Here is a 72,089-nt window from a genome sequence, read left to right as displayed (position 1 = left end):
CCATTCTTCCTTACAAAAGCCTTACAGTTCTTTTGAGATTTCTGGGCTGTCTGTCACACACTGCTCTTTTAAGGTCTATCCATAGATTTTCAATTATGTTGAGGTCAGGAGATTATGAAGGACATGGCAAAACCTTCAGTTTACGCCTCTTGATGTAATCCTTCGTGGATTTTGAGGTGTGTTTAGGATCATTATCCATTTGTAGAAGCATCCTCTCTTGAACTTCAGCTTTTTCACAGATGGCATCAAGTTACCATCCAAAATTTGCTGAAATTTTATTGAATCCATTTCTCCTTCTACTCGTGAGATTTCCCTGTGCCACTGGCTGCAATACAACCCCAAAGCATGATTGATCCACCCCCATGCTTAACAGTTGGACAGAGGTTCTTTTCATTAAATTCTGTGCCCCTTCTTCTCCAAACGTACCTTTGCTCATTCCAGCCAAAAAGTGCAATTTTAACTTCATCGGTCCACAAAACTTGTTTCCAAAATGCATCAGGCTTGTCTATATGTTCATTTGCAAAGTTCAAACGCTGATTTTTATGGTGAGGACGTAGAAGAGGTTTTCTTCTGATGACTCTTCCATGAAGACAATATTTGTACAAGTATCTCTTTATAGTGGAATAGTGTACCACAACTCCAGTGTCTGCCAGACCTTTCTGGAGGGATCGTGCAGTCAAACGTGGGTTTTGAATTGTTTTTCTCACAATCCTGCGAGCTGTTCGGTCTGATATTTTTCTTGGTCTTCCCGATCTTGCTTTAACTTCCACTTTTACTGATGACTGCCATTTCTTAATTACATATCGAACAGAGGATATTGACATCTGAAAATGCTTTGCTATCTTCTTATAGCCTTCTCCAGCTTTGTGAGCGTCAACTATTTTCAGTTTCAATCAAATATTTTGTATGTGCGCTCCTAGGTCGCAGGATGTCTAGGCGCACAGAAAGGGGGGGGGGAGTAAAGTTAAGGGTGCCACATCCTAAATATTAGTAGAGAAAATGGAAAGGAAGGAATTGGACTTTATAGGCACCAGTAAAAAAATTTTGTATATTTTATTAGAAAATTCACAAAAACATAAATGACAAAAAACACAGAAAAAGGAGGTAAAAAAGGCCAACATACAATGTACATATAATGCAGTAAGGCGACAAAGCCTCAAAACAGTATACAAATCGCATAGCCTGTCAAATACTAATATTTGTAACAACAGTCACATATATCAATCACATATGTTACAGAATAACCTATGTTTATGAGGCGGCCAAAGAGAGGGATAGTGACTGTCTCTAAAGGTCGTCTGTACAAAGTAGGTACACAGATATTAAATGAATCCCAGCTGCCCTACATGTTTCGCTTAATCTAGTAAGCTTCTTCTGGAGCATGTGATGAGAACAGACATCTGAGAAAAAGTTTTTTCAGGTGATCAGACCTTGTAATGAACCAAGCCTGGTAGGTTGGAATAATAATGAGGGGGGTCGGTACGCTGTAGTTGGAGCAAACTGCCTAACACAATTACCGGAGTAAACATAAGACAAAGTACTTCATATGACATGGGTACAGGACATAATCAAGGGCTCAATGTCATGGAAATCCGATCCCATCAAGAGGGGTTAGGTAAGAAGGCCGGAGGAATAGAGAGCCCAGACCTGTAGAACCAAACAAGGGGCAGGCGAGGTAGGTATACCTCATATGCCTAGGACCCGAGAAAAAGTTTTTTCAGGTGATCAGACCTTGTAATGAACCAAGCCTGGTAGGTTGGAATAATATTTTCAGTTTCAGTTTTCTAGACAACTGCTTAGAAGATCCCATGGTGCGGATTGTTGGGGCAAGGTCAGATGAGTCTGGGCATTTAAAACCTTTGAGATTGACATCACCTGGTCTTCCCAGACGATGATTGAGAACAATCCATGACACTGGCAGGTCTCAGCCTTGCAAAGGGGGCAGTGCATGCTATAAATTCTGCAGGGTGCCCAAACTTTTGCAGACACCATGTTTTTGTTATTTTGAAAGTGTCAATGATAGAAATAAAATCTAACTTTTGTTGACATATTATAAGAATGTCTAATCTGTAATTTGATGCCTTTTGGAGATTTTTCCATCTCTCCTTGGCTTCTTTATGCACATTAATACAAATTTTTACCTGGTGTGCCCAAACTTTCGATCCCACTGTATATGTAGGGTATAATGAATCGGATACGATATTGCTGCTTACATATTCAAAGAATGGGTGAAAAAAAAAATTGATGAAACCAGATGTAGGTAAAACAATTGAAGTGAACCTGACTACGGGAAGACTAAGTCGCCAACTACCCCTCGAGTGCCCGAACTCCATCCTGAGTATGCAGCGCACATTCCGTAGGACACAAGATGGCAACACAATGGCCCTGTGCAAGTGAACACTAGATCCCACCTTTGGAGGGAAGGACGGATCCGGACGAAGTACCACCTGGCCCCATGAACCAACATATAGGGAGAACGACAGGACAAATATTGCCAGTGCCAACACCCTGCGTGCAGAGTGACAGCAACCAAGAAGGCCACCTTCTGTAACAAGGTAGGCAGGGGATACCCTCAATACTCGCAAAAGGAGGGTCTCGAAGAACTGACTACACCAAACCAAGGTCCCCAGTTGGCGATGGAGGTCACACTGGAAGAACCAAGTGTCGCACCCCCTGGCAGAAGTTATGCACCTGGGAACGGGCGGCCAACGGCCTGTGGAAGAAAAATTACCAAAGCCGAAACCTGACCCATGACAATACTCAAGACCAACTCCCCCTCAAAGGAAGCCAAGATTCGGCCACTGAGTAAGAGCGAGGGGGAGCCCAAGGAGACTCACACCATGGAATACGCGACTATCTCATATGATGAAAAAAAAAAAATCATCCTAGAAGACGCTTACCGTGCTTTACGCAGGGTGGGAATCACTGAAGCAGACAGACAATCCTCTGTCCTTCAACACTTGGCTTTAAACAGCTAAGTCGGCAAGCCAAGCCGGACGGGAGATCGGCCCCAGAGATAAGAAACCCTCCCTGAGACGAAGCCTCCAAGAAGCGTCAGTGGCAAGCCTGACCAGGTCGGCGTACGAAGCTCAGCGAGGCCAGTCCAGAGCCACGAGAATGACCGAAATCCCTTCCGCCTCGATCCTGCAAAGGATTCTTGGCAGCAACTGGAGAGGAGGAAAGGCAGACAGCAGCTGATACGGACCTTGGCCCATCCGTGAGCACTCTCGCATGACCATGGCGTCGACAGCCTTGCGCAGGTGACCACACCAAACTTCTCAGCATCGTTCATGTTAAACCTAGTGAATATTTTTGCCTATGACAGAGCCCATGGTGCCACCATTGCACTAGCCAGAGGGTCCTGGGAGTGGGCCACGACCTCTACCGGGAATCATGGCAATCGTAACCCACATGGGGACCCCCCAAATGCCCATCCACAGCAGAAAACCCCAAGGCCCTCCGCCCCTGTACCATCGGTCGAGCGCCGCGGACAGCATACTCCCCCGGCCCCCCATGCGGCCTGCAAACTAGGCCCCAGCCTCAGGTAGGCCCAAACAGTCCCCCACGTGGGAAGGGTGGTGATGGAGAGGAGGGGGGGGGTCACAAAAGGACAGAGGGAAACCCAGGAGTGTGAGAGTCCGACCGTCCCAGGGAGAGGGCCCACGTCTACCCCAAAATCCACCAGGGAAGGTGGAACGTTTACTCACCATACCGGAAACACAGGCGGGCACTATCTCTTGACAGGACCCCATGCCACCGGAGTAGGGGGGCTGTCGGCCAAATAGGAACACTGCGACATAAGCCTAGACCCTTTTGTGTGCGTCCTGGCGAGACGTTTAACTCACGGGGCCATTCCCCGCCCAGTGGGACTGTTGCGGCTGACCCAGCGTGGAGCTACGGTCTGCATGCGCTCGCTGGCCAGACAGGGGTGACCACTGGATATGGGGGTCCAGTCTGTCGCCCAGCCTGGCATAATTGCTTGAAGATCTCACAGGAAAAAGTTCTGGAGAAAAAAAGGCTAGCTAAAAAAAAATCTACTTAATACAGGAAGAGAGAGGGTGCAGGAAGAGAGAGGGTGTACTCTCCGGGACTGCCCATAGGCGTAGCCAGAACTTTTTTTTTCTGTCCTACTCCGGTAGGGGGCAGTATTACCCTACTGATATGAATCAGAGAGAACTGTGTCAGTCAATGAACGATAGAGAAAAAAAACGTTTTTAAAATTCTTTACAAATAGATATCTGAAAAGTGTGGTGTGCATTTGTATTCAGCCCCCGAGTCAATACGTTTGTAGAACCACCTTTCACTTCAGTTACAGCTGCAAGTCTTTTTTTCAGTATGTCTTTCAGCTTTGCACATCTAGAGTGAAATTTGTGCAAAATAGCTCAAGCTCTATCAGATTGGATGGAGAGCGTCTGAACAGCAATTTTGAAGCCTTGCCACAGATTCTCAATTGGATTTACAGTTGTGTTCAAAATTATTCAACCCAATGCTGTAAAGGTTTTAGGGAATTTAGTGTACATTTGTAATTGTATTCAGAATGAAATCCTACAAGTACTTCTTAAAGAACCATATGCAACTAAAATGACATCAATTGGTTTTGTAATACAGTAGTAAATGTTTCTTTTGTGAATTCTTCATTGACACAATTATTCAACCCCTTAAAAGACTACCACTCTGAAGAACAGAGGTTCATTGAAGTGTTTTCAATCAGGTATTGAAAACACCTGTGGATGTCAGGGAGCAGCAATAAAGCCTAATAAGCACCAATTAGGCAGCTTTAAAATGACTGTGATACTCAGCTCCTTCTAGACATTTACTGGTGTGGTTACAAACATGGTGAAGTCAAGAGAACGATCCAGGAAGACAAGAGAAGAGGTGATTACTCTTCACAGGAAGGGCAATGGCTATAAGAAGATTGCACAGATGTTAAACATACCAAGAGACACCATAGGAAGCATCATTCGCAAATTCAAGGCAAAAGGCACTGTTGAAACGCTACCTGGTCGTGGCAGAAAGAAGATGCTGACTTCGACTGCTGTGCGCTACCTGAAGCGTAGAGTGGAGAAAAAGTCCCCGTGTGACTGCTGAGGAACTGAGAAAAGATTTGTCAGATGTGGGTACTGAAGTTTCTGCTCAGACAATACGGCGCACACTGCGTAATGAAGGCCTTCATGCCAGAACTCCCAGGCGCACCCCCTTGCTGTCTCCAAAGAATAAGAAGAGTCGACTGCAGTATGCCAAAAGTCATGTGGACAAACCACAGAAGTTTTGGGATAGTGTTCTGTGGACTGATGAAACAAAATTAGAACTGTTTGGGCCCATGGATCAACGCTATGTTTGGAGGAGGCCTATGAAGAAAAGAACACCTTGCCTACTGTGAAGCATGGCGGGGGGTCAATCATGCTTTGGGGCTGTTTTGCTTCTGCAGGTACAGGTAAGCTTCAGCGTGTGCAAGGTACCATGAATTCTCTTCAGTACCAGGAGATATTGGATGACAATGTGATGCAGTCCGTCACAAACCTGAGGCTTGGGAGACGTTGGACCTTTCAACAGGCAATGATCCCAAGCATACCTCCAAGTCCACTAGAGCATGGTTGCAGATTAAAGGCTGGAACATTTTGGAGTGGCCATCACAGTCACCAGACTTAAATCCGATTGAGAACCTCTGGTGGGACTTAAAGAAAGCATATAAAAAGACAAAGAGAGAGGGATGAGAAGATCCCACAGCTAGCTGGGGTCTCTACAGTCTCTCACATAGAAATGGGACTTTTAGGGCTAGGAGTGGAGATCCTGATGAAAATGAATACACCAAAGATATATAAAAAGTATCGCATTTATTAGTATAGACTTAAAAATCTTATATAAATATCAAAAAGGTGTAAATTCATAAAGCAAATAATGCATGTACATAAGACAATACAGGTAAACCACTGGATCCCAACCAGCCTCTGAGATCAAAAGCAATTGTTAAAGGTAACTAATGAGTCATGATAGATTCATGATACTAGTACAAAATGATATGGGATATAGCAGTGGAAATTCTGGAATCGCGACGCGTTTCGCTCATGTCGCTTCCTCAGACGATTCCTTTTACCCTTGTCCATTAAACAGACATGCTTGAGTAAGCGAAATCTTTATGCCAGAAAAAAATATATCTGGTCCAGGTGGAGACGTATCACATGTGATTCCTACAGGTTTGGCCCTTGTTGGCTGCACAGCATAAATTAATGCTCAATGTCTCGAGTGATCCATAGGGAATCAAGACGGTACCTTCCCCACTTAAAGAAGGAATGCTTATTAGAAGCCAAAGTTCTGTTGCCAGAGAAATGAGCCCGGTCACTGACGGTATAACCAACCGCCTCTCCACGTGGTAGGCACGCCAGCTCCTACCACGTGGAGAGGCGGTTGGTTATACCGTCAGTGACCGGGCTCATTTCTCTGGCAACAGAACTTTGGCTTCTAATAAGCATTCCTTCTTTAAGTGGGGAAGGTACCGTCTTGATTCCCTATGGATCACTCGAGACATTGAGCATTAATTTATGCTGTGCAGCCAACAAGGGCCAAACCTGTAGGAATCACATGTGATACGTCTCCACCTGGACCAGATATATTTTTTTCTGGCATAAAGATTTCGCTTACTCAAGCATGTCTGTTTAATGGACAAGGGTAAAAGGAATCGTCTGAGGAAGCGACATGAGCGAAACGCGTCGCGATTCCAGAATTTCCACTGCTATATCCCATATCATTTTGTACTAGTATCATGAATCTATCATGACTCATTAGTTACCTTTAACAATTGCCTTTGATCTCAGAGGCTGGTTGGGATCCAGTGGTTTACCTGTATTGTCTTATGTACATGCATTATTTGCTTTATGAATTTACACCTTTTTGATATTTATATAAGATTTTTAAGTCTATACTAATAAATGCGATACTTTTTATATATCTTTGGTGTATTCATTTTCATCAGGATCTCCACTCCTAGCCCTAAAAGTCCCATTTCTATGTGAGAGACTGTAGAGACCCCAGCTAGCTGTGGGATCTTCTCATCCCTCTCTCTTTGTCTTTTTATATACGTTCCAGGGATGTGGCAGGAGTGGTACCCTCAGTATATCTCACTTATTCTCTACTTAAAGAAAGCAGTTGCAGTGCACAAGCCTAAGAATGTGACTGAACTGGAGGCTTTTGCCCATGACGAATGGGCGAAGATACCCGTAGATCGCTGCAAGACACTTGTGTCAAGCTATGCTTCACGTTTAAAAGCTGTTGTTATAACTGTAAAAGGATGTTTTACTAAGTACTAAGATTGAATGTCACTTGGGGGTTGAATAAAACTGATAATGATGTGAGCACAGAAAAGAGATTTGTGGTTATTTTATTATAAATGTTATGTTATATTTGTCTGATTTACATGTGCCTCTGATTTAATTGTAAGCAGGATGACTGAATGATCAAAATCAATGTCAAACTGGCCAAAACAATCAATTTCAGTGGGGGTTGAATAATTTTGAACACAACTGTAGGTCTGGACGTTGACTGAGCCATTCTAACACATGAATATGCTTTGATCTAAACCATTCCATTGTAGCTCTGGCTCCATGTTTAGGGTTGTTGTCCTGCTGGAAGGTCTTTTGCAGACTTTAAAGGCTCGTTTACACTTGCTTCGGACTTGTTTTGGTAAAGCTCTCTGAATGCCAGGAAAGGCCGTCACTAAATATTTTGCTTGTTGATGTTCAAGTCCTGTTCATACCTTATGTTTGCTTTGCTTCAAAAATTATACCCCATGTCACTTTAGTGGCGCTTCAAAGGCTCCATAGAAGTCTATGACAAAGCTTGCTTAATTCAGCTTTAATTTAGTTTCGGAGAAATTGTAGGTATGAGCTATCATACAAACCGGGCATCTGCCAAGCTTCTTTAAAGCTACAAAAGAAGCACCACCGAAGCATCAAAAACCACATCAAAAAAGCATGTTGAAGTGGTAGGCTTTAATGTGTTTTAAAGTCGAAGCAATTATAAATGAGCCCTAACAGATTTTCCTCTAAGATTGCACCGTATTTGGCTCCATCCATCTTCCCATCAACTCTGACCAGCTTGCCTGTCCCTGCTGAAGCTAAGCAACCCCACAAAATGATGCTTCCACCACCATGTTTCACCATGGGGATGGTGTTTAGGGTAATGTGCAGTGTTCGTTTTCTGCCACACATAGCATTTTGCTTTAGGCCAAAAAGTTAAATTTTGATCAAAACTGACCAGAGCACCTTCTTCCATGTCTGCTGTGTCCCCACATGGCTTCTTGTTCAAATGCTTAGAGAGACAGGGCTTATACCTTATGCCCCATACACACGTGCAGATTATCTGCAGACTTACCAAAACCATATAATATGAGGTCAAACCTAAACACTTTCAATTTGTATGCAATCCGGCAGGCCCTTGCACTACATAGAAAAGGTAAGTCTGCAGACAAAAGTCTGCAGATAATCTGCACGTGTGTACGGGGCATTAGAGGTTATATGATGTGTAAACCCAATCATACTTGTAATCCAGCTCAGAAATGTACAGGAAAGGGTAACAAGCATAGTCACCCCAGGAAAAGCTGAGTTAGACTTACCGGTAACTCCTTTACTAATAGTCTTCCAGGACAGCCCATGAGACCTAGGGCTCCTCCTACCAGGACAGGAAACACATTAAACCCAATCAAATAAAAAGGCGTTGCCCTAGTCCTCACCTTCAGTATTCTCGAGAACCGTAGGACATCCTGTAAAATACACACATACATACACACACACACACACACACACACACACACACACAATACAAGACAACACCAGGTGGGAATCCGGCTGTCTTGGAAGACTTAGAAAAGGAGTTACCGGTAAGTCTAACTCAGCTTTTCTCAAGTCGTCTTCCAGGACAGCCCATGAGACGATAGGACAGAAACTTACCAGCTTAGGGAGGGACTACTGCCTGGAGCACCCTTCAACCAAATGCCTGCTCCTGAGAAGAGAGGAGATCCAGGCAATAATGTCTAAAAAATGTTGAAAAAAGTTAGACCAGGTAGCTGCCTTACAGATCTGTTCTGGTGAGGCACCAGCCCTTTCGGCCCCAGACGTGGACAAGGCCCTTGTTGAATGTGCGTTGATAAATGGTGGAACCACATTCTTTGCTTAGGCTTCTGTAATAGCCTGCTTTATCCACCTAGCTATGGGGGCTTTTAGAAGCTCTATTACCCTTTTGCGTGCCAGAAAACAGCACAAATAGGGTATTGCACTTCCTAAAGGTTTTAGTCACATCTAGGTAAGCCAAAAGAGCTCTTCTGACATCCAAAAAACAAATTATTTTTCATTTTTTTTTTTTTTTTTTGGGGAACTATAAAAAGGTAAGTAGTACAATATCCTGTGCTCTATGCAAGGAAGTAGCTACCTTAGGTAAAAAAAACCCCTGGAATGGTTTTTAACACTATCCTCAAAAATCATAAGAAAATGCTCTCGGATTGAGAGGGCCTGTAATTCACGAACTCTTCTAGCTGAAGTCACTGCATTAGGAATGCAGTTTTCAGAGTGAGTAGTTTTTCTGTTAAGTCCTTCAAGGGTTCAAAAGGGGTTGGTACCAAAGCTTGAAGGACCAGGGATAGGTTCCAAGTTGCATATGCTTTGACCACTATAGGCTTAGCCCGGGCAATTGCCTTGAAGAACCTAGCTACCGTGGGATTTGCCCGAAGGGAATACTGAAGAGAGTCGCTAATTGCAGCAGCCTGCACTTTCAAAGTACTAAGGGAGAGGCCCTTATCTATGCCCTCTTGAAAAAAATTCAAGAATAGACAGTACATCTGGGAGATGGCCTATGATTTTCAGCCATCCAAGAATTAAAATTTTTCCACACCTTGGAATATATAGCTCTTGTGACAGGTTTTCAACAGTTAATCAAGGTCTTTATTACCTTGTCTGAGAACCCTTGGGAACTTAGTATCTGCTCTTCAGATACCAAGCTGTTAGGTTCAAGGACCTGATGTGCGGATGGGTCACCGGACCCTGAGTCAACAGGTCCTGTTCTCCAGGGCAAAATTATTGGAGGCCTGGAGGCTAGGGCCTGTAGGCGTGAAAACCATGGCCTTTTGGGCCAAACGGGAGCTATTAGAATCAGATCTGTGTCCTCTTGGAATGTTTCCGGAGGACCTCCGAGATTAGCCTGACTGGAGGGAAGGCATAGCAGAGATTGAAAAACCAGGGGTTCGCAAAGGCGTCAATCCCCCGGGACTGATCCCATTGGTTCAGGGAAAAAAAACATTGTTTTGCTGTTTGTTTGAGCTGTAAAAAGGTCCACTTCTGGAAGGGCCCACTTGACCGCAGTTTCTGCAAAGTCCCTTGGGTTGAGGGACCGATTGTCCCGACACACCTGGTGGCAGCTGAGGTGGTCTGCTAAGACATCCTGAGTCTCCTTCAGATGAATAGCTGAAATGGAGACAAGATGCAGCTTGGCCCAAGAGAATATTTTCTGGGCTATGTACTGTAACCCCCGATTGTGTACCTCACTGTTTGTTGAGGTATGCCACCGTAGCTATGTTGTCGGCTAATGGACTTCAGTCTCAGCAGGGCTAAAACTTCCCCCAGGACTTTGGTTAAGATACGAGGGGCTGAGGATAACCTGAAGGGCTGCGCCCGAAATTGATAGTGTCTGACCTCTGGTCCTAGCTTCACTGCTAGTCGTAGGAACTTCTGGTGAGCCAGGTGAATGGGGATGTGAAAAATAAGCATCCTTTAAGTCCAGTGTAGTCATGAAACATTTCAGATACAGCAGGCTTCCTATGGAATGCACCCATTCCATGCAAAAATGCTTGTACCTTATCGAGAGATTTTAAAAGTGCATAGATTTAAAAGTCAATCGATAATTTCGCTGAGGGTTTTCTAATCACAAAACGGTGGGAGTAAAAAACCCTTTTCCCTGTTCCTCCTTTGGAACAGGTATCAATACCCTTTGATCTACTAAGTTTCCGTGGAGACTTAGAGCAGCTGCTTTGGCATGATCCTTGGGGAGACTGGTAATTTCTCTGGGAATTTAAATCCAGTCTGTACCCTGTGGACACTAGGTCCAAATTTAAAAAGGGATTGATTTCTACTGTGGGAGGAAGGCCCTTAATCTTGTGCCCACTCTGCAAAAGGAGTCCTTGCAGTTTGGCGGGGTGCTGGGGAGGGTTAACAGGATGCTCCCCCTATCCCTATGTCCAGTCCAGTGTTTCTTGGACAAGGCCTGAACCTCATGTGGCTCTTGCTGTTTTGCCCCTGCCCTGAAAGAACTTTCGGGTATATGGGGATTTTTTCTTTTCTGGAATTGACTTTTTTGTCAGCAGTACGTTCCAGAGCTTCTGTCAGCCCGGGGCCTGAAGAGATGGTCACCTGTAAAGGGGAGACCACAGAGGCGTAGTTTGGAAGTAGTCACCAGACCATGACTTGAGCCAGAAACTTCTCCTGCCAAAGCGGAGGTTCTGGCTGTTATTCTAACCGCCTCAGCAGGTGAATCAGCCAAAAAACTCACTGCTAAGAGATTGATTGCCAGCGATTGGTAACAGGATCACACATGAGTTGTCTGTTCAGGGTGGCGGGGGAGATTGGTGTAATCCGCACTCATCCTCCTCCATTCATTAAATAGTGACACACAACTGAACACACAGGGTGTTAGCATGAATGGTGAACTCATGATCTAGCAATCTTTGTCTATGAGCATAGGCCACTACACCAAAGTGCAGAATACTCATTTCTGTTTTTCCATTAGGAGGAACAGGTAAGGATAAACCTCACTGACAATCTATTTTGGAATTTTATTCCATAATTCTTTGCTGTCAAAGGAAAACCTTTTATTTTATTTAGAGAAAAATGGTTTCCTTTCAGGATTTTCCCATTCCAGCTTGATTGTATTTTAGCAAAGAGCTGTGTACAGGGAAAACTCTAGCCTTTTTCTTATGTGTTGCATACATAAGATCATGCCAAAAAAAGCTACTGCTAAGTGATTGATTGCCAGTGATTGGTAATCACACACACACCCTGAGTCGTCTGTTCAGGGTGGTGGGGGAGATTTGGTGTAATCAGCACTCATCCTCCATCTTTCAGGTTTTTCCCATGGCAGCTTGATTGTATTTTAGGAAGGAGCTAATTGATTGCCAGTGATTGGCAATCACACACACACGCTGAGTTGTCTCTAGCAAGGAGTTGTGTACAGGGAAAAACTCTAGCATTTTTCCTATACATAAGATTATGCTTGCGCCTTCTCCTCGTCAATTTCTAGTATAACATACACTGCTTTAAGCAAATAACCCACATTTTCAAGGGAAATTTTAAAATCTGGAACCTCACAGGTCTCTTTTTCCCTGCGTTCCTCCCCTGTTCAGATTCTTAACTGAGAAATGAGGGGATTCTGATTCCTCCCTTTTGTCGTCACCATACACTCTGTTGGTTTAGAAACAGATGTAGGGACCTAACTAAAAGGTCAACATTCTTTTGTGGATACAATAGAGTCATCTTTAACAAGATTATCAATACATGTGCGGCACACTTTTGCTCCATGTGGAACTTTAGCCTAGTCCTGCAAACTGCACATTTCTTTTTAGGGGGCTGTGTCTGGACTTTGTCCTGAGCCTTGGTCTCTAACAATAAAAACATAATTAGTTATGACTCCCAAATGTTCCCTCCCACACAGTGTGTACAGGGTAAAGAAATAGTGCCCCCTTCTACCTACCCGATCTTAACTAAAAGGGAGGGAAAGGAAAAAAGACCACTAACGGGTACATGCAGAAAGGGAAACCCCCTATCGCTTACCTGGGAGGTACCGGTGCCAGAGCCTGCTTCTACCGACTAAGCGGATTCTGCTGTGGAATCCATCGTGCTCTGTTTGGTGGTCCACAACGTGTGCTAGGTCTTCACCTCACACCGGTCGCCCAGACGTCTCCCGTTCACGCCTTGGAAACTGGAACTACTGTTTCTGGCGACCGCAGATGTGCATCACTGGCCAGAAATCACGTGTGCCACCTCCTGGGGTCAGGGTGGAACGCAGGAGTTCCACCCCCTACGTTCTTAGCGCCAAATTCAAACTTGCAGGCTGCTCTCCCTGCTTGAATTTGGCGGCATCACTGGTACACAGCGTGTGCTGCTCCCAGGACGCCGCCAGGAACAGAAGAGGACTCACCTCCACGGTCCTGCCCGTGTGGACCACGAGAACAAGAGACAGCGGTCAGCCCCTATTGCGACACTTAAGTGGTACCGCACTTGGGAAGAAGAAGATGCCTTCAATCCAAGTCTTCAAGGACAGTCCAGGAGACCAGGAGCTTCAGTTTCAGGAACATGTTACCCCCTGTCCGGAGGAAACACTAATACTGAAGGTGAGGACTAGGGCAACGCCTTTTATTTGATTGGGTTTAATGTGTTTCCTGTCCTGGTAGGAGGAGCCCTAGGTCTCATGGGCTGTCCTGGAAGACTACTTGAGAAAAAATGTCTGTCCATACACTGGTTGATCAAACTGAGGGCAGGATATATATACAAGGAAAAAAAAGGAATATCATTTTTTTACATTACAGGCACTTGTGCAAGAAAGAACATATTTGGTTAGTTTTTTTTTAAGCTCTTCTCTGTTAAATGAATAACACAAAAACACAAGCCTGATAACATGGATTATTTATTTTGCTTTTGAATTGTTACATGTTTTTGATTATCCTGTGTAGGGTGAAACTAGAACTGTTGAAAATACATACACAAATTTGAGTACATCAATAACCACTTTTTTTTTTCATTTTTGAGCTAGACTAAATTTTCACAACCACGTGTGCGCTAGGTAATCAAACCAACACAGAAGCAAACTTTTAGGCAGAATACTGGTCAGTAAAAACAAAAGCAAAAAAAGAAAAAAAATATATATATATAAAGAGCTACCAGATATACAGACAGGCTCAGTTCCACATTCACTACTGCATTTATAAAGCGCAAGTATTAACGTTTTGTTCGGAGATTTCAAGATCAGTGCATGGATTTTTGCTTTCAAGCGGACAGACGAACAGACATCAAGAAAAATGATACACTCGAGTGGAATGTAAAAAAAAAAATTTGGAAAAATGCCGTGAGAGCCTGAACAGTGACTAACTGAATACAGTACTATGTGCATTAATACAGTTTACCAGTTAAATATATTGTTTTACAAAAAAATTTATCTTGAATGTGTGCTCATAACTTATGTTGTAAAGTTAAGGAGAGGAAAACAGCCGACGGTGCACCAACAAAGGAAAGGTCTGCAAATGGACTCAATGGGTAAATAATGTATAACATAAGCCTGACCTTGCCTAAAAACAGTCTCAGAAAATATACTTCTGAAGTGCAGCATCTTGTGGTGCTAGTAAGTACAATGTGTTAGTCTTTAAACCAAACATTTTTAACCAGGGTTCCTCCAGAGGTTGCTAAGAGTCCCTTGAGCTGTGGCTGGTCGACCTTCCAGTTGATGGTGCCTGTGTAGTTTCAGGACCAACAACCCTTGGCAAAGACGGCAGAATGACACCAATTAGTTATCTGTAAGTGTTACAATATTACTACTGACCACCAATGTAAGAGGTCATTGACTCAGTAAATTGGTTTTAGTAAGCGTTCCTTCGAGGCCTGGAAAATAATTTAGGGGTTCCGCTTGACTAAAAAGGTGGAGAACGGCTGCTTTAAAACTAACCTCCAAGTGAAGTGTTAAAAAAAAAAAAAAAACAACAAGTCATGGAGATAGCTATAGGAACTGCCCCTGCCAACTTCTAAAATAACAGTTCCTGGCTGGAGCAACCAGAACTAAAATTAATATATTTGCCCTATTTGTATCTTGGGCATGTTTTAGGCCAAGTCACGTTCAATTCAAATTGACTTATGCCCCATATATATGGCTGAGACACGGCTAATGATCTCCACTCTAAGCAATCGGGCTCATATCCACAAAAATACAAAAAACACCTTTCTAAAGGTGTTAAAACTGATCACATGGACAGCCTAGGCATTGAAGAATGGTCACACTACAGGAAAATTACCAATTTTGTCATAGACAAGCATTACTAAGTACGTACACCCTTATTGGCTCTAGGAAATCTTTCCACTTAAGCTATCGCAAAACAAGAAGTTTCCTAACCTTATACTGCCATTTTGCATGCCAGCTGCATCAAATATGTCCAGATGGATCCCTGGTGCCTTTGGGATATTAGGCTTCATCACACTTGTACAACTCCAAAGACGTGAGACTTTGGAGTGCAACTTTGAATAGGTGTGACTTCTGGTCTCTTTGAAAAGGTTGGACCCACTGTTGCATGTAAAACATTCAGGCACGACTTTCATGCAACTTTTGAGGGTCAACACTAAAGTCTATGACCCTCAAACTGCATGAAAGTCGGACCAAAGTAGTGCATGAACTACTGTGAAGCTGGCACGCCTTGAGGTCGCACATATATGAATGTTTTTCATTGGGAAACCTGGGGCATGACTTCTGTGACTGATGTCCAGATGAATGACAAGTCGCATGGGGTGGTAATATGTACATATCACTTTAAAGTGATCACCAGTCAGAAGAGCCTCCAAGTACACTAGCCCTCTCTGGATCCGGAAGCTGTACAAATGTGAGGAAAGTCAATCCTGATGAAACTGAGCAGATACTTTACTGGCCCACAACTGGAAGAATTGTTTTTTTTTTTTTAGGGACAATTCATTTAGGATTCAATTCAAACCCTGAAATCAAATTTATGTCACCCATTCATACTGCAGCATGTGCAGTTTTCCATTTAGCACTATCCCAAGTAGATATAATGTGAAGCAGTTTTGGTGTGTTGCTCATAGCAAAAAAGTGCCTTAGATAGATCACCACAAGATGCAAAAGGTCCTGGTCACATTTGATTTGAGGTTTACCGGCATAAAACTATAAATAAAGTCTAACGAAATAAAGACTGGTAAAACGTCCAGGTAGGGGGAAGCAGAACAGCGTTTGATGGCTGCAAGTTTAAAAATATATATATATTTATATGTAAACAGTTAAAATTATGTGGCTAAACTAAGGAATACATAGCAAATTTAAAGTTTACTCCACCAACAGGATACTTGCATGATTACCTTGCAGCATCATTCTATTAAAGTCATCCTAATATTGACAAGTAGTTTACAGTATGTATTCGAGCCCCTGATACATGTAGTAAAACTTGTATTTTCATCTACCTTACACACAGAGACTTAGCCAATTAGAAGGCAAAAGGTAAGCGGTGTACCATAAACTAATCTAATGCAAAAAAAAATACACATCAGCTTAATTTACATGCCCATTCTAAGCTGCTGAAAATAGATTCCAATTAGATGCTAGTGATTAGTACATACCATTGATCTCTGCATTATGACATAAAATGGCATCCACCCTTTTCTAAAAATCATGTGGTCCCAGGAAAGAAGAAGAAAAAAAAAAAAAAATCATCTTAGAAACCATGATCTCTAACCCAGGACAGCTGCAATTTCAGTTTACTAGACGTTATCACAAAGTACACATAGGCTAGATAGCCAAAAGTCATGTCAAAAAGTAACATTGCGGCTACAGCCAGGACCTCTAGTGAGAAAGGTCCATGGAGTGCCCAGGAGTTTTTAATATGGTGCTCTATTAGGGTCTTTATTCTTCTTTTAAAAGAGGGGTTGTTAACAGACAATAGATCAGCAAGGTCTCTGAAGGTTGAGCCCTTAGATAAAAACCAACATTAAAGAGAAATAGGTAAAGGAAGGTGCTACCAAAAAAAATATGTCTCTTCAGTTCTAAGAGGATCTACAAGAGTTGTCCTGAGCAAATCAGTCCAACCTAGTAGAGTCAATCTCTGAGAAGGGCTTCAAACCTGGAAGTTGACCTGAGGGCTGGATATTACTAATCAGTCCCCTATAAAGGAATAAAAGTTTCCCTTTCCTGGGAACGTGTTAAGAAAGCCTACATATAGGTGAATGAATCTACTGGCAACCATTCAAAAATGACATAACATCTTTGGGTGAAGTTCCTCAAAGCTGAAGATCTAAAAAAAAGTGCACACAACATCAATCCAAAGATGCAACATGATGCCAAAAGACTGTATTCAGGCTTACAAAATGAGGCATCCAGATGTAGCCTTTAGATCAGACAAATGCATCTTCATTACAAAGAGCAAACCCCCAAACAGCATAGAAGTCAACTCGTCCCAAGGGTTACAAGTATGTTAACATCTGTTACACGTACAACAGAATTGTACTTCGACTTTTTGTCCTAATACAAGTTATAGGAATTGAGGAAAAATCCGAATCTAGAGTGATTTTAGCAACAAAGTCCCGTAATCACAGTGTTCAGTTTAAAAAAGAAAACTTAATCACACAAGTTCTAATTACATATTGAAACCTTAGATATATGATATCCAGATATAATATACCATATATACATAAAAAGTTACAATGTTTGTCTCCTGTAAAATGCCTGATTTACTTCTTAATCCACAAAATGTTCTGCTACACGGAAGTTGTGAAAGTCGATGTACTATTCTCTTTACTGGTCGCACAAAGGGGATATACAATACAGAGTGATGGTGAACAAAATAAAGAAAAAAAAAAAAAACAAACAAAAATAATATTTGTTGCGTGGCAGTTAGTTGTCTCCCTCTACATTTTCAGCCTCGTCGTTCTGTTGTTCTGAGGTCCATAGCTGAAAAACACAAAGAAGCAGTATTTTAGTTTGTGCGTCACAAAACGTGTGCTAGTGGGCTTAAATCAATGTATTCATTATACAATTCTGTATTTGTTTTACCTAACAGGGTCTTTAAACATCTTGATATTACCCCCACAAGCAATGCAGGTTTCATTGGAGTGGACTTGCATTGTGAGAAGGAGCAGTGAATCGGAACTATAGCTTGGCACTAAGAAAACAACATTTAGTAGACATTTTTACAGAGCCTTCCATGTGACAGCAATGCTACACCCATCTGTTAAACGTCATCACCAGTACATCAAAAATTTGTCTTACATATTTTATTTTTTCCCCCAGTTAGGTTTATCTATTCATATTGTTTTGGCTGTCAGTTTGTTGTTTCAAACATCATAAAGTACAAAAAGCACATAGCAGACCATAGAGACATAAGTAGGTCCATGGAAAGTCAGACATACAAACGCATATGAAAAAAAAATAGGACTTTTGACTTACCGTAAAATTATTTTCTTTGATGTTCATTGACTGACAGCACCTGTCATTTATGCTGCCCCCTACAGGAGTAAGAAACTAGGAAGAAAAAACTTCTGGCTACGCCTATGGGCAGTCCTAGGGGGTATACTCCCTCTCTCTCTGCTATAGGCAAGCAGTGTCAGAAGAACAACAACTCCAGAAGGGTGGGTGCTACGTCAATGAACATCAGAGAAAATGGATTTTATGGTAGGTCAAAAATCAATTTTCTTTCGTTCACTGACAGCTCCTGATCTTCTTAAACCATTGGAACGTCCCAAAGCAGTGTTAATCGTGAAGGGTGGGATCAGCGAAAATAACTCCCAAGGCTAACTATAGCCAACCAGGTAAACAGGAGCTTACCTGAAAAAAACAATACACCCTCAAATAGGACCAGGTCCTCTAAACAGCAGCCTGCAAAACCTTGCAGCCAAAAGAAGCATCCGCAGATCCCAACACATCCACTTTATAGAACTTTGCGAAAGTGTGCACTGAAACCAGGTGGCCGCCTTGCAAACCTGAGTCACTGATGCCTGATGAGGGAAGGCCCAGGAGGCACTGAGCGCCCAAGCAGAATGCACCTCGACAGGGAAAAGGAGGAACCTACCCCCCTTGATGGAATAGACCTGAACCACCATCTGTCTGATCCATCTGGAAATGGTCGCAGAGGAAGCAGACAACCCTTTACGAAGCCCATGCGCGAGCAAAGAGTCTGACTTCCTGAAAGACTCCGTAGCTGCCAGGTACACCTTAATTGCCCAGACCACATCCAAGGCATGCAAGGCAATTTCCTTCGGATGTTTAGGCCTGGGACACAGGGAAGGCAACACAACACAGATGGACTGTCTTTTTTCACCCTATGTAACAATGTGTTCAAAAATCTGAGACAATCTTTGGAAGGAACAATGGAGAGGTTTGAAGAAACACCTGATCTCTGAATCACCAGGTAAGGTGGACGACAGGATAACGCTGCCAGCTCCGACACCTTGTTCGCAGATGTGATAGCCTCCAAAAAGGCGACCTTCAGGGACAGCGTAAGCAGGAGAATCTCTTAAAGATTCTAAAAGGAAGGCTTCTGGAGGACCGAAAGCACCAAATTGAGGTCCCAAAGCGACAACGGTGACCGCACTGGAGGAACCAAAATGTCGGACACCCTGAAGAAAGGTACGCACCAGGGAGTGTGCGTGGCCAAGGGTCATTGGAAGAAGAAGACCGCCAAAGCCGACACCTGGCCCTTGATGGTACTCGAGACCAATTTCTATTCAACCCCCCATTGAAAGGGCAAGGATGAACCCCACGAGACTCACACCACACAATGTAGGTCTTCCATGTATGATGGTAGGTCTTCCTAGAAGTAGATTTCCTAGCTTTTAACAGTGTAGGAATCACCGACTCAGATAAAGCTCTATCCTTCAGCACTTGGCATTCAACAGCCAAGCCGTCAAAGCCAGCGACTAAAGCAGGATGAAAGATCGGTCCTTGGGACAGCAGATCCTCCCGGAAAGGAAGCATCCAAGGAATATCGGCGACATGCTGCACAACATTGGCATATCAAGCCCGGCGAGGCCAGTCCAGAGCCACTAAGATGACTGCAATCCCTTCTGCCTTGATCCTGTGTGGAGGTCTTGGCAGAAGCTTGAGGAGGAAAGGCATAAAATCAGACTATACTGACCCTACGGGGCCACCAGCGCATCTGTGCCAGAGGATCCCTTGACCGAGTCACAAACCTTTGAACCTTTCCGTTGAGCTGAGACGCCAACAGATCCACCTCGGGGATGCCCCACCAGAGACACAACTGATGAAACAGCACCGGATGAAGGGACCACTCCCCTTAGTTCAATGCCTGCTGACTGAGGTAATCTGCCTGACAGTTTTCCACCCCGGAATGTGTACAGCGGAGAGGGCTGAAACAAACTGTTTCGCCAAACTTAGAGAATGCTGGCTACCTCCAGAGCCACCAGGGCACTTCTTGTGCCCCCCTTGTGATTGACATAAGCTATGGCCATGGCATGGTCCAATTGAATGCGCACTGGACAACCATGAAAACGATCCATCTAATGGTCCAGACAAAGTCTGATTGCTCAGAGCTCCAAGACATTGATTGGTAGTCTGGACTCTTCCAGTGTCCAGATCCCCAGAGCAGAATGCTTGCCGAGGGCACCTCCCCACCTGACATCCATGGTGACCACTGTCCAATATAAGGGGAGGAAGGATTTGCCCAGCTGAAGTGCCAGAAAACGAAGCCACCATATTAAGGACTCCTTTGTTCCCCAACTCAGCCGGATCTGATTGTCCAGAGACTTCAGAGTCTTGTCCCATTTGGCCAGAATCTGCCTTTGCAGGGACCTCGTATGGAACTGTGCAAATGGAACCGCCTCAAAAAGGTAGACAAGCGCAGAGCTGAGGTCTGCACACGCTTGCTGGCCAGACTGGGGTGACCACTGGACCTAGATTATCCAGCCTGTCGCCCTGTCCAGCAGTTGATTGCATTTCTCAAGAAAAAAAAATTGTCTAAAAAGAAAATATTTGCCAGGACCAAAAATCCCAGCAAGGAACTAGGTCCTTACACCTGACTATGAAGAAAAAAAAAAAAACTGAGTGCCTATAGCAGAGAGAGGGAGTTCCTCCCCTGGGACTGTCCATGGGCATAGCTAGACTTGTTTGAGGTAACCCCCTATCCCACATGACCAGATCCTGGAGACATTATCACACTCAAACCTTAGTGAACGTAAAGGACGCAAAATTGTAATGGTAACAAACATGGTTCTAAAAAGACCAGGTAAGACTTTGGCTGTTTGTTTAGATATCTGTATCTTTGTGGTCCGATACAACTTTGTCCTATGTTGGGCTCTATTTGTCCTTTGTGTGGTGGATCGCGGACTGTGGGATCCTGGGGGGAGCCTTTGCCACACCCTGGCAAGTATGGGGTTCTCGGTATAGGTGGAAGGTGTTTGCGGGTGATTGTCCACCCCTGGCCCCTCCCTCCCATTGGTCTATGGCAGGCTTCTATCCTTGCAGTCAGATGCATCTTCTGTGGGCATTGCGAATGCGCAGTTGAGAACCAGACCTGGCGCTGTTACAGCTGAGCTCATTTTATATTGCTGTGTGCTCCGGTTTGGAGATAAAAGCCAGACACACAGTTCAGTCTATCTGGTTACTGTTGGTGGACCTACATGGGGCGGGACAGGCGTCTTTGTTTGCAAAGATCCTTTTACATTTGCCAATCATCATGTTGCAGTTGGTGCTCTGCCCTATAGTTGCATTCTTCTACGCACCTAAGAGCCTCTCTTGAACAGGCTGTACACTCCTACCATCTTAGATTGTATTACGGTTTGATTTCCTTATGTCATGGAACTTAGTAATATACCCTGTAGGTCTATTCCTTCTAATACCCTGGTTTGACATAGGTCTGTACTATGGATATATATATATTTTTTTTTACCATGATTGAATGAAGCTTGAATTATTGCTGACTATACAGGATCCTGGCCAAATATGGTCTACCTATAAGTGTTGGCATTACACTCCTTTGGTTGGTGTCTTTATTTATATTGGATTTACTGGTAAAACCTTCTTGTGGTTATTGATGATCTTTTAGTTGAATGAAAACTCTTGATCTGCTCGTGTCTCTCCAATACCTACAGGGGGTAGGATCTGGCTTCCTGGTTTGCTGCCTGGGACTGGTTTCACCATTTCCTAGCTTTGGCTAAGTCCTTGAAGCCCTGATCCAGTGGTGGGGTTGTTGATGCACATTTAGCAGCTATATGGTGCGAAACATGTAGAAACATAACTGTGGATTTGCTTCCTATGCGTCTTTTGTGTAAACGTAGTGACGTGCTGGCATACCAAAATTTTGATGTACTGGTGAGGACATTTAATTGATGGGTATAGCATTGCACATTTTTGTTTTGTGTAATAAAATGTTTGAAACATTTTTTTAAATGTAGTTGTGCTATAAAGTCTACTTTATGTCACCGGGAAAGTCCTGTTCCTCAAGCAATACATTATTTTGGCACTACATATTAAAACAAGGTGCCCTTTTATGTTTGGTGTTACTTAGACACTTGATAAATTCTTTGATCTATAGCTTAGCACTAAAAATCCAGATGTCACAAGCTACAAGTACCTATACTGTGCAATTACAATTTTTTCCCCCTTAAAACACTAGCAAATATTGCTGATAATAGGTAGTCACAGTCAAATTCTCTATTGCTGTATGGTTGATGTTACTCAGTTTATCCATGCCACTTTTTCAGTTCTAATGATGTGTCAGGAACATACCCAAGCATTTTTTAACCCACCGAGAACCTAAGCGAATCACCATGGAATCTGTCATGACAGATTGCATGTCCAACAGACTGAAGACCTTTCACGTTTTGGAACCACTCTCTTCGAATTATAATTATTCCACCATTTGAGGTCATGAAGTATGTTGGGTGTTAATGACTCAACTTGAGAATTGCTGTCAAATCACTGGGGTATAGATGTTAGAACATCATAAGAGGTTAAAGACAGGTGGTGTTGAAGGCCGTCACTACTTTTCTAGTTTGATGTAGATGGCCTCTTTGGTGCCAGCTGCTTACCAGTTGATCTCCAAAACGTACACCTCACGGTCCCTTTTCCATAAGGTGTAGGAAAGGTGTATAGTTCTGGTCTGTAGAATTTGCCCTCCTACGTTGGGTCATCAGGTTGTTCTGTCTCCCCAATGTACAGGTCTTTACATTCTTCACTACACTGCATATATCATAGTTAGTCTGGCTGAAAAAAGACACAAGTCCATCTAGTTAAACCAATCATGTCACTTCGCTTGTGTGTTGGGTCCTTTGGATGCACAAGCTTCTGTCTCATTGGGCTTCAAAGACCCAAAGAGGTGGTGTTGGTTAAAAATCTTTCTGCTTTTTTAATATTCTTTAGATACATATGGGGTGACCATTACTCTGTGCAAAGTGCTTCTCCCCTCTGTCAGATGGTTGAGTATTTGCTGAACCTTCTGGATGTTAGCTTGGATAAGCTGCCAAATGTCTAACATTAAAAAACAAGCAAAGCTGAATGTGACCAAGTATTACTTAAGCTGTACCATGAACTGGCTCAATGAGAACCTTCTAAGACAACAATATTAATATTTACATGAAGGTGATCCCTTTTACGGGTCTACCTATTCAACAAAAAATGAAAAGCCTATACATTATCTTTAAAATGGTTGTAAACCTCAGACATGAATAATGAACAAAGCATATCCTTTTATAGTGTGTACTTGTCAATCCAGAGCACTGTATAAATATGTTTATGAAGCGTTTTCTTTGTGTTTATACAGCGTTGAAAAAGCTTGAAGAATGCACATGGAAGCGATACTTTTCTAGTGGGAAGTACTTAAAGAGGAAATCTACTTTAAGGCATGTTTAGCTTGTTGTATGACAGCAGACATTTTGTGAATTCTACGCAAGATGGATTTGTAGCTCTTTGGCTTGGTCCTGCTCAACTTTGCAGGCACAAAAAGCTCTGCTACTGGCAATGCTCATTGCCTCTACTCCTACCTGACCAGGTCATCATTGCTGGCTGGTTGATGCTTCTGCCCGCACAAGAACAGAAATGGTGTTACCACATGGCTGCTCTGTACAGACAGGAAGTGGCTGGAGCTGCTCTGTCATACATCTCTATCACCTAGTGCATTCTGGGATTCCGGAGCCTCCACTCTCTCTCTCTCTCTCAATAGCCAGCTTACACTTTATAAATGCTCTAGGTGCTGTTATAGAGCATTACCATTGAAATCAATGGAGGTGACTGACAAGCATGCTTCATAAAAGCGACATGCTGATTAACCACTTGAAAACCTCGCCTTTTCTGGAACTTTTTGTTTCCAAGTTTAAATCTGTATTGTTTGCTAGAAAATTACTTTGAACCCCAAACCTATAATATATATATATATAGCAGGGAGCCTAGAGAATAAAAACCGCGATCATTGCAATATTTTATGTCACACAGTATTTGCGCAGTGGTCTTTTAAAATGCAAAACAAAACCACACTTTATTGAATTTCAATGCGAAACAATAGAAAACGCAATTTTTTGTAAAATATAAAAGATGAAGTTATGCCGAGAAGATAGATGCCCAACATGTCATGCTTTAAAACTGCGCACAGTCGTGGAATGGCGACAAACTACGGTACATAAAAATCTCCATAGGCAACACTTTAAAAAAACATTTTTACAGGTTACCTGCTTAGAGTTACGGAGAAGGTCTTGTGCTGGAGTTATTGTTCTCACTGTAACATACACGGCGATGCCTCACGTGTAGTTTACACACACGTTTACATATGCTCACATGACTTATGTATGCATTCACTTCTGCTCGCAAACACGGATGGATGGGGTGCTTTACTTTTTTTTTTTAAGGATTTATTTTGCTTTTTATTTTACACGGCCCCTTTATTTTTATCTCTTTTATTCCTATTACAAGGAATGTAAACATCCCTTGTAATAACAAAGGATGACAGGTCAGAAAGACCCCAAATCTCTCATTAACGTTTAAATACAAAAAAAAAAAAAAAATATTTTGATAGAAAATTTCTGAACTTTTGCTTTAACCAAAAAAAACGAAATAGAAAAATGATTTACTATGGCCCAGGAACTGGAAGTAATGTCATGTCATCCTCCAATGACAGACGAGTGGCAGCCATCTTGGCCTCACTGTTCTCCATACCTAGCTACCGCCAGTGTGGGATTGCTCCCAGGCTTCACTGATCAGTCAGGTAGGCCCAGGAACGCACTTCTACTGCGGTTTCTAAAAGTGATCCCGTGGTGAATTCACCCACAAGACCACTTTTATTTTAAAAGGAGTTGTGAAGGCACTAGGCAGGAAGGATTTTTATCTTAATACATTCTATGCATTAAGATAAAAAGCCTTCTGTGTGTAGCAGCCTCCCCAGCACCCCCTAATACTTACTTGTGTCCCCTCTTTGTCCAGCGATGTCCACGAATCCCTCGGCTGTCCTTGGACTCTCTCTCCTGATTGGCAAAGATACAGCCGTGGCGCCATTGGCTCAGACGGCTGTCAAAGTCAGTGAGCCAATCAGGAGATAGGGGGTGGGGCCGAACAACAGCTCTGTGTCTGAATGGACTCACGGTGCTGCAGCTCAGCTGTCCCCAAAGCAAGCTGCTTGCTGTGGGGGCACTCGATAGGAGGGAGTGGCCAGGAGCAGGAATGAGGTGGTGATGAATGGGCGGGGGGGGGGGGGGGGGGGTGTGTGTGTGGAGGGATTGGAAAGAGGAAAAAACTGTCAGGGAAGGCATCGCCTTTGAGAGCTTGAAGAGTCATGTTTTATAAAGATGGTCACTACAGAAATAAAACAAACTGTACTTACTGTAAGATTGTCCCTTAGTAGCTGCATGATGAGAGTGCTGTCTTTGTAAGACTCTTCATTCAATGTGTCCAGTTCAGCTATTGCCTCATCAAATGCCTGGAAACAAAAAAAATAAAATAAAATAATATAGACCAGTGGTCACCAAACTGTGGCCCGTGGCCCAGAAGCAACTCTTTGCTTGCCTTCATCTGGCCCTTGGGGCTTTATTTCACCCACTAACAAAAGTGGTGGTCCATTCCTTCCACTGACACAAACAATGGGTTACTATACCTCCCACAGACATAATGACAGACAGACACAGACACTATTCTTCTGACAGCCACAAGGATTGGGTTCTATTCCTCCCACCATCAACTATGGGTCACTATTCCTTCCACTGACAGATGATTGGGCACCATTCCTGTCATTAATACTAAATTATGGCTTACCATCCCCCTTTCTCCTAACCACACGTGCTATATAAAATTTCTATTTCTTTTATTCCCACTGACAACCAAACCAGAGGCACTGTTTACTCTTACTCATGCCGGGGTGTTTTCTACTCCCATTGGCCTCAGCCTCGCCTCTTAGGCCCTGTTCACACCTGAGTGTTTTTCAGCTCGTAAAACGCTCATTTCTAAAGTCCCAAAACGCCCAACAAGCAAAATCCCATTCATTTCAATGGCCCATGTTAACATATGAGCGCTTTGTCGCCTGAAGCACAACGCCTGAAGCTCAAAAAAGCACACAAGCTTCTTTTTTTGGCAGATTACAGGCGTTTTTGTTAGAGGTCAATGCCTGCAAAAAACAATACGCTCACGTATGAATGGAGCCTTATCACTTTTTCACATCAATACGGTTTGCCATGTGATAAAACAAATTGCATGACAAGTTGCACCCTATTTTCAGCAATAGAACCAATCAAATCATTGCAACTCAAATTGCAGCGATTTTGAAAAAGGTTCCTGCACTACTTTTCTGTGATTTCATTGTGACTTGCATTCAGTTCTGTTTAATAAAGTTGCAAGCCACAAAGAAAGTCAATGGAAATAGCACTGATCTGCGGCTTTGAAATCACGCTGAAGTAGCATGATTTCAAAGCTGCACTGGTGTGAACTAGGGCTTAATGTCTGAAGGACAGTAAGCCATTCGTTTAGAAAGTCTAGAGATCTCCGATACAGACTGTCTGAAATGCATTAAGCAATGAGTGCAGAAAAGTGTTTCCTATTATTTTACCATGCACACTGCAGCTGCTCCTATAGGCTTTTGAGCGCTCATTTTTTCTGCCTTGAAACTCCCCTTCGTGTTAGTCAATATGTCCATGCACACTATGACTTTCTCAGGAATATGCTCTCACAGGCAGAAAAAACCCCTACAAAACTTGCGTATTTGAGAGAAGCAGAAGAGACGCCCAAGTGCGCAAAAACGCGCAAAAGAGCATGAAGCAGCTCATACAGACAAAAAAAAAAAAAAAAAAAAAAAACTTATGCTCACAAAAGCTCAAAAGGAGTTCAATAAAAACATGCAAGAGAGCCCATAAAAATAGATTTTTGACTTGCCATAAAATCCTTTTTTCTTAGCGGTAGTATACCGCTTTTTGTGACTTTTACCTACAGGTAAGCCTATAATAAGGCTTATCTGTAGGTACAATTAATATCTCCTAAACTGGCACGGTTTAGGAGATATTTGCACTGCATGCAGCCGCTCACGCGAGCGGCGCATGCGCTCTGAAGGTCCGACGGACCTTCAGAGCTGCTTGCCGAGAAGTTGCCGGAAAATGAATCCCGCGTGCATGCGCAGGAGTGACGTCATGGCGGCTCCAGCCAATCACAGCGCCGGAGCCGCCAAACCCGGAAAGGACGCCGAGGGATCATGTCCGATCCCACAGCGGTGTCCAGGGGTCCGTGTCGGGGCTTCGTTCTAAGGTAAGTGTTTCATAATGAGCTAGTATGCGATGCACACTAGCTCATTATGCCTTTGTCTAGCAGGGGTTTTTTTTTGGAGTATACTCCCGCTTTAAGTTAATTGACGGACGCAGTCCTCTGATCCATATCAGTAGGGTTATACTGCCCCCTACAGGAGTAGGACACTAGGCAGAAAAAAAGTTCTGGCTACGCCTATGGGCAGTCCCGGAGGGTATACCCTCTCTCTTCCTGCATAGGATGTCAGTTTTAATCTGCCTAGTAAGGAGTAAGGACCTAGTTCCTTGCTGGGATCTTTGGTCCTGGCATACAAGTATTTTTATTAGCTAGCCTTTTTCTCCGGATTTTTTTTTGTGAGATCTTCAAGCAACTATGCGGGGCTGGGCAATGGGCTTGATATCTAGATCCAGTGGTCACCCCCCCAGCGAGCGCATGCAGGCTTTAGCTCCACGCTGGGTAGGCCACGGCATAGTCCCACTGGACAGGGACTGGCCCCGCGAGTTAAACGCCTCGCCAGGTCGCACACGACAGGGTCCAGGCCTGTGTCACAGCGTTCCTATTTGGCCGACAGCCCCCACACTGGTGGAGAGGGGTCCTGTCAGGATATGGCTCCCGTCTGTGTTCCTGGTACAGTGAGTAAACATTCCCCGCCCACCCCCCTCTTTCCTTGGGGATTTTGGGGTGGACCCGGGCCCCTCCCTGGGATGGTCAGACCCTCACACTCCTGGGTTTCCCTCTGTTCTGTTGTGCAACCCCCCACCTGACCTGCGGTGGGCGCTGTAGCACGATGGGACTGCTGTTTTTGCAAAAAACAAATGTCATTTTTTTGCAAATTTTGCTGGCGGGTTCTTCTGGTTCAGTATGGCCCCTTAAGACCATGTGACCCCACCTGACCCCCTCACGGAGGCCGCAGGGCCTTTCCAGGGCTCTACTGTCCATCGGTGCATTTTCGGCAGTTCGGGAAGCATTTGGGCCCAGGGAGGAGGTAGCCTTGAGATGGGCCACTACTCCTTCCCACTATAACCAACGATGGGCCACTACTCCTTCCCACTATTACCAACGATGGGCCACTACTCCTTCCCACTATTACCAACGATGGGCCACTACTCCTTCCCACTATAACCAACGATGGGCCACTACTCCTTCCCACTATTACCAACGATGGGCCACGACTCCTTCCCACTATTACCAACGATGGGCCACGACTCCTTCCCACTATAACCAACGATGGACCACTACTCCTTCCCACTATAACGATGGGCCACTATTCCTCCTCCTACTGACTATATTTACAATGTAATTTTTTATTTTTTTTAACTCTGACGCTAGAGTAATTTCCACTCTAACTGGCCACTCTGACCCCCCCCCCCCCCCAAAAGTCTGACGGACAGTAAATTGGCCCTTGTTTAGAAAGTTTTGAGGCCCCTGCTGTAAAGGATGGCACATTTAACAGTAAGGATGTTCTATGACGTGAACTAGTTTATTAATAAAAAAGGTACTACTGTCCTCTAATGTCTATAGTCCGCACTGCCGGACGACAAGGAAAACAAAATCATACCGTTTTTGCTAAGCTGCAGGCTTTTTCTTGGGAGTTAAGAATTTCATAGTAAAACACAGAGAAGTTAAGAGCCAATCCAAGTCGAATAGGGTGTGTTGGCTGCATCTCACTCTTGCTAATTTCAAAAGCTTCCTGATAAGCCCGTTGAGAGTTGTCTACAGTAACTGTAACAAAAAAAAATAAAAATAAAAAAACAACATGTTACATGCTTTCTCTGTGCAGGAATAAGTCACCACTACTTGATATCCACATGTGTTAAGATTCCTAAATTACATTGCAACCCACCAAAGTACATTAGGAAGCAAAAGTACCCACAGACCTAAAATGACAGTGACCTTTCTGGCTGTTTACAGATGACTGACCGTCACCGCACTACTCCTGGAAGACCGAGAACGGAGCGATCAGCAGTCACGTGAACATTCAGTTCTCAAGCAGAGCCAGCAGGGGACAGATGCAGCATCAGACCAATGCTGCAGCCATTGAGAGTTTGGGATTTTTGACTTACCATAAAATTCAATTCACTGATATTGACAGACAACTTGTTATCTTCTTAACCCAACCATTGGGTTATACTGCCCTCTACAGGAATAGGACACTAGGCAGAAAAAAGTCTGGCTATGTCTATGGGCAGTTCCAGGGGGTATACTCCCTCTCTCTGCCATAGTCACTCAGTTTAGTTACGAGCAGTGTCAGAAGAATTACAACTCCACAGAGGGGAGTTTTGGGACGTCACGGAACCAGAGCAGACTTCTGAAAATTCAGAATCCAGCCGAACCTCCCTCAGTTCGTATGGTAATCTCCAGGTTTTCCACCAGAGCAGTAGGAGACTCCGCTCGCAGAAAGAGGTCATTACAAGTAGCAAAGTTCCGTGATCCCCCATTGGTGTAACAATGCTAGCACCGGGGCCAACACTTTTGCGACCAAAGGGTAACGCCACAACCTGATAATGCTCCTCTTCCACGGCAAAGCTGAGGAAGTGCTGGTGACCGACACATATTGGAATGGAAAGGTAAGCGTCCTTGATTGTCGATGGAGGGGAGAAAATCCCCCTGATGCAGGGAAGCCACCACCGTGCGAATGGACTCCATTCCGAACTTCTACACCCGCACAAAGCAGTTCAGCGCCTTGAGGTCCAGAATTGGACGCACCTTGCCTTCGATCCTAGGGACTTTAAACAGGTTTAAGTAAAAACCCCTGAAAATTTTCTGATGTCAGAACCGGGACAATCACCCTTTGAAGTATAAGGTTTTGCACCACCCCAAGAAGAGCCTTGGGAGCCGGGGAAAGTCTCATGTCGGAAGGAAGAACAAACTTGATCTTGTAGCCAGACCGTATGACCTTGTGGACCCACTTGTCTTGTACCACAGAAGTCCACAGGCCTGGGAACCAGTGAAGACGCCCACCCCCCCCCCCACCCCAGATACGGGTGAGGGCACACGTTCCTGCTGAAAGGGCCCAGTCCGCGGGTCTGGAGAAGCCCGCTCTTTACTTGCTAGACCAAGTTCGCTTGGTTCCTCTAGAGGAGGCCCCGAAGGGCTTCGATCTCGTCAGTCAACCCTGAGGGACGAAAAAAAACGTATGAGCTGTGGAGGGGAGGCCCACGTCTACGAGGGGTACTCTTGCCCCTCCCCCCCGTGAGACCTTTAATGATGTCATCCAGGGTAGCACCAAACAGGCGATCTCCTTGAAAGGGAAGGTCAGACCTTTTTAGAAGTTGGGTCCGCAGACCAGCATTTGAGCCAGAAGACACACCGAAGGACCACTGCTGAAACAGAGCCGAGCAACTAGGGGAGCTGCATCCAAAAGAGTCATCACAGATAAACTGCAGCCCCTGGACCAGCTGGTCCGCCAGCTCAGCAAAGGCAGGAGGGAACTTCCCTCCGTCCAGGTCACAGTGCAAAAGATTAGGACAGTCGGTCATAGTCTGCAACACCAGGGCAATGCTGAATTTCGACCTCAGTGCCGAACCAGCCAGGATGTAAAAATTGCGGGCCACAGCCTCTGCCTTCCTGTCAGCCGGGTCCATAAAGCGAGGGAATCCTCAAGCAGAATCATGGTTGCCTTGTTCAATTTGGAAACTGGAGGGTCCACCACCAGTGGGACAGTCTGCTTCTTAAGAAGGGACTCCAAATAGGGGTATCGCCTAGCAACTCGCTTAGGGACCCCAAGGTCCCCCAAGTAGTGACAATTTAGTCAAAATTGGAGGGGAAAGGGAACACTTTTGCCGCTCTGGATGTGTTATACTACTAGTAGGAGTCTGTCGTGTAGAGGAAGGCCTACCGATTGCCAGTGGGCAGAGCTTGGATGGGAACCCCCGAGGTGAGTAGCACAGGCTAACCTAAAGGTGTGGAATCTAAGTATCCACCGGTCTTCACCAGAGCCTCGGATGGTGAGGATGGATTTGTCTGCGGGTGAATACCAGGTCGCGGTCCCCAGGGTCGCCCCACCAGGGGAGGACTGATCAAGGTCCGAAGGCAGACAAGGAGGATCCAAGAGAATAGTCAAACGAGCCGGGGTCAGGACGGGCAGCAAGCAAAATCAGGGACGAGCCAAAGGTCAACAGGAATCAGGCAGGGATCAACAGGACGCAGGTTCAGAAACATGGAGAAGCTGAAGACAGCAAAGGCACAGTGCTGCTGAGGTGTTTAAATAAGGCAGCCTGTTGCCAATTGCTGCAATTAGCCTGCACTAGGTTAACCCTTTGGATGACAGACAGCAATTCAGTGTGCTCAGGGAGCGTTCCTAACAGGATGGCTTGGGAGTGCCAAAGGGAACCTGCGCCTCTGTTGCATCCTCCAACTTTAATTCTCAAGCACAGATACAATCAGTGTGTCCACCAGTGCCTTTTCGTGCACGTTGCAGAAGCGGAGGACTCATCCCCACTATCTGAAGGATTCAGGGTGCACGGTCGCAGACACAGCAGGGTGACCCACATCCATGGTGGCCGAATCAGATTCAGGATCTGAGGAGACAGATGAGGCAGGAGAAGGCGGGGGGCGCTTTATGCCAGCCCGTTGCCCAAAAGCCACCTCCACCTGGGATACCAGGACTGCCGTAAGTGCATTGATGGATGGATGAGACCCGGAGGGCCCCAGAGAGGGGATCAGGTGGGGAGATGTGCTCCAAAGACTCCATGAATCACCATAGGGATACCACAAAAAGTGTAAAAATTTAATTTTTGTAAGAACTTACCGTAAAATTATTTTCTCTGGAGTCCTCTGACAGACACAGCTCTGGAAGTGTCTTCACTAATGGGTTATGTGCACCCTCTTCAGGGGTAGCTAGGCAGTGAAAGCTTTCACTAGGCATGCCTTTAGGGGCTGTCCTATCCACATGACCCCAGACACACCTGCTCTCATAGAATCAGTTTCGTAGCAAAGCAGTGAAGGAGAACACAGCCAACCCCAACATAGAGGGGCGGAGCTGCGTCTGTCAGAGGACTCAGAAAATAATTTTACGGTAAGTTCTTACAAAAATTCAATTTTCTCTCATGTCCTCTGACAAATGCAGCTCTGGAAGTTTCTTCACTAATGGGACGTCCCATAGCAGTGTAGGCATGAGGGGTGGGAAGAACTCAAACAACTTAACGTTTCAACAAGGCTAAAAAACATAGCCAACAGGGTAATAGAAGCTCAACCAACATCAACAGGAGCTTACCCCAAAGCAAAAAATTCACCCCTGAAAGAACACTCAGTCTGTTCCGCAAATAGCGGCCTGCAAAACTCTGCGGCCAAAGAAAGCATCCGAGGATGCCATTACATCAATCATGTTGAATTTTGTAAAAGTGTGTACAGACAACCAGGTCACCGCTTTACACACCTGAGCCACAGAAGCCTGATGGCAAAAAGCCCAAGAGGCACTCAGCGCTCTAGTAGAATGCGCCCTCACAGGGAAAGGAGGAACCTGACCCTTCAATGAATAGGCCTGAACAATAGTCTGTCTGATCCATTTTGATATGGTTGCAGCAGACGTAGCCGAAACCTTTAAGCCTCGCACACATGCAAGGAATTTCTGCCGACCGGTCGTTGGTCTTTTGTCCAGAGTGGCGTCTGTTGGTTGGAATGTGCTCTAGACTGCACACAAATTTTGTCGTCCGACAGAATTATACTTCAGAAGTGATGGCATGTGTTGGATTGCTTTCTTTGTGTTCTTTCATTTCTGAGCATACCCAGTCTTGCTCATAAGATTTTTTCCCTGTCGAAATCTGTACTGCCTGCATGAAAATCGGACGTGCTTTGACGGTGGACAAAAATTTTAAAGCCTGCACACCAGAATTTTTTCGGCCGAAAAGTCGGAGTCGGTTGTCGAGAGCACCATACTAACAAGCCGAAAATCGACAGATCGGTCGGACGGTGTGTACGGCCCTAACGAGATCCCTCAAAGGACAAACAGGAAATCAGACGTCCGAAAGGATTCTGTGGCCGACAGGTAAACACTGATCGCTCGAACCACACCCAGCGAATGCAAGACAATTTCTTTTGGGATGCTTGGGCTTCGCACATAGCGCAGGCAACACGATATCTTCATTGAGGTGGAAAGCCGACACCACCTTAGGTAGAAAAGATTGGTTAGGTCGCAGAACAACCTTGTCTCTATGAACGACCAGATAAAGCGAACAGCAGGACAGAGCCGCCAATTCAGATACCCTGCGAGCAGAGGTGACAGCCACCAGAAAGGCAACTTTCTGAGACAACAAGGGTAGAGAAATTTCTGATATTTTCAAAAGAAGGTTGTTGTGGAACGGACAAAACCAAATCCAGATCCCACAGAGGTAAAGGGGATCTCCTCGGCTTAGTCAGTCAGATGACGCACCCCCTGTATAAAGGTGTGAATCAAGGAACTAGTCGCCAGGGGATGCTGGAAGTAAATGGCCACAGCCGACACCTTACCTTTCATCATGCACAATGTCAAAAACGTTGCTCCACACCTTACTGCAGGAAAGCTAAGACCCCCGCCATCGAAAGGGGACGAGGATGCAACCCTAGCGACTCACACCAGGCAATAGACATCATCCAAGTACAATGAGAAACATCCCGGAAGACGCCTTCCTAGCTCTCAAGGTAGGAATCACAGAAGCAGAGAGACCTCTGTCCCTCAATATCTGGCCTTCAAACAGCCACGCCGTTAAAGCCAGCGACCGTAAAGCATACTTTAAGATCAGCCCTTGAGACAGCAGATCCTCTCTCAGAGGCAGCCACCAGGAGGTGACGACGACCACCTTTACCAAGTCTGTGTACCAAGATCGTCGAGGCCAGTCTGGGGCTACCAGAATCACCTGCACCTTTACCGCCGCCAACCTGCAGAGGAAGCTGGACAACAGTTGTATAGGAGGAAAGGCATAAATCAGCCGATACTGGCTTCAAGGTGCCGCCAAAGTGTCTGTGGCGCCCGCCAGGGGATCTCGAGCCCTGGCTACAAACCTCTCCACTTTGTCATTGAGACGAGACGCGAACAGATCCACCTCCGGAATTCCCCACCGGGCACATAGGAGACAAAAACCCCTCCGGAAGCAGGGACTGACTACTCGGTAATCCGCTTGCCATTTCTTCACTCCTGGAATGTGAACAGCAGAGAGGGCTGGAAAGTTAGCCTCGGCCCAAGACAAAAACAAGGCCACTTCCTTGGCCACCCGGGAACTCCTGGTGTCCCCTTGGTGATCGATGCAAGCCACAGCCGTGGCATTGTCGGATTGCACCCGAACAGGGAGACCGTGGAGTCGAGATGTCCAATGGAGCAGGCAGAGTTTGATCGCCCTGAGCTCCAGAACATTTATTGATAAGGAGGATTCCTCCGTCGACCACAGGCCTTGGGCACAAAGCCTGTCCAACACCCTATTCCAGCCCATCATGCTGGCATCCATGGTGACCACCGTCCACAACAGTGGCAAGAACGATTTGCCTTGGCACAGAGCAGGCGACAGAAGCCACCATGATCGCTCCGACCTCGTGAGATGGCTAGACATATCATCCTGTCGAAAGACCGCGGATCCTTGTTCCATTTGCAAGGATCTCCACTGTAGAGGGCTTGTGTGAAACTTGGCAAACGGGGCCGACTCGAAGGCCAACACCATCAGCCCCTGAGACCTCATGTAGGTCCGCAGGGAGGAGAGGTCGTTGTCCATAAGGAACCTGATCTCGCCCTGGAAAGTCTGAAGTTTTTTTCCACTGGGAGAAAAACCTTCGCTTGAGCAGAGTCCAAGACCATGCCCAGATAATGCAGACGCACTGATGGGGTCAGTGCAGACTTCTGGAAGTTGATGGTCCACCCAAACCCCTGGACCGTCTGAACTGTGACTGTCAGATCGCCCGACAGAGTGGCACACAAGCTCGCCCTGAACAGGAGATCGTCCAGCTAACAGAGGACCGCAATCCCCTCCTTTGCACAGCAAAGCTAGTACCACCCAGAGGTCTCTACTGTCATGGCCGCCAATTTCAATAGCAAACCATCGCAAAATGGCTGCCAGACTACACAAACATGGCCACCGTGCATTGAGGCTAGAGGAAAATGGCGGCCCCGCGTGACACCACGAGGCTCCCAGGGACCCAGGAGGGATCCCTAGGCTCCCCGCACAGCCGATCGTCCAGTCACCAGTGATCCGCCCCCCCCCCACTCCTTGCCAGCATAGCGTCCTACCCCACCCCAAGTGGTGGACTAGATCACCCACACAGGCCCAGAATCGGTAGAGTTTAACTCGCAGGCCAGCCCCCGTCCAGTGGGGCCATGTCGCTGCCAACCTAGTGCGGAGCCAAGATCTGCGCACGCACGCTGGCCAGACTGGGGTGACCACTGGATCTAGATTATCCAGCCCGTCGCCCAGTCTGGCAGTTGATTGTAGATCTCACAGGAAAAAAAAAAAAAACAGGAGAAACAAAAAACCTATCTAAAGAAAAAATTGGCAGGACCAGAGATCCCAGCAAGGAACTAGGTCCTTACTCCAGAAGGTGTTTTACCTAAATGCATATAATGCATTACAGCGTAACTCCACTTTTGTTGAGAACAAAACATTTCCCTCTGGGTGATCTCTGTACATTGCAAGGACTTAAACTTTGTTGCAGATTCTAACCATTTGTTATTCTGAAGAAATCACTGTTTGTTCCTGTACGCTAAGGGAGTCTAATGGGAGTGGTTTCATAATGTTTAACTAGCTGCCGCCGGCGTATTCGGACTCTAGTGTGGAAAGTTGCAGAGTCTGCATCCCTTAAGACAATATTTTCTATTGGGAGTATCTTTACCAAAAATTGTATTTTTGTTGCAGGGGATGACTGAAATGTGACTGTGTAGACTTCTCGGAAAATCAGTAAGCCAATCACACAAGCAAGAAATTAACTTTCTGGGGGGGGGGGGGGGGGGGGGGGGTTCTGTACACATTCTGTGTACAGAACACCTCCAGGTAGGTATATTGCATTGCACTTTACAGAAAATTAGAGCTGCAGATTGAAAAGGAAAGGTCATTTTTAATAACATTCAATTACAATATGACTTGTGCCGCAATTGTATATGCCAAGGATTCCCAAACTACGGCCTCCAGTTGGTTCAGCAACTACAATTCCCATCATGCCTAGTCATTTATGTGAATGTCAGTTTTACAATGCCTCATGGGATGTGTAGTTCTGGAACAGCTGCAGGGCCGTAGTTTGGGAATCCCTGGTATATGTTATATATTTTGATATTTATTCATGAAAGTGGAGTTACTCTTTAGGGTAAAAAAAACCTTCTGCCTTTATAACCACTTTAAGGGAGGGTGGCCTGCATCATATACTCCAAGATATAAAATTTACAGACAAGTTAAATTTCACACATATATTAAAAAAAAAGAAGAATGCCATAGAAAGAAGAGGAAAATCCAGAGAAAGGAACAAATAGCAGGAGAGATGTCGGAAGTCCCCATATAGACAGGAAACTATTACTATAGAAGCCCACAATCTTCCTATAGCAAAAACAACACTTTGGATGGACTGACCCTAGAATCACGAAAAAAGATTAGAAAACCTCAAAGTATAACTCAGCTCTAGGTAATTATTCATTTTGATAAAAACTCCACCTTGTTTCTTATCTCCAGTTGCTACTTCAGAAAGGTACCGATAATAATCTCCCTTCATTTTCAGGTAGAAGACCTTACTTTCTGGTGGTGTAGCATTAGCGATCAAATACTTTTCCAGAAGTTCCTGCACAAGAAAAAGAGCGTTATATCATACAGGTGCTAAAGACAGATTTAAAAAGCATTTTCTGGTAATGAGTAAAATCAGTCAGTCAGTGAACTGCTAATGATATATAGAAACGATGCAATTAAAAAGTTGACCCATTTTTCTCCATGCAAGGCAGCTTAGGTTATGTTAGATTATTTTTCAATTTGCACTATCCAACTTCTCTCTCTGCTTAACGTATAACCAATCAGGTTCAACCTTCAAAGGCAAGTTGATTGGCAGCTGTAAGAAACTGGTGACCCCTGACTATTTGATACATCTGGACTATGCAAGAGACAGCAAGATGCCTACAGGGAGTGCATTTGCAATCTACTGCATTAGGAACCAAGAAAGATTCATAGAACAGATTAGCCCCCGTTCACACTGGTGCAACTTGTCATGTGATTGGACAGATCAAAGTTGCACACTTTTGCTTTGGAACCATTCAAAATTGGTGCAACTCCAACTTGGAAAAGGTTCCTGCACTATTTTTTGGCAATATCACGTGTGACTTGTATTGACACCTGTGCATGAAGTTGCAGATATTGCACTGACCAGCAGCTTTGAAGTTGAGCTAAAGCATTCGGAGTGAACAGGGGCTCAGTGATAAAAGAGTGAAGGGGAGGCCCTGAGCGGCTAGATTATGTTCTCTATATGGATTTTAAAGTCGAAGGGATTCATTTTGACCAAACAGCTCTTTAAACACACACTTAAAAGCACACACTTTAGGGTTCATTCACACCCTATGTGCATGAAAAGTGATGGGAAAACTGCGCACATGGAAATCCGTTTTCACGTGTATCCGTTATGCACAGACTAACATCACATCCTATGTCATCACTCTGTCCACCATCAAAGAATGCTGCCCCCCCCCCCCCAATCCGCCACTGTCCGCCATGCATGCCCCCCCCCCCCCCATCGACCACTGTCCGTCATGCATGCCCCATCGACCACTGTCCGCCATGCATGCCCGCCATCCACGGTCCCCCCCTGATCACATACCGCCATCCACGGTCCCCCCCTGATCACATACCACCATCCACGTTCCCACCCTGATCACATACCGCCATCCACGTTCCCACCCTGATCACATACCGCCATCCACGTTCCCACCCTGATCACATACCGCCATCCACGTTCCCACCCTGATCACATACCGCCATCCACGTTCCCACCCTGATCACATACCGCCATCCACGTTCCCACCCTGATCACATACCGCCATCCACGTTCCCACCCTGATCACATACCGCCATCCACGTTCCCACCCTGATCACATACCGCCATCCACGTTCCCACCCTGATCACATACCGCCATCCACGTTCCCACCCTCATCACATACCGCCATCCACGTTCCCACCCTGATCACATACCGCCATCCACGTTCCCACCCTGATCACATACCGCCATCCACGTTCCCACCCTGATCACATACCGCCATCCACGTTCCCACCCTGATCACATACCGCCATCCACGTTCCCACCCTGATCACATACCGCCATCCACATCCTCACCCTGATCACATACCGCCATCCACGTCCTCACCCATCACATACCGCCATCCATGTCCCCCCCGGATCACATATCACGATCCATTGACTTATGATGCCTGAGATTTCTGTTTGGCCCGGATATCCAAAAAGATCGCAGAATCTTTGATCCTTATTACCAGATCTAAGCTTGATATGGGCAAGTAGCAGGTTCTTATGCTATATACCCACCTCGTCTGGAGAGATACTGTATTTACCATATATTTTTCCATACGCTATTCCTTTTAATATTTTTTTATCATGTTGTCATAATAAATTTCTTTTTTTTTTTTTATCTGTTGAGTACTTGTGTTTCCTTATGGGATTACCAGTGGCTACCTTTAAAGTCCTACTCGCCGATAACCAAGTCCTGGCCAAAGATTGACCGTCGGCACCCGGTGATCAGCTCTGAGCTTCACTGAACACAGCTCTGTGAGCGTAAACAGCACAGAGCTGTGTTCAGTGACAGGGTCGAGTTGTTTGGGAATGAAAACCACAAGATCCCAAGTAAAAGCAGCACACAGTACACAAACACCTGTTATGCACATATTTAACCCATAGATTGCCCTAGATGTTAACCCCTCTTCCTGCCCAGTGTCATAAGTACAGTGACAGTGCATTTTAGCGTTGAGCACTGTATTCGTGTAACTGGTGATGTCAGTGGCAGTTACACACAAACCCCAGCGTTAGTTAGGGTCAGATTGTGCGCTGAACTATCGTAGTCCTGTCGCTGATCGCTGCCATTACTAGTATAAAGAAAAAATAAAAAATTTCAGTATACATCCCATAGTTTGTAGATGCTATAACTTTCACACAAAGCAATCAATACAATGTTAAACTGTACACTTATTGCGATTTTTACATTTTTTTTTTTTACATTAAAATACATTTTGGTAGGGATGCACGATATGTCAGCTGCCGAAAATTATTGGCTGATAGAACAAAAGGTGCCAATAATGGCTTCTGAAAAACGTGCTCGATTTTGCTGTGTTTTTCAAAGGACATTTGAAGCAAAAACTGCATTAAAAACGCAACACGGGTGCATTTTTGACACGTTTTTATAGTGCATCTTAATGGGGGAGGTGCATTTTTTTTATTTTTAACTGACCAAGCATGCACCGAAAATACTGCAAGCAGGGTTTTTACCATCACAACAAAAGCGTGAAGACATATGAAAGGGGATGGATTTTTTTTTGAGCCTTTGTGCTTTCTAAAAACGCAAAAGTGCTTTCAAAACCTGCTCAGTGTGTAAGCAGCCTATCCGTATAAAAAGGTGCCGATAATGGCCAAAAATTAATTCATATATTTAAAAAAGTCAAAAATATATTTTTTCATATAAAAACAAAAACTGTCCATTTTGGTTTTCGGCCAAGTGCATTTTTCGGTTTGAGTTCAGAATTTATTTTGGTGCACCACTACATTTTAGCCAAAATGTATTGACATCTTTATTAGGAGTTAAGTTTTATAGCAGAAAGTAAAAAAATAGTTTTTTTTTCCCCCAAAATCGTCAGTCTTTTTTCATTCATATAATAAACAAAAACCCAGTGGTGATCAAATACCAAAATAACGCTTCATTTGTGTGGGGAAAAAAAAAATTATATATATATATATATATATATATATATATATATATATATATATATATATATATATATATATATATATACATATATATGGGCCAGGTCATGAAGGGGGTAAAACCTTCCGAAGCTGAAGTGGATTAAACAAAAACTGGTAAAGATTTGCAAAGCTGCTATGGGTGCCACAGGATTCCAGCTTTGATCAGAGGCTCATTGGATAATGTTGAGCATCCTTCCAGAGCATAACATTTGTAGCTTCACCATTTTCTCAATATCATTACCAATTCTTTGGCTCAATGTGTGATGCCTACAGCTGCACTCAGTTTGTGGACAAACTATCACCCAAAATAACTAAGAAAGGTCTTCAGATCCCAAGCATGATATTACAATATTACACATTCTAAACAATGAGCAGATTATAATATATATATATATATATATATATATATATATATATATATATATATATATATATATATATATATATATATATATATATATATATATATATATATATATATATATATATATATATACACACACACACACACACACACATACATACACACACATACACATTTTCATTTAGGGGTGGAGAGATTCACACTACTGTGGATAAAACACAATTTTATCTGATGTTACGCACAACCAATAGCAGATAAAAATCTATTAAAAGATTCAGAGAACAAGTATATCCATAGCAACCACGAATATGCACAGATTAACCTCTTTCATGCCAATCTGTACACTGACAACTAAGAAGAGGCATGTCTGTAGTAATCGAAATACAAACATCTCCTTTTATAGAGAATGTTTTACCATCTCTGCCATTTCTTAGAATTCCTTCACCACCAACCCCATCTCTCCTTTATTACCATCCTAGACTTGATTAATATGGATTGTGCTAAGCATTGCTGTCTATCAGTTGTCTTTCCCTTTCCTGTATGCTGCCTGCAGCGTTTTTGCAACCTACAAAATTTCTGCCCTCTCCCCCCCCCCCCACCTTGCACTCTCCGCTTTTCATCTTCAAACACATCTCTTCTGCCCATTCCCTTGCCCCAAACTGATATCTTTTGAGGGGGCGATGGATTCCCTCCTTAGGACTGGATGTGGGGATGATGCTTGTGCAGGGCACCTTGTCCCCATTTTGGAGGAGGCAAGATGGGGAGGATTTACCACCCCCCACCCATCTCTGGGTGCACTCATTGTGCTAAATGATGGAAAAAAAAAAAAAAAAAAGAAGAAAATCTTGTCATCCTGTAAGAAATCTGAGCTTAAAGTACCATATAAACATATCGGTCTTAACTTGCCGACTGCCCCCTAGCACATTTACTGCTACAGGGAAGCCGAGCTGCTCAGAATCACGTATATATACGTGATTCTGCACTTCTGTGTTTTGGACACGAGTTAGCTAGCTCCCGTTGTTATTTTACACAGCAGGTCCCACTGATCCAATATTCCCCGACACCTGCTGATCGTTCTGTAACTGACAGAACTGGGGCCTGCTAATGTAAACAAGGCAGATTGTCATTCTGTCTTGAATCCTGTGTTCCTGTAAAACAGAAACATAGATCCTTGCCTTCCAGTAGTAAAAAGCACCTCCCCACTACACTGAAACATTAGCTAGGCACACACATTTAACCCATTCTCTACCAGTGTCATTAGTAGTGACCATGCATATTATTTAGCACTGATCACTGTAATAATGTCACCAGTTCCCAAAAAGTGTCAAAACTAAGTATCCAATTTGCCGGCCGCAATATCCCAGTCCCGCTATAAGTTGCTGATCGCCGACTTTTTTTTTTTTTTTTTTAACCAAAGACATGTAGCAGAATACATATTGGCCTTAATTTAAGAAATTTGTTTTAAAAATTTTTTATTGGATGTTTTAGAGCAGAAAGTTTTTATTTTTTTTATAAAAGGAGGGGGTTTTTGACTTAGCGTAAAATACATTTTTTCATGTTTGACGGACACAGCTTCTGATCTCCATAATCGTTGGGTTATACTGCCCCCTACAGGAGTAGGACACTAGGCAGAAAAAGTCTGGCTACTCCCACGGGCAGTCCCAGGGGGTATACTCCCTCTCTCTTCTATAGGCACTCTTGTTAGAGTGTCAAAAGAACTACAACCCCCAGAGGGGTGGGCGCTGTGTCCATCAATGAACATCAGAGAAATGGATTTTAGGGTCATTTAAAAATCCCATTTTCTTTTCATTCATTCATTGACTGACAGCTTCTGATCTCCATAACAGTTGGGACGTCCCAAAGCAGTTAAACATGAGGGGTGGGAACCGCAAAGAAATTCCCAAGGCTTAACAGTAGCCAACCAGGCCACAGGAGCTCAACCAAAACTGGAGCCCACTTGAAAAAAAAAAAAAAACTCAATACACCCGCAAAGAGGATCAGGTCCTCTAAACAGCAGCCTGCAAAACCTTGCAGCCGAAAGAAGCATCCGCAGATGCCAACATATCCACCTTTATAAAACTTTGTGAAAGTGTTCACCGACGATCAGGTGGCTGCCTTGCAAAGCTGCGTCACCAAGGCCTGATGACAGAAGGCCCAGGTGGCACTAAGCGCCCTAGTAGAGTGTGCCTTAAAAAGGGAAGAGAGGGACCTGACCCTTGATGGAATAGGCCTGAATCACTGATCCAATCTGGAAATGGTCGCAGAGAAAGCGGACAACCCTTTCCGAGGCCCATCCATGAGCCTGACTTCCTGAAAGACTCCGTAGCTGCCAAGTACACCCTAATTGCCAGGACCACATCCAAGGCATGCAAGGCAATTTCCTTCAGATGTTTAGGCCTGGGACACAGGGAAGGAAACAATGTCTTCATTGAAATAAAAATCAGAGGCAAAATTTGGAAGGAACGATGGACAGGGGCGAAGAACCACCTTGTCTCTGTGAATCACCAGTTAAGGTGAACAACAGGATAATACTGCCAGTTCGGGCACGCTGCGCACAGAGGCAATAGCCACCAAAAAGGCCACCTTCTAGAACAGCATAAGCAGGGGAATCTCCTGAAGATTCTCAGAGGGATGCTTCTAGAAGGCCGAAAGCACCAAATTGAGGTCCCAAGGTGGCAACGGAGACCGCACTGGAGGAACCAAATGTCGGACACCCTTAAGAAAGGTACGCATCAGGGAGTGTGTGGCCAAAGGCCATTGAAAGGTGACCGTTAAAGCAGACACCTGGCCCTTGATGGTACTCAAGGCCTTTTCGGTTCAACCCCCCGTTGAAGAAAGGTTAGGATCTGAGCCACCGAGAAGGAGTGTGAACCCCAAGAGACTCACCCCACGCAATGTACGTCTTCCAAGTACAATGGTAGATTTCCTAGCTTTTAACAGTGTAGGAATAACCTACTCCGATAAACCTCTATACTTCGGCACCTGGCGCTCAACAGCCAAATCGTCAAAGCCAGCAACTGTAAAGCAGGATGGAAGATGGATCCTTTGGACAGCAGATCCTCCCTGAGAAGAAGCTTCCAAGGAACGTCTGTGACCAGCCGCACCAGATCGGCGTACCAAGCACGGTAAGGCCAGTCCGGAGCCACTAAGATGACCGGAATCCCTTCTGCCTCAATCCTGGGTAGAAATCTTGGAAGAAGCTTGAGAGAAGGGAAAGCATAAATCAGACGATACTGACCCCACAGGGCCACCAGTGCATCTGTGGCGTCTGCCAGAGGATCCCTTGGCGAAACCACAAACCTCTGCATCTTTCTGTTGAGTCCAGAAGCCAACAGCTTCACCTCGAGGGTGCCCCACCGGAGACAATTGATGAAACCCCTCTGGATGAAGGAACCACTCCCTTTGGTCCTACGCTTGCCAACTGAGGTAAGCCACCTGCCAGTTTTCCATCCCAGGGAAGGTGTACTCTAGAGAGGGCTGGAACTTACCATTCTGCCCACCTTAGAATGCCGGCTACCTCTAGAGCCGCCAGGACACTTCTTGCGCCCCCTTGATGATTGACATAAACTTCAGACGTGGCATTGTCCGATTGAATGCGCACAGGACATCCCTGAAGACGATCCGTCCAATGGTCCAGATACAGTCTGATCGCTTTGAGTTCCAAGACATTGATCAGTAGCCTGGACACTTCCAGTGTCCAGATTCCCCCAGCAGAGTTTATTCCGAGGACACCTCCCTAGCCAGACAGGCTAGCATACATGGTGACCACTGTACAATAAAAAAGGGGAGGAAGGATTTACCCAGCTGAAGCACTGGAGAACAAAGCCATCATATTAGGGAATCCTTCGTTCAACTTAGCCAGATCTGATTGTCTAGAGACTGCGGAGTCTTGTCCCATTTGGCCAGAATCTCCCTTTGCAGGGACCTCGCATGGAACTGTGCAAACGGAACCGCCTGGAAGACACTATCAGGCCAAGCACCAGCACGAAAGTCCAGAGGGATGACCATCTGCTGGGCAGCAGGAGACGCAGCACAGATAAACTGCAGCCCCTGGACCAGCTGTTCCGCCAGGAGTCAATGCGCCTGCCCCGGCCCCGCTCGTCCATTCCAGTGGAAGCGCGTCATTCCCTGCTAAACAACTTCTGGGCATGCCCAGAAGCTGTGCAGGGATGACACGCCTGCCCCGGAAGTGACGAGCGGGGCCGGTGCAGGGCATTCTGGGACTAAGAGGACACGGAAGAGGACGCGCTAGCTTCAGCTGCCCACATCTGAGATGGCAGCGCTGGAGAAGAAATTTTCAATGTAAGTGCGACCTGGGACAGATCAGAGGCTATCCATTATGGAATGTACTAGCCCTGACTGTCCCGGGGGTATTTTTATTGGAAAAACATTTCCGAGGACGTAACTCCGCTTTAAAGGCCGGTGACTCTTCAACCGGAAATCATGGTTGCCTTGTTTAATCTGGAAACCGGAGGGTCCATCACCGGTGAAACAGTCCATAGGGGTATCGTCTAGCAACTCACTTCGGGACCCCAAGGGGACGCTTTGGTTGTCTCCACTCTTTAGTGACAATTCTGTCAAAATAGGAGGGGAAAGGAACACCTTGCCGCTCTGGATGGCTTGAGTGCCAAAGGGAACCTGCGCCACTGTCGCAGTGGCACCCTCTAAATTTAAGTACACCTTTTCGTGCGCGGTTGCAGAAGTGGAGGAATCCTATGAGGATTCAGGGCGCGTGGTTGCAGACCCAGCAGGGTGACACACGTCCGCATCGGCCAAATCAGATTCAGGAACTGATGAGACAGATGAAGCAGGGGAAGGCAGGGGGTGCTTTAAGCCAGCCCTTCGCCCAAAAGCCACTTCTACCCTGGACACAAAGGACTCCAGGACCGCTTTCAGTGCATCGATGGATGGATGGGACCCAGAGGGCCCCGCAGCGTCAGGCAGGGGATCAGGTGGAGAGATATGTTCCAAAGACTCCATGAGTCACCAGGGGGACCCCACACAAAAGGTGTAAAAAACATGCTAAGGGACAACCGCCACCGCTCTGGCAGCACCCCCCAGTTGCCAGTAACAGAGCACCCAATCGATCCTCAGCAGAGAGGGAAAGGACCCCACCAGACTCACCTCCCAACAGAAACCAGGCACCGCAGACACTAGGAGAATCTGCATTGCACGTGCGCCGATCAGGAAATGAAAAGATCCAGGAGTCAGCACCAGGGGATGAGAAGAGCTTCCACCGCCACTATTTTCAATGGCAAACCCCCACAAAATGGCCGGACTACACACATGGCCGGAATACATTGAGCATACAGGCTCCAAGAAAATGGCGGCCCCGCGGGATCCCGAGGCCTCGGAAAAACGGCACAGGCAGGAAATGGGGTGGGGGGCCCTGTCAGAAGCTTCAGACAGAACCTCCTCTCCATCGAAATAGGGGGGCTGTCGGCCAGGAGGAACACTGCGACTCGGGCTGAGACTCGGTCGTATGTGAACTTGCAAGGCGTTTAACTGTCTGGTGGGGCTATGTCACGACCGACCCAGCGTGGAGCCGAGGTCTGCGCGCACTCGCTGGCCAGACTTGAGTAACCACTGGATCTAGATTATCCAGCCCGTCGCCCAGTCCGGCAGGGGATTTTAGATCTCACAGGAAAGAAAAAAAAAATCTGGTATCTGACCACCTCTGCATTTTATTTTTTGCGCTATAAAACAAAGACAATTTTAAAATAAACATGAAAATAATGTAAATCAAATTTCTTCATAAAATTTAGGCCAATGTGTATTCTGCTACATGTTCATTGTAAAAAAAAATCCCAGTAATCATATTGATTGGTTTGCGCAAAAAAGTTTTTGCGCCTACAAACTATGGTATACATACTGGAATTTTTATTTAATTTTGTTATACTAGCGACTTATAGCGCAGAAAATCTGACAATGACACTTTTGACACTTTGTAGGAGCCAGTGACACTAATACAGTGATCAGCATTAAAAATATGCACTGTCACTGTATTGAAGATTGCAAGCGTGCAGGTAGGTGTATTTTATCGCAGAACAGAATAACCTGCTTGCTAATAAACCCGTTCATGCCGACAGTAAGAAAATATGTGGCCTCGGCTTGAATGGGTTGTACCCGGGGGTGCACAGTGGTTGGCCTTGGGATGACAACCGATGTGGCTAAAAAGCCCTTCGGCTGTTATCCCAAGCAGCGGGAGGGGGATGTCCCGCCTGCGGCTCGCCCGGGCTCTCCCGTTCCACCAAGAGGCCTGAGCGACCAGCCAGTGGATGTGCGAAATCGGCTTCAATCGGGTCTCAGATCTAGTAACCTGGAAGCAATGTCAGAACATCACTTCCGGTTTACAGAAGAGTTCAAGGTGGAAAAATAGAAAAAAAATAAAAAAACACAACAGCATTCAAAACAGCCAAACTTGCCATTTTAAATGCTTTTAAGTGCAAAGAAGGGATTGGTGGTCTTTTAGACCCCCAGATCCCTCAATAAAGAGTACCCGTCACTACCTATTGCAGCCAGAAGGAATGTTTACTTTCCTTCGGACAGCAATAAAAGTGATCAGAATTTTTTTTTTTTTCAAAGGGACAGTGTAAAAAAAAAAAAAAAAAAAAAAAAAAAAAAAAAAAAAAAAAAAAAAAAGTTAAATTCAAAAGCGCCCCATCCCTACGTGTTCGCACGCAGAAGTGAACGCATACGCAAGTCGCGACCGCAAATGTAAACCGTGTTCAAAAACACATGAGGTATCGATGCGATAGTTCGAGCGAGAGCAATAATTCTAGCACAAGACCTCCTCTAAAGCCTCGTACACACGTTCCGAATGTCGGCCGAACGATCGGCTGTCTTTTGTCTGGTGCTGTCCTGTCGGCTGAAAACTGCACATGAATTTTGTCGGCCAACAGCAGCCGACTGCAGAAGTGATGGTTAACTTTCCGTGTGTTTTTTCTTTTCTGAGCATGCCCAGTCTTGCTAATCAGCTGTTTGTTGGCCGAATTCTGTACTGACTGGCGAACAATCGGCCGTTCTGGTGTTGGCCAACAAAAAATTTAATGCCTGCACAACAGATTCTGTTCGGCCGAAAAGCCGCTGTCGGTTGTCGGAAGCATCATACTAACAAGCCGACAATCGGCCGATCGTTCGGCGGCCGAATATTTACGGCCGACAATCGCTACGTGTGTACGGGGCTTAATTCAAAACGGTGACCTGTGGAAATTTTAAAAACGTTTCCTATGGAGATTTTCAAATACTGTAGTTTGTTGCCATTCCATGAGTGTGCACAATTTTTAAAGCATGACAACATGTTCGGTATCTATTTACTCGGTGTATCACCATCTTTCACATTATACAAACAAATTGTGCTAACTTTTCCGTTTTATTCTTATTTCATGAAAGTGTATTTTTTTTGGTTTAAAAAGACCACTGCGCAATTACAGTGTGACATAAAATATTGCAACAACTGCCATTTTATTCTCCAAGGTCTCTGCTAAATAAATGTGTGTGTGTGGTGTGTATGTATATATATTATATATTTTTTTGGGGGGTGGAGGGGGTTTAAGTAATTTTTTAGCAAAAAACAGATTTTAGCTTGTAGGCAACAGATGTCAGAAAAAGGCTTAGGCATGAAGGGGTTAAAGTAGTTTCCAAATAAGCCTTCAATTCCGCTTTAAGTTTCCATTCTCAACCTTTGACAACATTCTGCTTGCCAACAAGCAATTCCAGTCCTCTCTTTTTTGGTAAATCTGCGGAATTATCAGGACCATCCTAGACCCCCAAAAAGTAGAACATCTAAACTTGACAATCTCATGATCCCCTCCTAACTTACAAGAACATCAGTGCAGATTTCAGTGAGCTCCGCTTCGATCTTTTCCCTGTATTCTTTAGCCATCTGTTGTTTCTTCTCATTGCCTTCGGTCTTCTGTTCGATGCTGGAGATGACACGCCAGGAGGAGCGGCGGGCACCTACAACATTTTTGTAGGCAACGGACAGCAGGTTCCTCTCTTCATTGGAGAGCTCGCCACCCTGCTCAGTCACAGCTTTCATGGCCGCAGCCATGTCATCGTAGCGCTCGGCCTGTTCAGCAAGCTTGGCCTTTTGTACCAGGTCACTTTTGTCCATGATGATTTCTGTTTAGAATAAAAAAAAAAATAAAAAAAAAAAGTTAAACATTTTTTACAGATGGGTAGATTAGGAAAGCAGTATTTTTCCCTTGGTTTCAGGCAGAATGTGAAAAACAGTAAAAATATAAAAAAGGCATCAGATTATCCACAGCCCTATTGATTCTAAAGTCAATTTTATGAGCAACTTTCTCAAAGAATAGTTGAGATCTTCAACTCCTTCAGGGCATGAGGAATACGGTGCATCCGGAAAGTATACACAGAACTTCACTTTTTCCACATTTTGTTATGTTAAAGCCTTATTCCAAAATGGATTAAACTAATTTTCCTTAAAATTCTACAAACAATACCCCATAACGACAACGCAAAAGAAGTTTGTTTGAAATCTTTGCAAATTTATTAAACAAAAAAAATCCCATGTACATAAGTATTCACAGCCTTTGCTCAATACTTTGTTGAAGCTCCTTTGGCACCAATTACAGCCTCAAGTATTTTTGTGTATGATGCTACAAGCTTGGCACACCAATTTTTGGGCAGTTTCTCCCATTCTTCTTTACAGGACCTCTCAAACTCCATCAGGTTGAATGGTGAATGTCGAGTGCACAGCCATTTTCAGATCTCTCCAGAGATGTTCAATCGGTTTCAATTCTGGGCCACTCAAGGACATTCAGAGTTGTCCCATAGCTGCTCCTTTGTTATCCTGGCTGTGTGCTTAGGGTTGTTGTCCTGTTGGAAGATGACCCTTCGCCCCAGTCTGAGGTTCAGAGCGCTCTGGAGCAGGTTTTCAACAAGGATGTCTCTGTACATTGCTGCATTCATCTGTCCTTCGATCCTCCTGACTAGTCTCCCAGTTCCTGCTGCTGAAAAACATCCCCACAGCATGATGCTGCCACCACCATGCTTCACTGTAGAGATGGTATTGGGCAGGTGATAAGCAGCACCTGGTTTACTCCAGACATGATGCTTGCCATTCAGGCCAAAGAGTTTAATCTTTGATTTATCAGACCTGTTTCTCAGGGTCAGAGTCCTTTGGGTGCCTTTTGGCAAACTCCAGGTGGGCTGTAATGTGCCTTTTACTGAGGAGTGGCTTCCATCTGGCCACTCTACCATACAGGCTTGATTGTTGGGAGTGTTGGCAGAGATGGTTGTTCTTCTGGAAGGTTCTCCTCTCTCCACAGAGAAATGCTGGAGCTCTGTCAATGACCATCGGGTTATTGGTCACTTCCCTGACTAAGGCCCTTCTCCTCCAATCGCTCAGATTGGCCGGGTGGCCCGCTCTAGGAAGAGTTTTGGTGGTTCCAAACTTCTTCCATTTAGGGATGATGGAGGCCATTGTGCATATTGGGATCTTCACTGCTGCAAAAAGATTTTTTTTATACCCTTGTCCAGAGCTGTGCCTTGATACAGACCTGTCTGAGGTCTACAGACAGTTTATTGGACTTCATGGCTTGGTTTGTGCTCTGACATGCACTGTTCATTGTGGGACCTTATATAGACAGGTGTGCGCCTTTCCAAATCATTTCCAATCAACTTATTTTACCACAGGCGGACTCCAATCAAGTTGTAGAAACATCTCAAGGATGATCAGTGGAAACAGGATCTTAATTTTGAGTGTCATGGCAAAGGCTGTGAATACTTATGTAGATTTTTATTTTTTTTTTTTTAGAAATTTGCAAAGATTTTAAACAAACTTTTTTCACGTTGTCATTATGGGGTATTGTTTGTAGAATTTCGAGGAAACTGATGAATTTAATCCATTGTGGAATAAGCCTGTAACAAAATGTGGAAAAAGTGAAGCGCCGTGAATACTTTCTGGATGCACTGTATCTCTAAGAAACCACAAATGTTACCTCTGTAGCCTGTTTGTGAGCCATTCATGCACTCAGTGGAGGCACTTTGGCTCCTGAAGTGGTTCTAAAGCATTAGGGTTTTTTACCCTAATGCATTCTGTGTGTCATAAGATCTATCCCTCAACCCTCCCTTAAATTTAACTGTGCTGATTTCGATCCAGAGCTGTGCATAAGAGCAGCATCTCTCTCCCTCCTCACAGGGCAGATTGATAGCAGCAGGAGCCATCGGCAAAATTTGGTGACAAGTGAGCGTAGGACAGGGCTGAGGCATGCTGCCTGTGTCCTAAGGATGCAGACAGGGCGGCTTGGGAGCTTGCTCGCATGAGTGCCCTCATTCTATGGAGGCACTCGAAGAGGAGGAGCCAGGAGTGCCGGCATGGAACCCCATAAACTGAGAATTGAGGCTTCTCTGTGCAAAACCATTGCTGTATGACAGGTTTGTCATTTTATTAACCACTTGCCGACTGGGCACTTTTACCCCCTTCCTAACCAGGTCAATTTTCAGTGCGGTCACACTGTGAATGACAGTTGTGCGGTCATGCAACACTGTGTGAAAACATTATAAAAATTTTGTTTGGGTACAAAGAGCTTTCTTTGGTGGTATCTGATCACCACTGGGTTTAATTTGTTGCTAAATAAATGAAAAAAAAGACCAGAAATGTTGGGGAAAAAAAAAAAAAAAAAAAAAGTTTTCATAGTTCATATATAATTTTATAAACAGGTAATTTTTCTCCTTCACGGATGTGCACAGATGAGGCTGCACCGATAGGCGGCACTTGGGACTGCACTGATAATCAGGACACCAATAATCAGTGCCCGTGTCCCTTTAACATAAGCCGGTTATCGGCTTTCTTCTTCAATCAGCCTTTGTTGACATCCGTGATCAGCTGTCATTTAACATAGCTAATTGTGTGGTAAAGGGCTGCTGTGATTGGCTCTTTACCCCAATCTGTGATCAGCTGAGTCCTTTGGACTTGGCGATCACAGAACATGCCGCCAGTGCACCGCAGGGGGCGTGTGGGAGGCGCAATCAGAGGATGGCGTCGATAGACTCCCTCCCGGCAAAGGAAGCCCGCGCTGTAGCTGTCATATTAAATAGTCAGTCACCACCTAAAACTGGTATATTGTAAATATTACAAGTTATGCCCCCAACTTACATGGAGTTAATCCATTTAATCAAAAAAAAAAAAAAAAAAAAAAAAAAAAAAAAAAGCACCAGCTTTTTTCAAAAGTGCATTTCCCAATGCCCGTACTGTGAGAGTCAGGTGCATTTGTTTTGTCTGTGTATGTACTATGGAGGTTTCAAAAAAAATATATGGCAATGCAATCATAGCACGTATACAAAACGCATTGTAATATTTGTGAACGTGCACATACGTGTCCAAAAATTTTATATATAAACAGGACTTTAGTGGTGACATACCCAAAGGAGCTCCCATAGTTTTGGAGGAGGGGGGGTCCCCACTCTCAGTAAATTTTTCCAATACCTATGGCATAAAGAAAGCCTGAAGCTAAAGTCTCCAATCTAAAAGACTCAACCTATAATTGAATTATCTAGCATATTGATTTTCATGCTGGCTCTTAAGCTGGCTATAGAGGAATCGAAATTCAGCTGGTGCAGCAGAAACTGGCCGAATTTGAATCCACCTATAGGCAGGCTGGTTGTACAGAATACAGTCTCTCGATTGACTGCTTTACAACCAACCTGTCAGGTTTTTTCCGACCGATCAGTGACACTGGCTATAGCTGACAATTGATCGTTGCATTTTGGATGACAGGGAAGGCACCCACTGGCAGAACACAATAGTGCTGCAGGAGTGATTCCCACGTGTTGATGAGGGAACTGGCACATTTTCTTTCAACAGGCTGGTTGAAGGGGGGGGGGGGGGGGGGTGTGGAGTGGAAATATGGCCATTCGCATCAATGGGCTGCCCTATGCACGACAAACGCCCCATAGTAGCTTAAGAACCTTTTTGGTTGTGGAGCGTTTGTTTTGGTAGGATTGTAGTGTTTTGTCATGCAGCAAATGCTTGGCAAAATATGTGATAACAAAAGGCTGTACTCATATCCATTTCAAAATATTTTTGAAACATGCCGCAAAAACTCATCAGCCTTGTATTGCCATTATGGAGACACAAGCGCAATGCAGGTTTGGAGCGTGTTTACAAAAACGCATGGCAAAGCGTACCTCTGTTCGGGCTTCTGCATGTTCAGAAACCGCTCCCGTTTCTAAAAGGCAACACACGCTCGACATGAGTTTGCTGAGCAATATAGAAACGTGTGGGATTTTTGACTTACCATAAAATCCATTTCTCTGATGTTCATTGACAAAACACAGCTCCTGATCTTTTTAACCATTGGGTTATACTGCCCCCTACAGGAGTAGAACACCAGCAGAAAAAAGGCTTGAACACGCCTATGGGGCAGTCCCAGGGGGTATACTACCACTTCTTGCTATAGGTATTTAGTTTTGTAACAAGCAGTGTCATTAGAATTACAACTCCACAGAGGGGTGGGTGCTGGGTCCCTCAATGAACATCAGAGAAATGGATTTTATGGTAAGTCAAAAGTCACCTTTTCCCTTTCATTCATTGAGGGACACAGCTCCTGATCTTCTTAACCATCGGGACCTCCCAAAGCAGTGTTAAACATGAGGGGTGGGAACAGCAAAAAAAAAAAAAATCCGAAGGCTAACCATAGCCAACCAGCTAAACAGAAGCTCAACCAAAACAACTGGAGCTTACCAGAAAAAAAAAAAAAAAAAAAATAAAAAATACACCCTCAAAGAGGACCAGGTCCTCTAAACAGCAGCCTGCAAAACCTTGCAGCTAAAGCAAGCATCCACAGATGCCAACACATCCACTTTATAGAGCTTTGTGAAAGTGTGCACCGACAACCAGGTGGCCGCCTTGCAAACCTGCGTCACCAACACCTAAAGAGGGAAGGCCAAGGAGGCACTGAGCGCCCGAGTAGAATGCCCCTTGACAGGGAAAGGAGGAACCTGACACTTGATGGAATAGGCCTGAATCACTGTGTGTCTGATCCATCTGGAAATGGTTGCAGAGGAAGCAGACAACCCTTTCCGATGCCAATCCGTGAGCAGAAATCGTGAGTCCGATTTCCAAAAAGACTCCGTAGCTGCCAGGTACACCGTATTTGCCCAGACCTCATCAAGGAATGTAAAGCAATTTCCTTCAGATGATTTAGCCCAGACACAGGGAAGTCAACACAATGTCTTCATTCAAATGAAAATCAGAGACAACTTGAGGAAGGAAGGACTGACAGAGGCAAAGAACCACCTTATCTCTGAATCACCAAGTAAGGTGAACGACAGGCTAACGTCAATTAGGACACCCTGCATGCAGAGGTGATAGCCACCAAGGAGGCCACCTTCTGGGACAGTGTAAGCAGTGGTAATCTCCCAAAGATTCTCAAAGGGAGGCTTCTGGAGGGCCGAAAGCACCAAATTGAGGTCCCAAGGTAGCAATGGAGACTGCACTGGAGGAACCAAATGTCGGACACCCTGTAGAAAGGTACACACCAGGGAGTGTGTGGCCAAGGGTCATTGGAAGACGACCGTCAATGCAGACACCTGGCCCTTGATACTCGAGGCCTATTTCTGTTCAACCCCCCATTGAAGGAAGGTCAAAATCCGAGCCACCCAGAAGGAGCGAGGATGAATCCCAAGAGACTCACACCCGCAATGTACATCTTCTACATACTAGGGTAAATCTTCCTAGAAGTAGATTTCCTAACTTAGTGTAGGAATCACAGACTCAGATAAACCTCTATCCTTCTGCAACCAGTGTTCCAACAGCCAAACCGTGAAAGCAGGATGGAAGATCGGTCCTTGGCACAGCAGATCCTCCCTGAGAGGAAGCTTCCAAGAGACAACTGCAACCAGCCGCACCAGATCGGCAAGGCCAGACCACTAACATGACTGGAATCTCTTCTGCCTTGATCCTGCGTAGAGGTCTTGGCAGACGCTTGCGAGGAGGGAAGACGTAAAATCAGAGGATATTGACCGCACAGGGCCCCCAGCGCATGTGGCGTCTGCCAGAGGATCCCTTGACCGAGCCACGAACCTCTGCACCTTTCTGTTGAGCCGAGACGCCAACAGATCCACTTCGAGGATGCTCCACTGGAGACAACTGATGAAACACCTTCGGGTGAAGGAACTACTCCCCTTGGTCCAACGCCTGCCAGTTTACCACCCCAGGAATGTGTACGGCGGAGAAGGCTGGAACGAATCGTTCTGCCCACCTTAGAGTGCCGGCTACCACCAGAGCTGCCAGGACACCTCTTGTGCCCCCTTGGTGATTGACATAAGCCATGGCATTGTCTGATTTAATGGGCACTGGACAAACCTGAAGATGATCCGTCCAATGGTCCAGACACAGTCTGATCTCTCGGAGTTCCAAGACATTGATCGGTAGTCTGGATTCTTCCTGTGTCCAAATCCCCTGAGCAGAATGCTTGCCGAGGACGCCTCCCCAGCCAGACTGGCTGGCATCCGTGGTGACCAATGTCCAATACAAGGGGGAGGAAAGATTTTCCCAGCCGAAGCGCTGGAGAATGAAGCCTCCATATCAGGCACTCCTTCATTTCCCGACTCACCGGACCTTAATGTCTAGGGATGCACCGAAATGAAAATTCTGGGCCGAAACCGAAAATGCAGGATGCCCTTGGCCGAAAACCGAAACCGAAAATGACTTTTTCCCCAAATGGTATTTGTATTCAGCATGAGGGGTTAAGGTATTGCCACTGCTGGTCACTGGTGCATTACTGACCGATCAGTGGCAGTTAATTAACCCCTTTGTGCTGCATTAGTGCAACCAGTATCAGTGTTAATTAACACTGGTTGCACTGATACTGGTGAACTAATGCAGCACAAAGGGGTTAATTAACTGTCACTGGTCGGTCACTAATGCATCAGTGACCAGCAGTAGCAATACATTAACCCCCTCATGCTGCATAATACTAATACCATTGGTAACCTCGCCTCAGCTTCCCTCCCCCCCTGGCTCAGCGCCCCCCTGCCTAAATCTTCAATGTAACAACAACTAAGTGCTCACAGGCCACTCACCTTACTGCTGTAAGGTAACAGCATAGCATTGCATAGCTTTGTATGTTGATCTGTGTATATCTGCTCATGTCTAGGGGACCTCCAAATGCTTTATCCGGCTTTTGGGTCTTTAAAATAAATGTATTCCATCTGCAATGATCCTGGGTTTCCTCCTCAATTTCCTCCGTTATATGAACTGTCCGTAGTATAATATTTTTTTGGTAAAATGATTCAATAAAAACAGCATGTACTTACTTAAAATGTCCCTCCCCATCCCAATGATTCCATCTCCGAGTCCTTACTCGCAGCTCCTCCGGTGTCCGTCCTTTCGTTTCAAAAGACCCGCCTCTGGCCGCCGGCAGCCCGCCTCCCGGTGATGTCACTTACTACGATCTATGCATGCATGAATGAACTAACAGACCCGGCGGGCGGGCGAGCGGCCGCAAATAGCTATAATTAAGTAAGCACTTCACTTCCATGTCAGCGGAGATACCCGCCTGATAACAAGGTGAAGAGCTTACTTAGTTACAGCTATTAGCGGCCGCTCACCCGCCCGCCGGGTCTGTTAGTTCATTCATGCATAGAGCTTAGTAGTAGTGACATCACCGGGAGGCGGGCTGCCGGCGGCCAGAGGCGGTTCTTTAGAAAGGAAAGGACGGCCAGAGGCGGGTCTTTAGAAAGGAAAGGACGGCCAGAGGCGGATCTTTAGAAAGGAAAGGATGGCCAGAGGCAGATCTTTAGAAAGGAAAGGATGGCCAGAGGCGGGTCTTTAGAAAGGAAAGGACGGCCAGAGGCGGGTCTTTAGAAACTTGCGCTGCGCTCGCGGCGGCCATCTTTACTATCTGCATTTTTAACCCTATTTCGGCCGAAATGGAATAAGCCCATTTTCGGCCGAAAATTTCGGTGGCCGAAATTTCGGTGCACCACTATTAATGTCCAGAGACTGCGGAGTCTTGTGCCTTGAAAGGGAAAATCAGTCAAGCCCTTTTTAGAAGTCTGGTCTGCAGACCAGCATTTGAGCCAAAAGATTCGTCGAAGGACCACTGCTGAAACAAAGCCATGCCACTAGGGGAGCCATATCCAAAGAGACATCACAAACTGCAGCCCCTGGACCAGCAGGTCTGTCAGCTCGGCAAAGGCAGGGGGAGCTGTTCTTCCTCCAGGTTATGGCGTAAAAGCTTAGCCCACATGGTTAGAGTCTGTGACACCAGGGCAATGATGAATACCGGCCTCAGTGCACCTCCCCATGCAGTCGATCGTCCAGTCACCAGTGGCGCGCACCCCCCCCCCCCCATCGCTGGCATAGCACCCTGCCCCCACCAAGAGGTGGACCAGACCACCCAAACAGTCCCAACATATGTGGGGGGGTAGGATGGGGGACAGATGAAAGGGGGGTGCCTGATGGGGAGGAGAATTCAGGGGTCCGACGTCCCAAGGAGGGGCTCACGTCCACCCCAAAACCCTTTGGGGGGGGGGGGTGGACAGCTACTGACTATACCAGGAACCAGGTGGGCACTGCTCCAGACAGAACTCCTCTTCATCGAAATGGGGGACTGTCGGCCAGGAGGGACGCTGTGAACCGGGCCGAGAACCGGTTGTATGCAACCTTGGGAGGCATTTAACTCGCAGGCCAGCCCCCCCTCATGTGGGGCTATGTCGTGGCCAACCTAGTGTGGAGCGGAGGTCGGTGTGCGCTTGCTGGCCAGACTGGGGTTACCACTAGATCTAGATTATCCAGTCCAGCAGTTGATTGTAGATCTCGCAGGAGAAAAGCCAGGTGAAAAAAAAAAAAAAAAAAAAAAAAAAAAAAAAAGAAAAAAATTTGCCAGGACCAAAGATCCCAGGAAGAAACAAGGTCCGTAACTCCGGACTAGGAGGCAGAAAAAAAAAAAAAAAAAAAAAAAAAAAAGGAGTGCCTATAGCAGAGAGAGGGAGTATACTCCCCGAGACTGCCCATGGGCATAGCCAGACTTTTTCTGCCTAGTTTCCTACTCCTGTAGGGGGCAGTATAACACAACGGTTATGGAGATCAGAAGCTGTGTCCATCAATGAACTAAAGATAAATATAGGATACTGACATGTTTAAAAAGTATGGACTTTTTCCCCCCTTCCAAAAATACTTACCTTAAATAGATGTCCCCCACCGGCTCTAACACAGAGCTGAGCGATCCAACACCGCAGATCGCTAGGTTCTCACAGCTCTCTGCTCTGCCCCTCTCCCGCGCGCTCACTGGAGCGATGGGCTGTGGGGGGGGGGGCGGAAGAGGCCAGCTGAGGCTGGTCCAGGCATGTGGGCAGACCCCCCGACTTGCCCAAACCTGGACCAGCTCTGTGGCGTCAGACAGCGGACTTCAGCCTGCTGTCTGCTGAAAACGGGTCACAGGAGTGCAAATCGAACGGTACTCCTGTGAGCCTCAAGAGAAGTACAGCCAAACGAGCTTTGACTCTAGTTCTCCTTTAAGGTTTGACATTTTGGGTATCTATTTACTTGGTGCAACCTCAGCTTTTACATTTTTCCAAAACTTTGGGCAATTTGTGTTTATCCCCCTAAAACCAACTTGTGTTTTTTTTACTGAAATGCGTTTCCTTTGTGAAAATGTGACAAAAAAATTGAAACTACCACTACCACTCTGCTTTCAGAAAAGATATGTTTGGGGGGTTTTATGTAATCTCCAGGCCTAAAGTGATGTCTTATACATGTACAAAAACGGCTCTAGCAGTAAAAGGGTTATAAGTTCACCTTCGGGAACCCGTAAGATTTGTTAAAAAGAGAAAAAACTGGCTCCTAAGTTTTCTAGCTGGCTTCTAGATTCAAATTAGTCAAACCCTAATATATATCTAGTTATATCTCTCTCTCGATCTCTAAGATACACATACATTTTGTAAAGCGCTGAGCAAACTGTTGGCACTATATAGATCCTGTATAATAAAATAATAAATGCAGAATTTTCAACTGCATCGTTAGTTTTCCTGGAATTCAGCTATCACATACCTGGCTATTGTGATCAGACCATAAGGCTAGAACCTACATATGTTGGGTTTTCTACATGCTGCTCCAGAAGAGATTGGACTCCACATACCATAGTGACAGGCTGGCTCGACTAGTCTCCACTGAGGCAATTCGTTTTACTAGCTAAAGGAACACCGCACAACCAGGTGCAAAATAATATTGTGGGCCTAACACAAAACACGTCACCAGGAATTGGTTATTGCTGGCTATTCAAAGAGAAATTTGCAGAAATTGATGCTACATATTCCCCACCAGATACTAAAACTTCACTTTTATTTTCCACCATAAAACCCTATTTATACACTATACATCCTCTTGGCGTTTCTCTTACCATATGGTTTACTGTCAATTTCACGTGCTTTTCCTTCAGTAAACGGTCTATTAATTTCTCGCTCTTAAAATTTTTGGGCCCAGATTAGCATATTTCTGTGGCGTGTACGGCCACGTGTTTGATTAGATGTGGCTGCTGTACAAATTAATGAAAGGCTAAAGCTGGGTTTACACTAGCAGCAGTGCTTGCTGTCTCTTTGAAATGGATTCCACGGTTGATCACTTTTCAGGTGTTTGACAGGTGAAGGAGGTGGCAAAATGTCATCTCCTAATTGGTTGCTTTAGCCCTGTAAAAGTTGCACCTATTCACTTCATTCACTCATGCTCCGCAGCAGTTCTGCCCACTGAACGCGGCAAGTAGGATCATTTTTGCAGTTACCGTGAAGCATATGTACAGCCTCTACTGGCTGCCTTAAAGCGTTTGTTACCCTAATACTTCATATTCCTGATATGTGCCTGCTGTACCATGTACTTGTATGAGGAAATATCCTGTTCTCTTTGCATTGCTTCCTTTATGTAAAAACCCTGGTGTTCCTGCCAGCGTCTCTGCTTTCCTATTAAAAACTGACCACACTAAGCAGAACACACCGTGGCCAGTTCTCTAGAACACTACTGCGGCAAAGTGGCTTGATAACGTCTTTCTCGGCGGTGCGCGCGGGCCGCCGGGGGCTCGCTCCCGCTGTATTCAGTCACAGCGGGAGTTGGGCCAGGGGAGGAGCAGCGGCGATCGCCGTTGCTCTTCCCCGATCGTCGGGGAATCTAGTGTGGAGATCCGCCCGCTTGTGTAAACAAAGCGGGCGGATCTCCTAAGTGACAGGCAGGGTCAGATTGCAGGGTTCAGCTTAGCTGAACATGCGATCTGTCCCTGTGTCACTCAGTCACCTCCCCCCACACACGTCAGTAAGCACCAGGCATACATTAACCCCTCCCTCTCCAATAAAGTTAACCCCTTCCCTGCCAGTGTCATTTTTACAGTAACAGTGCATATGTATAGCACTGATTACTGTAGTAATGTCACTGGTACCCCCAAAAGTGTCAAAAATGTCAGTCAAGGGTCCGATCTGTCCGCCGCAATGTCGCAGTCCCACAAAAAAATGCACAGGTGATCAAATACCACCAAAAGAAAGCTGTGTTTGTGGGGAAAAAAAAGGACGTCAAATTCGTTTAGGTACAGCGTCGCACGACGCGCAATTGTCCGTTAAAGTCACGCAGTGCCGAATCGCAAAAAAGGCCCTGCTCAGGAAGGGGGTAAAATCTTCCGGGGCTTAAGTGGTTAATGAAAGGCTAAAGCTGGGTTTACACTAGCAGCAGTGCTTGCTGTCTCTGTGAAATGGTGGAGGCGGCAAAATGTCATCTCCTAATTGGTTGCTTTAGCCCTGTAAATGTTGCACCTATTCACTTCATTCACTCATGCTGCGCAGCAGTTCTGCCCACTGAACATGGCAAGTAGGATCATTTTTGCAGTTACTGTAAAGCATATGTACAGCCTCTACTGGCTGCCTTAAAGCGTTTGTTACCCTAATACTTCATATTCCTGACATGTGCCTGCTGTACCATGTACTTGTATGAGAAAATATCCTGTTCTCTTTGCATTGCTTCCGTTCTGTAAAAACCCTGGTGTTCCTGCCAGCCTCTCTGCTTTCCTATTTAAAAAACTGACCACACCAAGCAGAACACTCCATGGCCAGTTCTCTAGCTATGCTCTCCTCCAATGATCAGACTTATCCTGAAACGCCCCTGCTGGACAGCCTTTCACTGGGAAGCTCAGTGTACTGCTGCTTCTACTTTCCCAGCTCTTATGCACCTGAGAACAGAAGAAATAGGATCACATTTATAAAAAAAAAAAAAAGGGGTATTTGTTTTTTTTATATCTATACAAAAATGTTTTGCCTTTCATTTCCATTTTAAACTGAATGGGTTGTTTTACAAGGTGATCATTTACAATCACTTAAAGGGAAGGGCCCTTTCCATTTAGAGGTTTCCTTCCTGTCTTCAAATGTGAGTGAGGTATAGCGACTAGAGAAGACTGGTCTCTCATATGCAGTTTATCAAAAAAGGAGAGAACAGAGGACTGAAGAGCGGATAGTTTTGACAGTTTTTTGACTTTCATTAGCATGGAAGAAAAGTCTATGGGGTTGATTTACAAATACTGGAGTTTGCAAAATCTGGTGCTGCTCTACATAGAAACCAATCAGCTTCCAGGTTTCTTTTTTTCTTTTTTGTTAAAGCGCAAAGTTCACTTAAAAAAAAAAATAATATATATATATATATATATATAAATAAATAATAAATGCACTTTTTTTGCAGGTGAGAAAACTTTTTTTTGTGATTCTGTAAAGCATTGCACCAGCAATCAGCAGATCTCTTGTGCCATGCAGGTCTCCTGTGTATCTGTGTGCCCATACATCCCATGGGGGATCGGGCAGTGGCTGCTGCAGTGGGAACAGGTTATATGTTCCACCCTAAGAACAGGTGAAACATGTAATATGTTCCCAAAGGTGAACTTATCCTTTAATGTGGAAGTCTAATTATTCTTTAAAATGTGCACTCCCCTTCCTCTTACCTATCCTGCTTAACCCAAGCTCCTTTATAGCACACAGCCCCCCATTATTGAGGTTACATAATTACGGGTATACAATACAGATTTGAAAAAATGAAATGATTATAGTTTTTCTGGTGGGAAATAATTTATGTTTTAGTATCTGGTGGGTAAAATGCACAGGGAATATAAAACATGTTGTAAAGTTGAACTCCTGGTAAATATTTTGTTAATGTGGTTACATCGTCCAGCTTAAGCCAAAATAAGAATACATATTCCATACCTCTGTAGGGTTGCTGCAGAAGCGGAGATACGCTGTATTCAGACCTGCTAGTACTGTACAGTTATTGCTGCTGTCTTCTGGGTCTTGTGGCAAGCAGCTGCCCTAACATATAGTGAACAAAGGGGGCCATTCATAGAACATTTTGTAATCATCTCAATTTATACAAAGCATTCTCTGACTGGATGAGGTCGAGATTGTGATGTCACCATCCATATCATCAAATCGAAGAATGTTTCGCTCCAATTGAGAAAAATACAAGGCGTTCTCTAAATGACATTCATGCTGAGCAGAAAATCCCGTATTCGCTATGGGTTAAAGCAGCCGATTGCCCTAGGTCCTGAATGACAGTGGTGATAGAGTGGCCCCCAGATCATGGGCGCTTAACCCGTGGCCCTCCAGCTGTTACAGAACTACAATTCTCATCATGCCTCTGCCTTTGGGAGTCATGCTTGCAACTGTCAGCTGCTTGCAATGCCTGCATCGATTTGTAGTTCTACAACAGCTGGAGGGTCACAGGTTGATCACCCATGGTGTAGACTAGTGATGGCAAACCTTGGCACCCCAGATGTTTTGAACTACATTTCCCATGATGCTTCACTAGACTGCAGAATGCATGAGCATCATGGGTAATGTAGTTCCAAAACATCTGGGGTGCCAAGGTTTGCCATCACTGCTATAGACTATGTATCCAAAATTAGATTAATGTATCTATGTAATAGAAATCATACCTGGAGTTCAACCTTAAATGAGAAATTTGAGGAAACTGATGCACTTTTATTCCCAGTGCATCTTACCCATCAGATACTGAAAAGAGGTGGATGGAAGAATCCCCCCCCCCCCCCTCTGGGACATACAATCATGCTGCACTGGTGTGAACCCAGTTTTACATCACCTTTTCTGAGGTGGTGAACTAGCATTTTAAAGCATATGTGGGCAAACACAAGACGGATACACACCCACCCACTAGATCCAGTATTGTCTCGCTAGGATCCCCTTCTCTGTAGAAGGTTCTCTGCCACCATCTTCTTCTGGGATGTCATCGGGAGTCATGGGCACACCTCCCGAGGATGTGCTCCTAGGTCCGCCCCTCCTGCTTTGGTGAATGGATGCTACCGGTGTTCTGTCAGAATACCATACCCTATCAGAATTCCATACCTCCGTCATTTCCGGTTGCGGATCAGCTGTGGCTTCGTCATGAATCAGCTGTAGCCGCGTCACAAGTCCTACTGTGCATGCGCAGAATTGGTAGAGCATTTTGATAACATCGTAAGGGGTCAGGCAAAAGACCTAGTGTGCATGCGCACCAACGGGTTGGGCAGCGGATCTCTGATAAACATGTATCCGATCTCCATGGCCCACACTGCGCTGACCCGACACAGCACCGAGCCGACCATCTGATCGCCATGCCCCACACTGTGCCGACCCGACAATGAGCGTGTGGGTAGAGAATAGGATTGTCCCATTGTCGGCTCGGCGCAGTGTGTGCCATGGAGATCGGATGGATGTTTGTTATAAGAGATGCCGCTACCCGATCCATTGGTGCGCATGCGCCTACTCATGCGCAGTAGGACTTTGCCTCACCCCTTCCGATGTTATCAAAATTCCCTACCTATTCCACACATGTGCAGTAGGACGCGCGACACGGCTACAGCTGGTGCATGACGAACCTGCACCGGAAATCTGATGGGGTAGGGTTTTCTGATAGAACACTGGCACCTCCTGGGATATCCATTTCATATCCTGAGAGGCACCAGGGGGCGCTGTCATTCGCCCAAGCGAATTACAGAGAGGGGGGGTTCGGGATGAAATGCTGACAAAAAGGTACATAAACAAAAGGAGTTGGCAGGATGGAGAGAAGGAAACCTGTCAGGAAGGGTGAAGTTCCAGTTTAAGTCTTAAAGTGGTTGTAAACCCTTACATACACCCAGTGAAGCGACTATCCTCAGGTGATACACAGAAATGAAAAAAAATCCCCCTATATAAGTTGTACCCATTTATCGGCGGCATCTCTTCTTTACAGCTATTAAAAGTGCTGAATTCTAAAGCTTGTTTGAGAGTTTGGGGAAAAAAGGGGGCAGACAGCTAAAAATAAACTCTGCAGAGGTCAGTGGGGGGGGCTCAGAGCTGAGTCTTAAACCCCCTTCACACAGGAACAGAGCTGAGTTTATCAATCAGTTGGAGGTCCCTCCCCGTCACCTTTTTTCTACTGGTGTCAGGAGGTGATTTATGCTGATAGCGGAACAAAGCAGTAGACAGACAGACATGACACTCAGGGTGAGATTTACTAAAACGAGAGTGCAAAAATCTGGTGCAGTTCTGCATAGAAACCAATCAGCTTCCAGGTTTTATTGTGAAAGCTTATTTGAACAAACTGAAGTTAGAAGCTGATTGGCTATCATCCACAGCTGCACTGGATTCTAAGTGCACCAGCTTTAGTAAATCTCCCCCTTAGTGCTCTGGATTGAGACAAGTACACACTATGGAGGGATATGCTTTGTTCATATTTCACGGCTGAAGTTTATAACCACTTTAAGTTATTACTAAAACCAATAATCAAATGCAGAGGCCATTCTTTAATATAAAAAGAGTAGATACATTTATATTATTTGTATTCGATACAACCGGCCCCTTGAGGGTAACCATAATGCTAATACAGCCCACGCTGAAATTTGGTTTGACACCCCTGCTTTAACCACTTGACCTCTAAAAGATTTACCCCCTTCATGACCTGCGATACAGCACTGCCGTAATGCAACGTTGTATCCAAAATAAAATTTATGTCCCTTTTTTTCCCCCTACAAATAGAGCTTTCTTTTGGTCGTATTTGATTGTTATGTCTTGCGCTATAAACAGAAAAAGGCCAACAATTTTCAAAATATACATTTTACTTTATGCTATAAAAAAAAAAAAAAAAAACATTTCTTCATAAGGCTCCGTTCACATCTAGGCGTTTTGGGGCGTTTTTCTGCTCTAGGATCAGCTCTCAAAACGCCCAACAAGACAAATCCTATTCATTTCAATGGCCCCTGTTCACATCTGAGCGTTTTGACGCTGTATACAAAACGCCCAATGCTCAAAAAAGTACATGAGCTTCTTTTTGGGCAGATTACAGGCGTTTTCCATTGATCTCTATTCAATCTAAAAACGCCTGCACAAAAATCGCGGTAAAAATCGCGGTAAAATCGCGGTAAAAAACGCCGCAAAAAAACGCGCGAAAAACGCTACGCTCAGGTGTGAATGTAGCCTAAATGTAGTCTAATATGTATTCTTCTACACATTTTTGGTAAAAAATCCCAAAAAGCGTATATTGATTGGTTGGCTTAAATGTTATAGCTTCTACAAACCAGGGCTCAACACAAACTATTGGCGACTAAAATTAGCGGCCTGGCGCCTGATCTACACTGACAGGTGTCTTGTCTCCATGTGACCGCGCCGACAGGTAATTGAGGCTGCAGCTTTGCGGTCTGCTGGAGGGAGATGCTTCCATTGGGGAACTGGCGCCCTCTTGTGGTGGCCTGGGCTGTGACAAGCAGTCACTGATGGCACTGGGGGTTTCCCCGTCTCTTCTCACTGCCCGACCATCTCTTTCCCAAGAGAAGACGGAGGTGTTGCAGGTTTGATCTGGCACCCTGCCCTTAACGGTCACCGTTGAGGACAGGTAGTGTGGGGCAGCTGGTTTGAACGGCCTTTTAAAAAATGGAAACAGTTAATTTTTTTTAACATTCAAATGTATTTTATTATTTTTCATTCTCTCCATGCCACAGCCACACAGCAGAGGGCCCCTTTCACACAGGCTGTCTGATCAGGTCTGCCTGTCAGTTTTTCAGGCAGACCTGATCGGACCCTTCAGTCTCTTCTATGGAGCGGCGGATGTCAGCAGACATGGCACACGCCATCTGATCCTGTGCGCCAAAAACAGACGGCTGGTGGATTTTCCATCTATCCGGGGAATCAGATGGAAACGGACAGGCGGATTGTTCCATAGAGGAGAGCGGGACTGTGTCCACTCTGCATAGTGGAGCTGTCAGGAGCTGTCATCTGCCTGTTCAGCTGGGATTAGTGGAGAGATACCCGCTAAGCAAGCAGATTCCACTTAGCGGAGGGCCCAAGGTGCCATGAGTTACTGCACTACACTTCCCTAGTGAGCCGCTGCCCATCACACCATCAAGCCAAGTACACACAGGCTGAATGCTGGGCAACATCGGCCGGTTCAATAAAAAACTGCTGCCATTTGGCCGTGTATATGGAAGCCGGTCTGACAAAAACTAGCCATTCGGCAAGCTGTAGGAAGAAAAAAAAAAAACTGGCCCCAACTCCCAGATGCCAAGCAAATTTGTTAATCCCTGCTACGAACTCTGGTACATATTTATGGAATTTTTAATACATTTTTTTCACTAGTATAGTGCTGATCAGCGACTTATAGTGGAACTGTGGTATAGCGGACAGTCTGACATTGACACTTTGTAGGAACCAGCGACACCAATACAGTGATCAGTGCTAAAAATATGCACTGTCACTGTACTGACACTGGCTGCGAAGGGCTTATACATCCAGGGTGATCAAGGGGTTAAATGTGTGCCTAGCCAGTGTTAGTGAAAGCACCTCCCATAGTACACACAAAGGGAAGCAATGGATTTGTTTCCCTGCTTTGTGGGGAAAGAAAATCCATTATTTTCCTGCTGACAGGACAGGGCTCTGCCTTGTTTACATAGGCACAGCCGTGTCCTGTGTGCCTTCCCGATGATCGGCAGGTGTTGGCGGTCATCCACTGGCCGGCACCCGCTAATCAGCATCTGCTGTGAAAAGTTATTACTAAAACCAAATAATCAAATGCAGAGGCAATTCTTTAACCACTTTAGCCCCGCTCACATGGAGGCTACTGCGGCAAAGTGCCGCGATCCCGTCCAGCGACGTAGACCTACGTCGCTGGACTCCGCCCCTTGTGGGCGGCGCTCGCGCGCCGCCGGAGGCTCGCTCCCGCTGTGTTCATTCACAGCGGGAGTCGGGCCAGGGGAGGAGCAGCGGCGATTGCCGCTGCTCTGCCCCGATCGTCGGGGATCGAGTCTGGAGATCCGCCCGCTGTGTAAACACAGCGGGCGGATCTCCATAGTGACAGGGACTGACAGATTGGAGTGTTCAGCATAGCTGGACATCCAATCTGTCCTTCTGTCACTCAGTCACCTCCCCCCCCACACGTCAGTAAGCACCAGGCATACATTAACCCCTCCCTCTCCAATAAAATTAACCCCTTCCCTGCCAGTGTCATTTTTACAGTAACAGTGCATATGTATAGCACTGATTACTGTAGAAATGTCACTGGTACCCCCAAAAGTGTCAAAAATGTCAGTCAAGGGTCCGATCTGTTCGCCGCAATGTCGCAGTCCCGCAAAAATCGCAGATCACCGCCATTATGCGTTAAAAAAAAAAAACACCAAAAATGACAGAAATCTTTCCCTTAGTTAGTAAACGCAATAACTTTTGCGCAAACCAATCAAAATACGCTTATTGCGATTTTTTTTACTAAACATAGGTAGCATAAAACAAATTGGCCAAAAATTTAAAAAAAATTTGTTGATTTTTACATTTTTTTTGGGGGGGAATTTCATATAAAAAAATGTGAAAAATATTGTTATTTTTTCAAAATAAACCCTCTTTTTTTGTTTATAGCGCAAAAAGTAAAAATCGCACAGGTAATCAAATACCACCAAAAGAAAGCTCTGTTTGTGGGAAAAAAAGGACGTAAATTTTGTTTGGGTACGGCATCGCACGACCGCGCAATTGTCAGTTAAAGTCGCACAGCGCCGAATCGCAAAAAGTGGCCTGGACGGAAGACAGCAAAATCCTCCGGTGGTAGGTGGTAAAGTGGTTAATATAAAGAGTAGATATATTTATGTAGTCTTAAGTACAACCGGCCCCTTGAGGGCAACCATAATGCTGATGCGGCCCGCTATGAAATGGAGTGTGACACTCCTTTAAAAAAAAAAAAAAACAAATGCACCTATTTTTGCAGGTAAAAAATGTGCATTTATTTATTTTTAAGCCTGCAGAGCATTGCACCAAGGATCAGCAGATCATATTTTTTAAAGCAGAACTCCAGGAAAACATTTTATTCTTCCATGCTGGTCTTGCACTGCATTGGTAAACTGCTCATTTAGTCTAGGGGTGCAAGGGAAAGCTATACTTACCTGGTCCTTTGGTCTGTGCTCCCCCACACCCAGCAGTGGACTGTTCCTAACATCCTCACCTCCAGAGCCGGTTTATGGGCGTCATGACTTCAGGAACAGTCCATTCAAAAGACCACTAGTGTGCAAGCGAGGGTTTGGGTGGGGGCGCACAAGCGGCAGGGACCAGTCTTGCAGTCAGTGGATTGAGTACATCTCTGCTCCACAACCCCCTAGACCAGCGATGGCGAACATTGGCACCCCAGATGTTTTGTAACTACATTTCCCATGATGCTCATGCACTCTGCAGTGTAGTTGAGCATCATGGGAAATGTAGTTCATCAGCCTCCGCCAAGGTTCGCCATCACTGCCCTAGACTAAAACATTTTAGGTCTGGCTTCTGCAAACCCTCAGTATAGCCGTCTGCCCCTCCGGAGTACTGGACAGCATGAAGATCAATGAATTATGAGAGCGCTCACCGGCACCCTTGAAGTTCACTGAGATCTACAAGCTGGCAGCTGCAGGTCATTAACAGAACTTTAGGAATGGGAGATGCGGCCGCGTGGGTGGAGCCCTGCGGTTTTCAAATTGTGACAGTGGGTGCAGGGAGAGGATCCCCCGCCCGCTGTCAGCGTGGGGGCAGAAGGGCGCAGGCAGGTGCTCTTTGGTAACATGTTACACCCTAAATAAGGGCTAACATGACTGCAAAGGTGAGCCAATTCTTTAACCCCTTACCGAACAAATACTGCAGGGCGGCGGCTATTCTGCACAAAATCGCGTACATGTCCTTTTGCGCTTCCCCGTCTACAGCAGATGCCACCAGCGACCTGCTCCCGCTGTGATTGGACACAGAGGGAGCTGATCGTTACTGAGAGAGGCAGAACGACGGTCTGCCTCTATAAACAAAGGGAGATCGCCGTTCTAGTAGGGGAGACAGGCATCATGTATGTCTGCTAAGCAGGAACATGGATCTCTGTCTTCTCAAAGCCAAAGCACACCCCACACAGTTAGAAAGCACTCCTTTGGATCACATTTAACCCTTTGAATACCCCTGATGTTAACCCCTTCCCTGGCTGTGTCATTAGCACAGTGACAGTGCATATCCTTTAGCACTGATCACTAACTGGTCCTCCAAAAAGCATCACTTAGGGCTCTTTCACACGGTCCGCCTCCGCAGATGGATCCGTGCTGCTCAGCGGGGATCGATCCGCGATCCCCGCTGAGTCGGCGGATGACAGCGCCGTCTCCGCTTGCAGTGCGTCTTTAACCCCTTACCGAACAAATACTGCAGGGCGGCGGCTATTCTGCACAAAATCGCGTACATGTCCTTTTGCGCTTCCCCGTCTACAGCAGATGCCACCAGCGACCTGCTCCCGCTGTGATTGGACACAGAGGGAGCTGATCGTTACTGAGAGAGGCAGAACGACGGTCTGCCTCTATAAACAAAGGGAGATCGCCGTTCTAGTAGGGGAGACAGGCATCATGTATGTCTGCTAAGCAGGAACATGGATCTCTGTCTTCTCAAAGCCAAAGCACACCCCACACAGTTAGAAAGCACTCCTTTGGATCACATTTAACCCTTTGAATACCCCTGATGTTAACCCCTTCCCTGGCTGTGTCATTAGCACAGTGACAGTGCATATCCTTTAGCACTGATCACTAACTGGTCCTCCAAAAAGCATCACTTAGGGCTCTTTCACACGGTCCGCCTCCGCAGATGGATCCGTGCTGCTCAGCGGGGATCGATCCGCGATCCCCGCTGAGTCGGCGGATGACAGCGCCGTCTCCGCTTGCAGTGCGGAGAGGGAGGTGTCACAGCCCCCGCTGCTCTCTATGGGGAATCGGATGAGAGTCTGCTCTCATCCGATCCGATCCCCAGGACGGATGGAAAATAGGGTTTCCATCCGTTCGGATTTCACAGACAGGATCGGATGCGGATGGCAGCGGGTGTCACCGCTGACATCCGCTGCTCCATAGGGCTGAATGGAGGATCCGATCAGATCCGCCTAAAAAACTGACAGGCGAATCTGATCAGAACGCCCGTGTGAAAGAGCACTAATGCCCCGTACACATGTGCAGATTATCTCAAGACTTTTGTCTGCAGATTTACCTTTTCTATGTAGTGCAAGGGCCTGCCAGATTGCATACAAATTGAAAGTGTTTAGGTTTGACCTCATATTATATGGTTTTGGTAAGTCTGCAGACATAAGTCTTCAGATAATCTGCACGTGTGTATGGGGCATAAGTGTCAGATTTGTCTGCTGCAATGCCGCAGTCCCGCTAAAAAATTGCTGGTTGCCACCATTACTAGAAAAAAAACATTTTTTAAAAATATCCGACGCTATAACTTTTGCGCAAACCAATCAATATACGCTTTTTGGGTTTTTTCTTTTCTTTTTTTTAAATATATAGCAGAACACATTGGCCTAAATTGATGACATTTTTATAGTGGATATGCTTTATAGCACAAAGTAAAAATCCCCCCCCCCCCCCTTTTTAACAATTTTTTTTTTTATAGTGCAAAAAATAAAAACCGCACAGGTGATCAAATACCAAAAAAAAAAAAAAAAAAAGCTCAGTTTGTGGGAAAAGGACATCAATTTTATTTGGGTACAGTGTCACACAACTGCGCAATTGTCAGTTAAAGTAAAGCAGCACCGTATCGCAAAAAACAGCCTGGTCATGGAGAGGGGGCTGAAGCTGTTAACGGAATATTATGAAAGGGCGCCGCAGCCCTGAGGTTTTTAGATTGTGACAGCGGTTGTGGGGTGACCATCCCCCATACACTGTCAGAGAAGGGGGGGGGGGGGATCAGAGGGGTGCACTTTGGTAAGATGTTCCACCCTAAATATGGGCCAACATGAGAGCAAAGGTGAGCTAATTCTTCAAACAGAAGCATGCGCGCCGCCGTCACCCCTCTGTGCGCTGTGGTCAGGGGAAGGTCCGGCCTGCAGGTGACTGGACCAAAAATAAGGGGAAGGAAGAAGCTTGGATAATGAGGATGACTGAGCTTCGAGAGGAAAGGGGTGGGGCCAATGTAGACTTCCACTGCAAAAGTCGAGATTTGCATATTACCCCCCCCCCCCCCGAGCTCCCTATTCCTGTAGATGCCCGGAGAGATCGGTGATGTTATATGAATAGGGGGCGGCCTGTGATGGGTGACAGATCCTCCATAGAATGGGATATGAATTGTGTAGAAGATGGAGTACAGGCCCTGCGCTCCGATGTGTGGGAGGATGGGTGGGGGGGGGGGGGGGTGACAGGCACCCAGGCCCGGGCACAGCAGGCGGTCAGGGTCGTCCAGCATTAGGCCGAGTCAGTGGAGGATGACGGAGCGCTCTGTCCGGGCACACAGCACACCGCGGTGACTCCCCCTCCCCCCTGACATTCCCTCAGCCCTCCGAGCTCCCGCACCTTTGAATAGCGGTCCGCTGACACGGCTTCCACACGCTCACACACACCTGGCACGATCAGCTTCCTCCCTGTCCCCTCTCCTGCGGATTCAATGCCGTTCTACTTCCGTTCCAGCCGCCACTTCCGCTTCGCGATGGCCCCGCCCCCTCCTCAGAGCGGGACTGGCTGCCTCCCCGGGGTGTAGAGCGGGGAGTGACTTCAATGTCACCATGGCGACCGGGGTGACGTCAGCCGGGCTTGTGGGGAGAGGAGCGGCGCTGAGGGCGGGGGGATGGGGAGAGTGTGTCTGGGCGGCCTGGTTACCTCATAGGGTGACATTATGGAGGGCTGCCTGACTATAGAATGTAAAATAAAAACGTTGTAAGAAATAAAAACGAATGTACCAAACAGGTGAAAAGATATGTGAATGTGTGCTTCAAAGAAATCACCCCCTGTAGGGCCTCATACACACAGAGCAGCTCTAATGAACGCCTTTCTCCTGACTGGAAAAAAAAGCAGCTTTAAAAACGCACCTAAAGCGGCGTATGGACGTGTTCAGGTGCGTCAAGCGTTTGGTTTTCACCGGTTAGAATATTTATTTATTCTGGCAGATGAAATGGATGCTCAGGTG

The 72,089-nt window shown here is 45.5% G+C and overlaps 1 protein-coding gene across 2 annotated transcripts; it reads right to left on the bottom strand.

The window, feature by feature from the left end:
* Positions 1 to 17,628: 17,628 nt before the first annotated feature.
* On the bottom strand, positions 17,629 to 71,635 carry YWHAB (tyrosine 3-monooxygenase/tryptophan 5-monooxygenase activation protein beta; the record flags this gene model as incomplete). Of its 2 annotated transcripts, XM_082271243.1 has the most annotated exons (6): positions 71,480 to 71,635; positions 48,535 to 48,836; positions 37,056 to 37,179; positions 29,015 to 29,178; positions 25,556 to 25,651; positions 17,629 to 17,685 (listed from the first exon to the last, which is right to left on the bottom strand). In XM_082271243.1, exons 2-6 carry the CDS (start codon positions 48,826 to 48,828, stop codon positions 17,629 to 17,631), a joined length of 735 nt encoding a protein of 244 aa, XP_082127369.1. In that variant the 5' UTR covers positions 48,829 to 48,836; positions 71,480 to 71,635. The 2 variants fall into 2 exon arrangements, with proteins under 2 accessions (XP_082127369.1, XP_082127368.1); XM_082271242.1 differs by lacking the exon at positions 17,629 to 17,685 and having other exon boundaries at positions 25,469 to 25,651.
* Positions 71,636 to 72,089: the final 454 nt, after the last annotated feature.

The sequence above is a fragment of the Pelophylax lessonae genome (genome assembly GCF_965119305.1).
Source record: "Pelophylax lessonae genome assembly, chromosome: 11".
NCBI lineage: Eukaryota > Metazoa > Chordata > Amphibia > Anura > Ranidae > Pelophylax > Pelophylax lessonae.
This window is presented reverse-complemented; position numbering and strand designations above follow the sequence as displayed.